Genomic DNA, 72,089 nt, shown 5'->3' with positions numbered 1-72,089 from the left:
TTGTGTACGTGAAAGAGACTAATTCAAATTTTATTGAAAGCCAACGAACAAAACATATTTAATCCTAATTATAAATAAAAAATTAACAATGCCAAATAACCAAAAAAACTAACTTTTGAGATACTTGTGAAATAAATAAAATGGGTAATAAAATATATTTCCTGGTATGTTCTTTTCTTATATAATAATTATAATAATTATAAATAAAATAATTAACAATTTCAAATTACTAAAAAATTAATTTTTATGACACTTGTCAAAAAAATAAAATGAGTAATAAAGTAATTTTTCTAGTATCTTATTTTTTTATATTATATAATATTTCATATAATATATAACATTTCCTATATTATAATATTAGAATTTCTTATATAGATAATATATAATAGATTAAATAACCAATTAATTAGAAATTATAACAGGATAAAATTAAAAATTAAAAAAATAGTATAAAAAAATTAATATTTTAAATATAAGTTATTATTTAACATTTATTAAATGATCAGTTAATTATAAATTTTAAAAGGATAAAACTAATAATGAAAAAAATTGTATGAAAATATATTTTTAATTTTCAAGACAAATAAGTTTAAAATAACATAAATGGATAAAAATGTAAAATATCTTCAATGCACACATTTCAACAAAATAAATATAAATAAAAATAATTAACAATCTCAAATGACTAAAAAATTAACTATTGGATAATTTGTCAAAATAATAAAATGGATAATAAAATAAATTTCTTAGTATCTTTTTGTTTATATTGATAATGGAAAATAGATTAGATAAGCAATTAATTAGAAATTATAAAAGGATAAATTAAAAATAAAAAAATAGTACCTAAAGTGTAAGTTACTTATTTTAACAATTTCTTAAATGACCCGTTAATCAGAAGTTATAAAAGGATAAAATAAATAATGAAAAACTTTTTATAGAAATATATTTTTATTTTCAGGCCAAATCAATTTTAAAATAAAATAAAGAGATAAAAATGTCAAATAATTTCTATATACATGTATCAGCAAAAGAAATATAAATAAAAAACTTTAACAAGCCAAATGACTAAAAAACTAAATTTTGAAACATTTGTTAAAAAAATAAAATGGATAATAAAGTAGGTTTACTAGTATCTCATTTTCTTATGTTATAATATAATAGATAATTGAGTAGTATCTCCTTTTCTTATGTTATAATAGATAATAGATAGATAATAAATAATAAATAATATATAATAGATGGTAAATAATATATTGATAAATATATATTATTTCAGAAAAAAATATTATTTTAAGAAATACAAATAAAATATATTTATTTCTAAAATTAATTTTATTAAATGATCAAGTAATTAGAAATCACAAAAAGAATAAAATTAAAAATAATAAATAAAATAGTTACTATTTTAAATATAAGTTATTATTTAAGAATTTATTAAAGGAAGAATTAATTAGAAATTATAAAAGAATAAAATTAATAATGAAAAAAATAGTATAGATATATATTTTCATTTTTAGGAAATATGAATTTAAAGATAAAGTAAATGAATAAAAATGTTAAAAATTCTATGCACATGTAACAGCCAAATAATTATAAATAAATAAAAAACTAACAATGTGAAATGACTAAAAAACTATCTTTTAAAATACTTGTCAAAAAAATAAAATCGATAAGAAAATAAATTTTCTAATATCTTTTTTTCTTATTATAATTCTTATATTATAATAATAAATAATAATAGATAATAAATTATATTATAATAAATAATAGATAATAGATAATAAATTTTTTATTAGTTCCTAGAAAAATATAATGATAAACAAAAATAAGTTTAAATTTACAACATATTTCCTTGTTGTTATCGGTATTGTTCATAAATATTCTCAATTATAATATATTTATTTGTGTAAGAATTAATAATAAATTATTGGTATTGTTGATATAATATTCTCAATCATAAATTATTTTTTATTTTATTTCTTTTTTAAAGTAATTAAAATTTGAACTCGATACTTTTAATTAATTATTTAAAATTATTTTTCCATAATTTAAATTTTTTATTTTTATTTTTCCTCGCCATTCTAGAAGAAAAAAAAAGAGCAAATCGAATAAGTCCATAAGGAGAAATAATACTGTAACAGGTCTGTTTAGGAAAATATGTTCCGATAAAGTTAAAAAAAAAATCCTTTGAAAATTATTATTTTGAGAAAAAAATTATTTTTTATTTTTTATAATATTTAATTTTATATTTTATTATTTATTAATATTAAATGACATATTTTATTACCATAGAATATTTACATACATACAATTTTTAAAGTTTGGGAGTCATTGCAGCTGGAGATGGCAAATAAACTTGTATCAATGGGTATTGTCCGAACCGTTCTCATTTTGACGGAAAATTCTCGCATTGACTAGGTATGGATATGGGTATAGAGAATCTTCGACTTTTCAATTGGGTATGGGGATGGGTTTGGGATGTAGACATCCGCCCTGTCTCCATACTCGCCATAATATCCGTCTCTGTCATATCTCTGTCCCTGCTTAAATTATTAAAATATTCAACAATTAATTAATTAATTATATATATATATATATATATATATATATATATATATATATATATATATATATATATATATATATTACTACACACTTTCTATATTTCTTCTAATTGTTTGGTTCATCATTAAATTCATTCGCATCTTCAATAAAACTCTCAATCTAAGTATTTAATAGCATAAACCTTTCTTTTACTAGTTAACATAAAAAATTTATATTCTTTACTCTATTATTATTAATTTTTGTTTCATTTGAAGAACCATTTTTGTTTCGCTAAAACAATTTTCGTTATTTTTCAATTATTGACTATGTTTATATTTGGAAAGTTTTCTGATCTATAAGGTATTTTTCATCTTATGTACCTTAATTATACATTTGTTTTCCTGTGTGCAATTTCATTCAATAGTCTCTCAAATTGTTTCTAAGACATACATTTGATAATCTTTTAATATTTTTATATGTTTATTTTTATCATATAGAATACTATTTTGATATATTTTATATAATTATTTTTTATTTCCTAACTCATTATAATCATACTGTAATTTTGTCATTATAATTGTATAAATAAATTTTATTTACTATAATATAAAAATTTAATGTAATTTTCATGAATGTTTTTATCACCAACGTATATTGAATTTTAAAAGATAAAAGATCTATGTTAAAATCTTATTATTATTAGTTTAATATTTGTTCTTTGCGTGATTTTGATCAAGTGATATATTATAATTTTTACTAGTGTATAAAAAAGATATTTATTAGAATTTAAAAAATTGAAGTAAACAGACATTTAAAATATATTTTAATTTGAATATTTGATATGCAATAGTGAATAAACGAAGTATTAAAATCAAAATGATAAACTTTATTATTGAAAGATGTTAAAACTAGGGATATTTCTATTTGGATAATTTGAATTGGAAAAAATTAAAACACTCATAATATGAAATGTGATTGTGCTTCAAGTATTCTTAACATGTCATTTATTTGAACAATGACATTTATTTCAAAGTTCATGATAAATGTGGTGAAAGTTCATGATCTTGAAGATTGCTAAACATTGAACAATGACTTATTATGTCATTTATTTGAACCTTCCAAAACTAGAACATTTCTTTTAGAAAATTCATGGAACCATTTTAGTATTGGATGAAGGATGAGTTGGTGGCTAACCATGATGATTTGAGTTATTTGAACTACCTTCCGGTGGAATAGGTCCTTTGGGAAGTTCATGGAACCTTATACTTTGATAACCTTTGACAACACACTTATTGTTGGAGTTAACTGAAAAATGCGAAGGTGGAACATTTCCTTTAGAAAGTTCATGGAACCCTTTAGTATTAGCTGAAGGATGAGCTGGTGGCTGACCATGATGATTTGAGTTATTTGAACTACCTTCTGATGGAATAGGTCCTTTAGAAAGTTTGTAAGACCCGTAGAATTTAATTAATTAAATAAATAATTAATTAATAAATATGGGAGGGGTAATAATTATGACATTAAATTATGATTGGTATGACGTGGAAAAATGCTAGCTCATATGGTTGAGAGCACTTTGATTGTGCGAGAGGACTTAGGTTTGAGTCCTATGTATGCCATTTTGTGTTATTATTCATCGTTATTTTAATATAGCACGACCATGTGGTGAAATAATATGATAATTAAATTATAATGGTTAGCATGAAATATGAATTGGCTTGGTGGTCTGGTATTGATTTAGCTTTGGCAGGGTGAGGGGTTCAAATCTTGGTGAACTTCAATTGAACACTTTTTAGTCATTTTTGGTTTTTGGCATGAAGGTGAAGGGTTAACGTAAACCCTAAAGAAATGGCAGCCAAGAGGGGGAAGAGAGGCTGGGAAACGGATCATAAAGGGGGTCCATGAATGGCAATAAACATCACCATTAAGTTTAGGTTCGTTTTGTATTATTACCTAGTTTTAGGACACCTTTAAAAGGCCAAAGTGAGGTAAGGAGAAGGGTTTTGGCAAGCTGAAAAATATACCAGAGAGAGAGAGCACGAAAATCTGAAACTTCTGTGAGTTGGAGTGAGACTTGAGGGGGGGCTGAATAGAAAGGAATCAAGGAGGGTTGGTGATCAAGGGAGGTTTTCTCAAAATATCAAGGTTGAAAGCTAAGGAACCAGGTTAGGGGAGTTTTCACGTTAGTCCTTTTGTATGAACATGTTTTATATGGCTTGTGATACGAATTGGATGCATTATTTTCGTGCTGTTATTGGTTTTCTGGAGTTCTGGAAATTTTCCAGAAACCGCCTGGCGGGCTGTTCATAGCCGCTAGGCGGTGCATGTTGTTTTCTGCCATTTCTGGGTTCCTGGGAAGGAACCGCCTGGCGGTACATACCCGACCGCCAGGCGACGCATGTGATTTCACCAATTTCTGGAATTTTAGTATGAATTGCCTGGCGGTGATGATCAATCGCCAGGCGACGCGAGTTGGTATTAGCGATTTTTGGTATAGTTTGGGTTCAGGGTGAGTATGACTGGATAAAAAGTTAGTGGTAAATGTTAGGGGGTGATCTGACATGTGTTTTATTGAATTGTAGCGTAATCGAAGTCGTAAATTGATGGAACAGTGCCTATGAGTTTAGGGTTGATTGTATGAGATCAGAATTTATGGGTTGAAAGAGGTTACTATGAAATAGGGTTATAGTAATAGTGGGTCATTGTAATTAAATATTGAAATTTGTTGGGTCTGTGATTGTATTTGGATTTGTGGGTGATGAGGATTCGTAAAGGAAGAAAAACTAGTTGGGCTTCGTGTGCTGGAAATTCTGAGAAAACCCAGAACTGATGTACCGCCTGGCGGCGCGAAGCTGGCCGCCAGGCGACGTAGGTGACAGTGCAGAGGGAGGGCTTATTGTGATTGAGCGAGTGTTGAGTGTCAGTAGGAGCTTGGTGAAAAAAAAAATGAGTGCATCTGGTTGAAGTTCGGAGACATAGGGATAAGAGTTGATGGAATGGATTGATATAGATGGTGGATAGGATGCGCGAGGGCGAGTATATTAGGGTGACGAGGCATAACAGAAACTGAGGTTTTGGTATGAGTCTTATAATTGGGTGAGGACAACATTGGACCTTGAGAGGTCTTGTTGGATGGTGGTAATGTAATCTGGGTATAGTAGAAACAAGTACAAAATATAGTGAGATGCACTTGTGTATCTAAGTAGGTTATAAAAGGGGGGGAAAGAAAAGAGGATGAGTATGGTAGGAGCATGAGTGCTGTTTGGTGAAAAGAGTGAGCTATATTAAAAAAAAGATTATAAAAAAAAAGAGCATTGTGAATAGTCAAGTCCAGGGGACTTGTTACGAGTCAGATAGTGAGAATCGTATTGGGAGCTAGAAGCAGTGAACCATGAAAACTCGTGACAGGGAACTCAAGTGGAGTGCTGATGTACTGATACAGCGCCTGGCGGTTGGATAGGCTCCGCCAGGCGGCGGCGACACGAACAGTGGCTCCTGGAACAGCGCCCGCCTGGCGGTGTAGACTGTCCCGCCAGGCGGTGGTTGCAGACTTTGTGGGTTGAGGCGCTTGGCGCCTGGCGGTACGTGTCCCCCGCCAGGCGGTCTGGAAGTGGTGGCGCCTAGCGGTACGTGTCCCCCGCTAGGCGGTTTAGATGCTGTAAGTCCCAGTTGTTGGACTTCATAGGGTGTTCTACAAGGCTTCTGGTAGTGCTTTAGAGGTGAGGTTGCTGGAGTTCCTTGAGTTGTGGCTCGGAACGTATCCCTTGAGTTGTGGCTCGGGATAGGGGTTAAGCACGTGGTATTCCTTGAGTTGTGGCTCGGAATAGCATCTCTTGAGTTGTGGCTCGGGATGGCGGACGAACACGAGGAACCCTTGAGTTGTGGCTCGGGTTGGCGAGTGTGGCCGGTATGAGTGTGCTGGTTGTGGCCAGTACGGATGGGTCCAGATAGATTGCCCTCCTCAGTTGTTGGCTAACGAGTTTGGTAGTCTTGGGACGATACGGACTTTGTTTGTATGTGGGAACTCTACCTGGCGTTGCGGTGTATGATCCGTAGCATGTATTCCCGCACGTGCTCTATCGGTTGTGGCCGATAGGTATGGCAGCAAATCACCTTGAAGTAATTAGCAGACGAAGTAGAACACGAATAAACGTATTGGAGATTGAATTGAGAGAATAGAAATATTGGTCAATGTGGGAAGTTAATTTAAGTGATGATGTGTTTAGGAATACTGATTTATATATATGTGTAATAGCTTTGTGTATATATATATATATATATATATGTGCTTTATCTGCTAAGCTCACCCTATCTGCGTGTGTGTGGCGATGATCGTGTACGCGGTACACGGGAGCAGATGCTGGTGATGCAGGTGACTCAGGTGCAGCTTAGGAGCGGAGAGGGGATTGATCTGGGGAAACTTTTACTTGTATTACTTTGTTTTGGAAAAATTTGTAAACCCGGATGGGTGACTTAATAACGTTGGATTTTATTATATGATGGACGTTCTAAGTTTTTATCAGCAATTAATAAAGCTTTAAATTTTCCCACGTTTTGGGAAAAGAGGTATTATTAAATATGTTGTATTATTTATTCCAATTATTTATTTATAAATTAGTAATATCCTGACGGGATGTTACAAAGTTCATGGAACCTTATACTTTGATAACCTTTGATAACACGTCCATTGTTGGAGTTAACTGAAAAATGCGAAGATAAAACATTTCCTTTAGAAAGTTCATGGAACTCTTTAGTATTGGCTGAAGAATGAGCTGGTCGTTGACCATGGTGATTTGAGTTATTTCAAGTACCTTCCGGTGGAATAGGTCCTTTGGAAAGTTCATGAAACCTTATACTTTGATAACCTTTGACAACACATTCATTGTTGGAGTTAACTGAAAAATGCGAAGATGGAACATTTCCTTTGGAAAGTTGATGAAACCTTGTATTACCTTTGATAATATTGGAGTTTGGTGCTTTAGGGTGAATACTCCCCTTCTCTAGATTTGTGAAAAATATAGCATTTGTAATTGCTATATTCCATAGAAGAAACAATACCAAAAGAGAGCTTAATCTCATGATTTGAATGAGATGTGAAAATAAAGCTCGAGTTTGTTTCTAATATCTTATTATTTATTTGTGTGAAGAAAGTATTCGTTTCAATTTAAATTTATAGACTCATAAACATGAAAAGTTATCACAATTTTAACCCTAATTACATTTATATAGTAGTTTATTAATGAGTTATTCTGTGTGGTATGTTCAGTTTCTTCACCTTAATAAAACTATTGTACCTAATTGTTCTTCAATTATTTTTATTTGAAACATAATTAAGTGAAAAATACAAATTATAAAAATATGAAGTTTTTCAAAAATTTTACTATTACAATCAAATTAGGTATAAGTTCCTTAAGATTGAGGACATGTGAAGATAGAGGAAAATATAGTTTAGCAAACTCTTCTAATTCATCCTTTTTCGAAATTCACTAAGAAAGTTATACCTTAGAGTTTTAATTAAGTAAAGTTATAATTTTATCAATTTAGGTATTTTCATGTGAGTCTCTATTAAATTTTCACTGTTTAGTAGGTGTTAACATTTTTCATATATTTTAATTGAATTTCTATAATTTATAGTTTTTGTTAATTAGGTGACAAAATTATTATCTTGTTAAATCATCTTATTTTATCGTTTTATAGTATTAAAAAATTTGATGTCTATTAGTTAATATAAAATATTATTGATATTATTATTATTATAAAATGAGTAATCATTTATATTACTCATTGATGATGATATTATTTTATATTAACTACAAATTCTTGCATTTATTTAATACTGAGACGAAAAAAACAAAATGATGAAGAAATATATTAATTATGTCACCAAATTAAGAAGAAAAAAAAACTCAATTAAAAATATTTAAATTACGATATACTTTAAATTTAATTTAGCATAACTTATTTATTAAATTAATTATATTTATCAAATGAATAATTTTATGATATAATAAGTTATATGTTATTAAATAATTTACTAGTTCGAACAATAATACATTTAATATGGTATTTAATCAAGTTATTAATTATAAATATTAATTACAACAAATATGATTTTAGGAAAATCTCTAATAACTTTTTCTGAAAATATGTAAGAAATTTGTAATTTGGCTTAATTATTTCATTGGTCATTGTTTTTGTTAAGAAGTGTCAAGTTGATCCTCTAGTTTTTTTTTCTCAATTCGGTCCTCTCATCGTTAGTTTTTTCACAAACGATGTTAAAGTCAGTACCACATATCAATTTGTGGTTTTTTAGAATTTTTGTTTATATGTGTCACTTTATAGTTGTGGAATGTGGCACAACCAATGTGACATGAGAGTAGTAGTGTGATGTGACTAGAGATGTTAACAAAATTCGTACCTGCGAATATCTATTGATAAAACCCGTAATGGGTAGGAAATAAATATTGAAAATGAATATCCGCAGGTAACAGTTACGGTATGGGTATTTTTTATACCTGCATGTTAATAGGGCGGATACATGTATCATAGTATCCATACTTGTGGATACCCATACCCGCTATATTCTAATTTAAATTAAAAAAAATTATTAAAACATTAACACATTGATTTTGAATTGGTTATTTTTTATCAATTGGTTTTAAAAAATCTACATTTATTTCTAAACTATCATTGAACACTATTTAAATGAGTTATTTTCACTTTGTTTGAAATTTATAAAGGTTATGCATTGTATTTTTATTTGAATTCATGGTTAAATTTTTTTATTAAATATTAAATATTTCTTTTGTAAATACTCACGGGTACATGTGGATATTAAAAATATATGCGGATACCCGCACGAATATGGATACGGGTACGTGACAGATATTTATCCAGCGGGAAGGGTACGAGGGAGCTACTACCCGTACCTTACCCGCCTTGTTGACATCCATAGATGTGACAGTGTCACGTAGAGAAAATATCAATTTGGTCCTTACATTTGTTTTTTAGATTCAATTTAGTCTTCTTCTTTTTTTTGTAAAAACGAAGCAATATTCTCTCTCTTTAAATTGAGACAAAATTTATTTTTTGTATAAATCTTATACTAATACTTTTATTAAAATTGACATTTTTATCAAATATTTTTGGAAATATTTTTAAATTAACTTTAAAATCTATACTAAATATTTAGAACAAGTCACATGGGTGAATTGATATTAGAGCTGTCAAAATGGGTTGGAACCCGCGCGCCAACCTGGCTCACCACGGGTTTGGGCCGGGTTGGGTTGAAATTTTTTTTATAAATTTCAATACGGGTTGATTTTTGACCCGGCTCATTTAGAACCTAGCTCATCCAGGTTGAACCCGTGGTGAGTCGAGTTGACTTACCAACCCGCAGATAAAAGGGTCACACAAGTGTTTTTATTTTTTTTAAGTTGGGCTTTACATTTGGGTCATGTTAGGTTGTTTTTTTATCCAACACATAAATAATTTGTATTTTTTTTATTTTGGTTTGTATTTTGATTGTATTAAATTTTATTTAGATTTTAATTAGAATTACAATTTAGTTTTGACTGAAAAAAATAAAAATAATAATATTTTTTTAATTAAGTGAACCCGTGAACCAACTCGTTTAACCCGCCAACCTGTGGTGGACCGGGTTGGGTTCGAATTGTTTTAGCTTGCTAAAAAATGAGCCGGATTGAGTTGGCTCACTAAATCATTAACCCATAGTGGGTCGAGCCGGGTCGGGCCAGATTACCCGTTTTGATAGCTCTAATTGATATGGAGTTAACACATATTTTAATATTATTCAACTTATTAATTTTAATTTGTTCATATATTTTTGTTGTTGCATGATTTATGTTCCATTTCACATTAGATTTAATAATAACATTCAAACTCTAAATAACATGATTTTAAATATAACATATAAATTATATTTATTAAATGCATTTTTTATGATATAATACTTTATATATTATTAAATAATTTATTAGTCAGCATTAATACTTAATATGTAAAAGCCTTCCTTTTTTTCTTTTCTTTTCTTAAGAAACCAAACAGATAACCATTTTCTATATACATGCTAAAACATTTTTATTTGTTTTGGCTCAAATGAAAATCCCTTCATTTCAATTTATTTCATCTTTCCCCTTTCTCTTTGGGCTTAGGTTGTGAGGCAACCTAAAGAGAAGAGCTTCTCAACTCCACTCGACTCAAATAAGCTCCAAGGTAAGGGAATGTTGCTCTCCCATTCCCTTTTTCGTGAGCTGCCTTGAAGGCACATGCAATCTCTCTCCTTTTCTTTTTCACGTGTCGTTAGAAAGTCTATTAAGATTTTTCTCTTATTTGTGGCTTCAATGAAACTTTTGGAGTACTCATTTATGTTTCTTTTGTGGTTCTAGAAGTACCTTGAAGTTTGGGAGTCTTAGAGCGTTTTGGCAAGGGTACATTCTGTCTGGCATTCATAAGGTAAGAGAAGCTAGTTTTTTCAAAAATTCCATGCATATTTTTGCCAAGTAGTTGTTGCATTTTGAATCTATTTTGATAGGTACTATTGCATGTGTCTTGTTGCTATATTTTGTTGGCTAGAATTTTTTGCTATGGAAGCTTGAGCTATGAATCCTGGTGTACCATAATGGCCGAATCGACTACCATGGACCAGTGCCTATGTTAGTTGTTATGTCACAACACTCGAATTAGATCGCTAACTTAGGAAAGCCGCTAAACCGCTAATTAATAAGTACTCATTGAACTTAGAGGAATGCTACACGGTGAAACAACACTTACATGGTAGCCATACTTGGTAAGTAAACGGTCTTTCCTTAACCGGTAGTGCTTCCTACCTTAACTTAGAATAAAACAGTTAAACCCTTAGGACAAAATGTTGAATCTAAGGTCTGGGCTTAATCAGGCCCATATGACCTTAATAAAGGCCCAGCCCATAACCTAAACCAAGCAAAATATGATTAATGTTCTATAAATAAGAGTGGACCCCAGTAATTGAAGGTACGCATTTCATTAGTGCTTAAGACTAAGATTTGACTTTGAGAGCCCTTGCTGAATTGATTGTTAGAGCTTTTTTTTTGTAGGTAATCTCCAAATGTTTTACCAGGTGTCAAGATGCAAAGACATGACAAATAGGACCGAAGAACATCCATCAGAGAGGTTCAAGGATTGGGGTAAGATGAGATTTGAATCTCATAATAATCTATTATTGTCTCTATAGGAACACTTGGGGTGTGTCTATAGAACACTTGGGGTGTGTCAAAACATGCTTGTATTTGGGTTACATTGTGGCTTTTATGAATTGTTGATTGAAAGGGGTTATAAACCGAGCAATTAGACCAATTGGCACTAATTTACAACTTTTTGAACCGTCTAAAATTTTATAAAAGTGAAGGGTACCAATTGATGTAATTGAACAACTTAAAATCTTGAAAACTTTGGTTTCTGTTGATGTACCATTGAGCGACGCTTTAAGGGAGATGAGCGCCATTCAATTCACAAAAATAATCAAAAAGTGGTTAGCAAGAAAGGGTTGAGCAGTAGTTTTTACCGTTGACTGCCACTTTGATAAGAAATCCCATGACTTTGTGGCACTAAGCGCTATTTCCTACTGTTGGGCGCTTCCCAATTTTCTACTCTTCGTCCTTTTTGTAAAATGAAGATTCTTGTTATGTTAATTGTTGGACCGAGCTGCAATTTTAAAAGTGGGTCCTAGACATATAGTTCTTTACTTTGTCTGGTCAAATCTTGAATCAAAGGTCTCTAATGAGAGCAGTTGTTCTCGTTAGGTTCCCATAGATTAGGTTGTTGGCAACTTTGACCTTTGTTACTTGTCTATTGCATAATGTCTTTTCCTATATTGGTCCAATTAATTTGGTTCTTTTTGAATTGCGTTCTCGATTCAATTATCTTTAATTTGAATGTAAGAAAAGAATTTTTTAAGTTTTGCACAAGATGCACTTTTATTTTTAAAATCTCAAATAGTGTGTACCTATGTTGTCAAGTTGCCATTTGTATCTTTAAATAATTGTGTGAGAATGTGCATATTAATTTGGGATTTAGTAAAAGCATATGAACTATTTGGGTTTTTTAGAGATTGCAAAATATATGTGTGTGTGTGTGTGTGTGTGTGCGCGCGCATGCTTTTTATTTGGAAGGCATGATGTGAAATGCCAAAGATGCATGTTGTTGTGTTGTTAATTATGAATGGTTGAGGAACAATGTTGTTGTATGTTTTGGTGTGATGAGTTGAGTTGTATGAGTTAAGTATGATGAAGCAAAGTATGTGTTTCGTGTAATTCCAAGGGTCTCGTGAGTAGATTTTATGGTGACATATTTGTTTGACATAATTCCATGAATCTCGTGAGTAAATTCTATGGTGGTGTATGTGCTTGACGTAATTCAATGGGTCTCGTGATGGTAGTGTATGTGTTTGTCGTTATTCTATGGGTCTAGTGAGTAGATTCAATGGTGGCGTATGTCTTTGGCATAATTCTATAAGTCTCCTAAGTATAAATTCTATGTTGGCGTTACTTTAATCTTTTATAGTCTTCTCTTGTAAATTGTATGTGTTGATAAATGATTGATAAAATCTTATAACATGAATTATATGTTCTATATATGATACTAATTTTGTAAATTAGCTTACTCTCTCTTCTATATATGATCACCTTATTAATGTGAGCATATGAAAATGCAGGGGATAGAGACACCTCTCGTGGTTTGGGGAGTCAATTGTCTACGCATTTGAGTGGTATTGGCTCAAGTTAGGTATATTTTCGTAATAGAATCACAGTATAATAGTTCGAGAATGTATATGAGTGATATTACTATAGTTCTATCTTGTAAGACTGTACTAAGATACTGTTGGAAATCTAAGTATGAATCTAAGTCCCACTTTGAGTAAAAATGAGAAAGTTGAGCATCATATATTGATGAAGACTCATAAACTCATTGTCTTAAGGTTTTGGGTTAGAGGTGGTGTCAATCCGTTATGTATGGTTTGGGCTCATGTTTCATTGGTGATATATCTCTGAAGGGAAAATACTAATGTGAAGGGACTCACACTTGAGGGAAAGATTGTTGGGAATCCAAGTGTGAGTTGCAGTATCCTTTCTCGAAAGATCCATTAGTAGTATCAGAGACAAAGTGCTTCCTCTCGAGGGAGGGAAAATGTGAAGGGACTCACACTTGAGGGGGAGTGTAAGTCCCATATTGGGTAAAGACGAGAAAGTGGGTTACCTTATGTCTCATTGGTGATGTATCTCTCCAATGATCCTTTCTCGAAAGACCAAACATATACGATATACATTGAATTATCTTTCTTCTAAATATTCATAATTAAATATTTTATTTTAATAGTATTATACTATTAAAATGAAATGTTACATAATACTCAATCTATTTTTATAATATTTAGTAAAACTATCAATTATAAAAATTAATTACAGTGGACATGATTTTAAACTGTATATAACATGTATTCAAATTAAACAGTATGCTAATATGATTTTTTAGGTATATCTTTAATCTATTATATCAAATTTAAAAAATGAAATATGTGATGTAATAGTAAAAGATAACTCTTTTTTTTATCAAAAGGGACATTTATTTTTTCAAGCACCCTTACTCTTTGTTCGAGTGATAGAAGGAAGTATTAGTTTCAATTCAAGTAGATAGACTAATAAACATGTGATCACAAATTTCCTCATTAAGTAAGGAAGTTAATAATTTATACGTTATATTAATTATGTTTATTAAATGTATAAATATTAAGATATGGATAATGTAATATTTTTTTATACTTTACAATATTTTGTCTTAATTTGTTTTGGTGAAATTTTTATATTAATAGAGTATAAGATATATATATATATATATATATATATATATAATAATAATAATTTCTGAGACACATATTTTATTATTGTTACATTTTTTTTTAATTTCTTCTACCTTTAAAAAACCCTCCTCAATTTGTTTTCTGGAAAGCTGATTTTTCAAAGGGTTTCTCGGTATAAAAAAATCAGTTAAGAATTTCACTTCCGTATATTTAAAAAAATAATGTTCTACTGGGTTTATTTGAAGAATTCTTATTGAAAGATATTATTTATGAAACAAATTGAAGATATCAATTTTGTTATTCATTGTTAATGAAACATTTTAAACATATTATTTTGACTCCAAAAAATTAATGGTCAAGATTAGTCAGTACTTTCAAAAGTAAAAAAAAAAAAATACAAAAAATTATGTAATTTTTGTTAATTATAATAATTCAAGTACATATTTTATAATTATTAATTACGATGACATATTTGAAAATATAAAATGTCTATATATTAATTAACTATATTAAATATTATTAATTATTATTTAATTTTTTGTGAACGGTATTAAACTAGTTTATTTCACAAAATGCAGCATGTTGATATGAAATAGTAAATAAACGAATTATAATCATAATGAAAAACTTTATTATTGAAAGATGTTAAAACTAGGGATAATTTTTATTTGGATAATTTGAATCGGTAAAAATTAGAATACTCTTCGAATATGAGATGTGATTCTGCTTCGGGTATTCTTAGCACATCCTTGAGTTCCTAAACGTTAAACAATGAAACTTTTACTTTTGGAGTTTCTAAAAGATCTGTTGATGACTTATCATGTCATTCATTTGAACCTTCCAAAGCTAGAACATTTGCTTTAGAAAGTTCATGGAACCTTTTAGTATTGGCAGAAAGATGAGCTGGTGGCTGACCATGGTATGATCTATTTGAACTCTGAGAAGGTGGAGTACTTCCTTTTGGAAGTTCATGAAACCTTTCATGGAACCTTTTAGTATTGGCAGAAGGACGAGCTGGTGGTTGACCATGGTGTGATTTATTTGAACTCTGAGAAGGTGGAGTGCTTCCTTTTGGAAGTTCATGAAACCTTTCATGGAATCTTTTAGTATTGGCAGAAGGACGAGCTGGTGGCTGACCATGGTGTGATCTATTTGAACTCTGAGAAGGTGGAATACTTCCTTTTGGAAGTTCATGAAACCTTTCATGGAACCTTTTGGTATTGGCAGAAGGACGAGCTGGTGGCTGACCATGGTGTGATCTATTTGAACTCTGAGAAGGTGGAATACTTCCTTTTGGAAGTTCATGGAACCTTTTAATATTGGTAGAAGGACGAGCTGGTGGCTGACCATGGTGTGATCTATTTGAACTTTGAGAAGGTGGAATACTTCCTTTTGGAAGTTCATGAAACCTTATACTTTGATAACCTTTGACAACTGGTTTATTGTTGGAGTTAACTAAAAAATACGATGGTGGAACATTTTCTTTGGCAAGTTCATGAAACCTTGTATTACCTTTGATAATATTGGCGCTAGGTGGAGTATTTTCTTTTGGGTAAATACTCTCCTTGTCTAGATTTGTAGAAAATATAGCATTTGAAATTGCTATATTCCATAGAAGAAAGAGTAGAAAAAGAGAGCTTAAGCTCATTATTTTAATGAGATATGAAAAGAAAGCTCAAGTTTGTTTCTAGTCTCTTACTGTTTGTTTGGGTGGAGAGGAAGTATGTGTTTCGATTCAAATTTATAGGCTCATGAATATGAAATGTTATTACAATTTTAACCCTAGTTACATTTGTATAATAGTTTATTAATTAGTTCTTTTTGTGGGGTAATGTTAGTTTCTTCACCTTAATAAAATTATTGTATACCTAATTGTTCTTCAATTAATATTTATTTAAAAAATAATTAAGTGAAACAAAAATTACTAAAATAGAAATTTTGAAATTTTTTACTATTACAATCAAATTAGGTATAAGTTTCTCAAGAACAATGTACTTCTCTGAAAACCATGAAAACGATTAAGAAAAAAAGATAGTTTAGGAAACTCTTCTAAATCATACTTATTCAAAATTCCTCAATAAAGTTATACCTTAAACTTTAATTAAGTGAACTTATAAGTTTTTGTATTTTCAGGTGAGTTTCTACAAATTTTTTATTATTTATTAATATTTTTCATATATTTTAATTGAATCTTCATAATTTTTTTGTTGTTAATTAGGTGACTAGATTATTTCTTGTTCCATCATCTTGTTTTCACATGTTGATGCGATGATATTCGATTAATATAAAATAATATTGTGATTATTATAAAATGAAGGGTTAAATATGTTTTTGGTCCCTTAAGTTTCAGTGAATTTTGGAATTAGTTCCTCTTCAAAACTTTATATCAATTTACTCCTTCATCTTTAGAAATGCGTATATTTAGTCCTTCTTACCAAATTTTGTTAAGTTTATTTGACATTTTAAACGCATTTTATGATAATATTTGAGTTAACATTAAACCGAAAATGTGTCAAACTATATAAACAATTCAAATACTATCATGAAATGTGCTTGAAACGTCAATATTATTTATTAATCACAATATTATTTTATAGGCTTAATTATGTTTCGGATCTTGAAAAATTTGGGAACATTTTAGTTGAGTTTACTCAATTTTTGTGGTCTATTGAGTCCTCAAACTTTCAAAACTTTTCAATTTTTCAATTATAGTTATTATGTTACCTATGTTACCATATGGCGTGACAATTATCTTGCACTGTCACTCTACTTAAATATCGTCATATAATAAATTGTTGCAAATTACAATAATGACAAGAATCTCTATAGGGTTTGTTGTTGAATTTACCTAAATTATTTTTAAAGCTAATAAAAATTATAAATTTATAAAATTAAAAATTAAAAATATATATATTTTAAATTTATAAAATTACAAGATTATAAGATTATAAAATTATAAGATTATAAGATTATAAGATTATAAAATTATAAATTTATAAATTATGAAATATAAAATATAAATATAAAAATATATAATTTTATAAATTTATAAATTTATAATTTTATAATTGTATAATTTTGCAATTTTACGATTTATAAACTTTAAAATTTATATCATTGTATAATTTTATAAAATTATGAAACATGAAATAAACATATATCATTTATGATTTTAAAAATTTATATTTTTATAATTTTATATTTTGATTTTTTAAATATTATATATATATATATATATTAATGTTTAAATTTTATATTTTATAAATATTAGCTTTAAGAATAATTTTAAGTAAATACAACAACAAATCCTCAATAGAAATCTTATCATTGTGGTAGTTTGCAATAATATATTATATGACGATATTTAAGAAGTGACAATGCAAGATAACTACTATGTCATATGTCATGTAGGTAATAGACAAATTTAACTACAAGGACTAAACTGAAAAATTTTAAAATTTTGAATACTCACTGAAACACAAAAATCTAATAAAAATTTAAGTCATACGAATTTAAAACGTAATTAAACCTATTTTATATTAACTATAAAATCTCTCATTTATTTAATAATAATGACACATTATACTAATCATGTCACCAAATTAAGGAAAATTTTAAATAATAAAAGCTCAGTTAAAAATATTTAATTTATGACATACTTAAAACTTATTTGAGCCTAATTTATTTATTACATTAATTTTATTTATCAAATGACTATTTTTATGATATCATAAGTTATATATTATTAAATAATTTATAAACAATATTCAATACATTGTAAAAATTAATTACAATAAATATGATTTTAGGAAAATCTCTATAACTTATTTTAGAAATATGGTAAGAAAGTTATAATATTTATGTTATATTAATCATTTTTATTAAATGCATTTTTTATGATATAATAATTTATATATTATTAAATAATTTATTGGTCAGTATTTATAAAAAATAATTACAGTAGTCATGATTTTAAACTGTATATAGCATGTATTCAAATTAAACAGTGTAATAGTAAAACATCACTTCTTCCTTTTTTTTATCAAAAAAACACATTTTTTTGTTTGAGTGATAGAAGGAAGTATTGGTTTCGATTCAAATAGTACAGACTAGTAAACGTGAAATATGATCACAAATTTCCTCATTAAGTAAGGAAATTAATAATTTAGACGTTATATTAATTATATTTATTAAATGTATAAATATTAAGATATGAACAATAAATTCGCTTTTATTGGTACTGTATAACTTTGTCTCAATTTTCTTTTAAATTCTTATATATATATATATATATATATATATATATATATATATATATATATATATATATATATATATATATATATATATATATATATACTTACTGAAACACTAATTAGTGCAAAAATATATTATTTAAGATATAATTAAAAATTCTTAATTTTACTATTTTTTATGTTGAAATATTGCATAATATTAAATAATTAACTCTGATTAAAAAAATATAAATTTATGGTATTATTTAAAAAATAATTAATTATATTTGATTTTACTATATTGATGTTGAAGTTTGAAATAATTAACTCAATTAATCAAAATAATATAAATTCAGATTTTTAACTGACAAAAATATATTTTTGGTCTATAGTTTTTTAAACACAAAACAAACACTTCTTATTTTATTATTTAATTATTGATAATTTTTGTGTACATCAAATAAATTATTAAATGGTATAATATTTATGAACATTTTTATTTTCTAAATAAAGTAAAATTATATTAATGATTATTAAATAAAAATTAATTTAATATCGTTATTAACTAGTAGAATTTGATGCTTATTAATTATTTCTTAAAAGAAATCACTTATCCCATTTATTTTTCTAAGGGCTAATAAACCCAAGGCATTTTTGTACACGTCTCTTTTTCTCTTTTCAAATGGATTAACAAGCCAACGCTTTTAATGTTGACCCTACTATTCTTTGTTGACACCATGCTTTCACTTGATTGACCATTTTGCTTCTAATATCTTCCAATTTCCTCAATCAAAATTGATAGAAGACTGATCTTCTACAAAATTATCCAATAAAATATTCTTTTAAGTCACTCTTAGTCACTTTTCTATTGCTTCTTGCGATTTTCATTGTTTATGATTAGTAAAAGCATTATGACCGTTAATTTTTTTTTTCTTCTTTTTTGTGTATCTTCTTATGTATATTCTGGTTTTTCTTTTCTTTGTGGTGTTTGTTGGAAATATGAAGACTCCTACCCGAAGAAGTTATTTTAGGAGCTAGGCTCCAAAGCATGAGGATAAGTTACAAAGAAATCCCACATGGAAAGGAAACATATTTGCTAAGCCACAAGTGCATCGCTCTACATAGTTTATAGAAACAGAGTTATACCTTTGTTTTAGGAGAGATTTTTGGAGAGAGATTTTTCTATATTAGTCTTGGGTTTTAGAAACCCTTTCTCTATATTTCTTGAATATCTTTAGAGAGCATAAGAGGGCATGGTTGTTCAAAGCATTGTAATATTTTCATCTATCATGAGGAGCTAAAACCTATGAATAATAATTGAACTAGTACAAGAGAGAAACAAAGTGGTGAAATCCACATCAATACATTTTTATTATACTGAAATAAACTCTTTCATTCAAATATGTTTTATACACTTTTCACACAACCCAAACATTATTTTATTCAAATCAAACTAGTTTAAAACATTGTGTATTCTTTCAAATCCTCTTTGATACGACACTTGTTGTATTACATCTATGCACTATACTTGTTAGATAAGTGATTGCATAAAGCATCCAACAATACATGAAAGACACTCTATTTTATGGACTTCATTTTCAATCAACTTTGTTGCCTAGTCCAGTTTTCCTAACAATATTTTGTGATGCTGATTGGGCCTCCGATGTTAATGATTGATGCTTTACACCTGGTGTAACTATATTCCTGGGTCCAAATTTAATTTCCTAGTGGTCTCACAAGTAGTAGGTTATTATCCATTCTAGCACATAAGCTGAGTATAGAAGCATGGCTCAAACTTCTGCTAAATTGACATGGATTTCCAAACTTCTTACATAATTGAATGTTCTTTTACTACACCTAAACTGTTCTGTGAATCAGAGTACAATACCTATAGCAAACAATCTTGTTTTTCACAATCACACTAAACATGTGGTAATTGATGTGTTCAATAATTGTCTATTTCTCACATTCGAGCTCTTGATCAGTGGATGCTATCTTGACTAAATCCCTCTCATATACATGTTTTGCTCTTTATGGCAAACTCAATGTGAAGAATTTTTCTACAGAATAATCTTCCCATTAATTTTGAGAAGGACCGTTAGAATAATATAGTTGATAGTTTATTTCAATTGACTTGTTTTAAGTAAGTTCTTTGTGTTTTGTACAACAATGTATTGTCTTCTATCACGTATAATTTCATATGTGACAATTGTAAGATTTTGTTAGTATTAACAAAATTTGTATGTCATAAATAGTTTTTCATGTGCATGCTTTAAGTGGTTTTGATATCAATGGGATAGTTCTATTCATTGTTTATTTTTTTTCTCTGCTCCGATTATCTAAGAGAGTCTAATATGTGATAATTCTTGATATCGAAGAGTGGTACTTCTCGGTCGTACTTTACAAAATATTTATAAACATTATTTATTTTATCATAATTCCAACTAATTTATAATTATGACGGTCGCTGAAGGACAAATTTTTGTCTATTTTTCAATATATGAAATTTCTTTCTTGCAAACAAGCTTCAACCTTAAATCAGATATTTCTTTTTTGTTTTGATGCCTTAAATTCAAATACTCCGGTCAAAATATTAGTTGCATGCAATCTTTTGCTTCAAGCAACAAAACAGGTTAACCATGCGTGCACGATAGCAATTCGCAACTTGGCATGAATATTTGGATAAAGCATATTAATCTTAAATTAAAAGGAATAAACTTAAATTAAAAATATGTCGTAGTCAAATTTAACATTTAATCCAACTTCATTTCATCCAATATGATGCACATTAATCCATATTAAATCTTTATCTATACAAATATCATAAATAGTATTTATTTAATTTTTAAAAATAATACTTTATTTATTTATTTAGGTAACAATTACTTAATTAATATTTACTTATCAACTTAAACTTTGCTGTGCCAATATAAATCAAATTTGTAATTGACCCAGCTGCAATGGATTATCCAAATGGGCCGAGCTATACAAATCAAAAAGCACTAAAGGCCCATTGTCGCTTTCTTTTTTCTGGGAACATTGCCTCATTTTCCGTACTTGCTAGATTCATCTTACGTTTGTTCAGACTCTGAGGATGTCTTGTGGCTGTTAGAGTGACATGTCAGCAAATTTTCTTCCCCTCAAGAAGTTAAAATGTATAATTAACCAAAATATTTGTCTGTTCAACTACAGCATCCTTTTTTTTTTTAATATAATAATAATAATGTTTATGGCTGAGATTGTTTCCAATATTTTACAACTGCAGCAACCCAAGTTCACATATTGATTGGAACAAGGTTCTTCTGAGTGGAATTTGGTTTGGAATTATGGCTCAGTTATTGTCTCCAGTGTGTATGGAGGCACTGAAAATCCACAACCCATCATTGAATTTGTGTTCAAGAGGCTCATGGCGGATGCTGGTGAAGACTCCAAGTCATTGCACTTTTGTGACACAAAGTGGTAAGCGAAGAGGGTGTGGCAGAGTAAGGGTTACTGCTGAGGATTCAGTTTCTCCCACTGATACCATTGCAGATGATTATTATGCAGTTCTGGGTCTGGTGATGCATCAAACTCTCACTTCCTTCTCTTTACTTTCTTCTTAAAGTATTCAAAAACATGCACACATATTAATGAGTTAGGAAGTATTTCTAAGATGAAAACGTCTAAAAGTTTTGAGCTTACTGTAATCATTAGCCATGATCTGAATGTTTGCCAAATCTTAGAAAATGGAGAGTGAGAAAGATATTACTGGTAATTGGCTAAATCAGGTGGATTTCAAAAGCAAAATAGGGTTTTGTATATAATATAATTAACATGTGGTTGGTATGGTTTTGTAGCTTCCTGATGCCTCACCAGAGCAGATCAAGAAGGCATACTACAATTGCATGAAATCTTGCCACCCTGACTTGAGTGGCAATGATCCTGAGACCACAAATTTCTGCATGTTCATTAATGAAGTGTACACGGTTGGTTCCATTTTAAGCTTCTAAAGTTTTAAGCTTTGGAGGGAAACGTTGTTGAAGTTTTCTGTGTGCTTTTATTGGAAATTGACTATTGCAGTGCAGGTGCTAAGTGATCCCATCCAGCGCAGGATTTATGATGAAATTCATGGCTATTCTTTAACTTCAATCAATCCTTTCCTCGATGATTCAAGCCCAAGGGATCATGTCTTTGTTGATGAGTTCAGCTGCATAGGTAATTTCTCCTTCTCCATGCAAACATTATTACCTTAATACCGGTTATACTTGTAAGTTTTGCTGTGAGAAATTAAAAAGCCTTTTACAGGCTGCAAAAATTGTGCAAATGTAGCCCCTGATGTGTTTGCCATTGAAGAGGACTTTGGAAGAGCCAGAGCATTCAACCAATGTGGGAACCCTGATTTAGTTCAACAGGCCATTGACAGTTGGTATTTCTAATTATTTTTACTGACTTGGCGTTTTAGATTTGCTACTGTTTCTAAGAGTAGACTTAGATTTAGAACATTTGCAATCACAATAATATTTTGTCAGAGATTGCTGGAACCAATTTAACTTAACCTTTGTTTTTTATTTTCAGCCCTGTTAGCTGCATTCATTGGACATCTGCTGCACAACTATCATTACTTGAAGATGAGATGCGCCGTGTAGAACGTGTTAATGTAAAGCCTTAGTTATATAGTATATAAGTCTTCCACATTTTTTTGCTTTAACAATCTCTAAACACTGAAGATAAGTTCATTACCTCTTCAAAACAAGCAAAATCATCACTTCTTGTTTTGGCACATGCTTTTGAACTTTTCAGTTCGAGCTTCTTAACAGTTTTCTTGGTATTTTAGCATGTGAGGAATGAGTTCAGATTCTCTACTGGATTTTTCAATGTTGTCCTCTGCTGGATAAACAAAATACAGTGATGTTGATGCTTTAAAAATATATTTAATATATTTTAAAATATCAAAATCAGTGTCTATCCGTGTATTTTGAAGACACAACAGTAAAAGAACACAAAAGAAACCCAATAGAGAATCTAAATTCATGAGGAATAATTTCAATGTTCTTCCACATGTATAGTCCCTATGGCTTTTCTTTATTTCTTTTTTTTTTAATACACGAAGCTTTCTCCTGGTTAATTTTTTTAAACGAAAGAAGATACTGAACTTCCATATGAAATCAACAAACCAGTAAGTGATTTATTATATTGTAACTCTTCTATGAGCAGGTTGCCCTGATGGTATCAGGAATGGGAACAGCATCAATTGATGTTTTCAGAATGGTAAGAATAAAGAAACAAATGCAGGAATATTGAAATGTTTAAAGTAGCATGAAATGATAAAAAAATTTCTTTTCAGAATGTTATAACTCTGAATATTTCGTCTTTTAACTTGTAATCACAGATTTGACAATTCTTAATTTTCAAGCAGATTAAGTGTTGTAATAGTACTTCTCTAACATGATATCTATGTATTATTGACAGGCAAGTTCTAGATGGGAAAAGAGGCAATCAAAAGTCTTGGTTAGAACTCCTATATTCAATGTCTTCATTTTTATGTTTAATGTTAAAAATTTCACTTATTTACATGTAGTCAATTAATCTCATTATCATATTTATTTAATTCTCTCTTGAGTATAATATTATTATTTCTGGGTTGTTTCTGCATCCTATTATGTAAACTAAAAAAAATGTCACGGTACTAGAGGGAGATTGTGCTCAAATATTTCAGAATTCTGAGTTTATTAGTCCTGAGCTAATATTATTCACTTTATAATGCTAGTGATCAATCAATGAGTGGTTTAGAAAATACCTATCTGAATAGACTTTTGTTGATATATTAATGAAAAATAATTTATGCATGACTGATTTAGTTTCAAGAAAAATCAAATATTCATGGAGCTTCTTGCAGGAAAAGGCAAAATTTAGAATGATGAAGCAAGAAGGTTCTGATAAGAAAAATTCATACTGGGACAATCTGTGGGGCAAACAAAAAGACTACCAAAGTTCAGGTACGAGGATGTGAAACTACAAAGGGGATATAAACTTCAAATTATTGTAAATTATTAAAATTTGCATTTTAGAAATCTCTGTTTTTTGTCTTTTTAGGTGTTGTATTGTTTTAGAACTTGGTTTTTTTGTATTTCTAGTTGTAGAAAATGATGAAGTTTTCAAATGGTAATTGTTTTGCAGATGAGGAAGTTGCAGAAAGAGCAAGAAGAGCTGCTTCAGCAGCACGAAGATGGAGGGAATATTCAAGGAAAGGTGTTGATAATCCTCTGACATTTAAACTCCCAGAAGCAAACCCTACCAAGGAAAAATGAACATTACTTAATTTACCTTCTGTATAATTTACTCCCATGTAATTAATTCATTTATAGCCTCTCATGAAACTATATGCATCAACTATAGTTATACAATATAAGAAAACTATTACTAACTCTTTTTACTTTTTTGGTTAAGTTAAGCTCGTCCTTTTACTTTTTTTTTTTTCATAAACAGCTTTTTCTTGAATCATGGTTGTAGAATATTCTTTCACGTGTATCATAGCAGACGCATTCTTTTTCTTTTCTGTGCACAAATAATTGCAAACGAGTCTTCTCTTTGCAGATTCAAGTATGCAACCCAATAGACGAACATGAAATGCAAAATACACGACCAAAGCATAAACATTATACGAGGTTAATTATGTGTGATAAATCTTTTGCATAGCATATGAAGCAACTATATAGGATCGTTTAAGGTAACTTAACTTCTGGCTTGGTCTTAACGGAAAATGGAGAACTACCTGAATCTTTGTATGAGTGAGCAACTTTATGTTATAATCAGAAAATGATTAACATAATTGTAGCCTCCTAAGAGCACCAATGTTGTGGCCCATATCAATACTTGAGAGAATATACTTTGCTCGCACAAAAAGACGTTTCATACTTGACTTTTATGTATGGAGCTCCTCAATAATGTATATTTTGATGAATAATTTAGTACCAATTTGGTTCATGTGTAACTTCTTTTTGGTATTCAATGTCTAACTTCAACTTTAATTTGAAATACTCTAATCACATTGAGTTCGCCGTAGCAGGTACAGAGAGTCTTCAAGTCAGAATTTCTCACCATGTTCAACAATTTGCATCACCCGTTTATATGTAATTTTTTGAAAATAAAGATAAAATAAATAATAAGGATGAAAAAGCAATTATTTAAAATATAAATAAAGAGGCATTAAGAAGTAGTAATTATAAATTTTCCATTTGGGAATTGTATAATTGAATCCAAAAATATATTAAGAAGGGGATTTTGGTGAAATATACATGAAGAGTTAAAAATACCCATTGGATGATGGAATTTTCAAAACAATGTATACTTTTTAAATTCCTTGCTTAAATTAAAAGCTTGTGTATTTGATCACTCTCAAATTTGTTTAAAAGTATGAAAAAGTCAATTTGATCTAAAAATCGAGAAACACAATGATTAAAAAAATTGAATTTAATCTCTAACCTCTTTAAAGAATGCTTTTTGAGTATTGTCTGATACAATCATGAGACCCCATTTGGCAGTGGAGTTGCATGAGTGGATGGAAAGTGGAGATGACTTTGTTTTTATTTATCTTAAAGTGCCATAACAATGGGTCTTAACATTACATAATTCAACATTATACTAAAAGTGGCTGCATCCACTCGAGTGTAAATAATTACTAGCGGCCCTGTTTTTCTTCTTGTTTCTATCACTCAGACCCGGCCATTCATTTTTTTTCACTTAACAATATTATTTATTCAACTTGGGTTGGTGTGAGCCTGTGTCGACCACATCATTCAAAACCTATTGTTCAACCTATTGAGTTGTTCAGTTATCTAGAAAGGAGAAAACAAATAATTGAAGAAACATCAATAGTGTCTCAATGCACTTCAAAACAAAAAACAAACCAAAATTCTCTGGAGGTAGAGTTATGCTCCAAACAAGATGGAAAAATGGACCATTCATGTACCTTCTCTTCCTATCATATGCTTCATTTGTCAAACAAATTGATGAAAACTGCACATGGGAAAAATAGGGAAAAAGGGTACAAATTACAAAATATCACATTGGAAATGTATATGTACATGTATTATTGTTGCAGATAGAGTCAAACATATACATCTAAGGACTTTCAAAACATAAAAAACAACATTGTTGTTGCAGTTGACAATACTTTCCGTGGCGAAAGCCTAATAGATCGAATCACAGTCGTGATATTCGGAACTGTTACGCTTTTAAGTAGAAAGAGTTTGAATGCGACTAATAGTTATAGTTTTTAATCGAAAAGGGAAATCATTCATTGTTATCTTACACTAGATGCTACTGTATGAGCCCAGAACCTGAGATTATCCTTCATGTCTATCTCATTTCCTACAACTGGTACCCTCCAATTTAGCAATGGATTCACATATTTCTTTTGGTCTAGAACACCCCAAGCTTCTGATAAATAAGGCCTGCAAATCACAGTTTCATCAATGTTATGTTCTGAACTCACTTCTTCTGCATCTTCTCTTCCTAGCCTTTGCAACCCTGGAATCAGAGAAACCAATCTTGAGTCTTTGTCTTCCTCGGAAAACACAAAACCCAAATCCATAAACCCTTTTAGCTCCTTGAACTCAAGGTCTGAGAGGCTTCTTGTAGCTTTTCCTTTTCTGAAACTTCTTCTTCTTCTTCTTCTATCACTGTGACACACTTTTTTGGCAGTGACTACTCGTTCATCTTCGTGCTTTCCATTACCTTTTTCCAGTGGAAAATATCCCACTTCCTTCCCAGAAAGAATTGGCATCAGCTTCGGTGGTGTGAGCACAGAATTTGGTGATGGAAAATCAGAGAAAACACCCATGCTTGACCCCAGGTTTTGGTCACTAAGAGACCTCACTTGCAGTGTTGGAACTCTGAGGAGGTTTGAATCAAAAGGAAGCGCTTCCTTCACAAGGGACAAAGAGGTTGTGTCCGCTGTCGCATGAAAAGTTGACGAGGTTTTGTTGGTGAAAATTGTTGTCTGAAACCAGAAGGTATCAAACAGTTTCAGAACTTGTTCTGCATCCATTGCTTTGGTTCAAATGAATGCTGAGTAAAGAAACGTGTTTAGGGACAAGAAGAAGAAGAAGAAGAAAAAGAACCAATAATCAAGAATATTAATGCTAAAGGGCATTGCTTGATTGCCCCATACTTTATAGCTCCCATTTTATTGCAATGTTGGATATCTGAAGCCCTTTTCTCAAAAGATTTTGTTTATAAACCTATTATTTTAAAGAATTATGTTATTTATCATTAATTCTCAAAACAAATGTTTAAAAAACGAAAATATATAGAGGGTGTTTTCTCATACCTTGTCTTTCTAATTCAAAGATGTATGAATGGTAGCTTTTTTTAATTAAAAAAGAAATCAAACACACCCATAAAGTTTGAATTATTAAATCTGCATCTCTCAATAATGCAAATGTTACATTCACACTCTTTTTTTTTTTTACTTTCCTTTATGAGAGTTAAGAATTTTATCTGTCAAATAGTGACTACCGTCTTAACTTCTTTTAAAAAATCAAACTACAGTTAAATGAATTGACTGATATTTTAAAGTTACAGTTAAATTTATATTTATTTGTCTTAATAGAAATGTATTTATTGAAAGAACAAAATTGTTTTAAAAAGTGATTTATCTATTTTCATTTTTAACCAAGGTAAATAAATTTATCCATTTTTTTATATGACTAGACTATATTCTTATTCAAATATCATTTGAAAGAAATATAGCAATATAAATATAAATTTGATATGATTTCAACACTCTTAAATGTGAAATGCCTTAATGAGTCAATTGCAAAATTAACTACAAGTATGTGAACATCAACATTAACCACACACATATTCTACAATTTTAATTTTAACGAGTAGGAAAAAAATGGTTAGAAACATATAAAAAATGGTTGAAACATTTTAATGTGTATTAGTTGTTAGGTGTTAGTTGAAGAAATAAATAAGTTGTGAAGGACATGATCAACAATTTTCTTCGCTCATTTATTTTGCAGATCAGTGAAGTCTTGTTCACTTATTTGTGAACTTATGAGAACTGAAATATGAATGTGAGTAGATTTGACTTCTGTATCCGACTAGGCTATTTATATTTATAGTTTTCTCTTTGATATATTTTTTTCCTCTTTACGTATAACAACGGGGTGCTCATACATAATTCTTTTCCTTAATATTCCGTGTTCGTATTTTTAATTTTTAAAAAATTTAAGTTAAAATTAATAATAAATATATATTAATTTTTAAAATAGTTATTAAATATAAAATTAAAAAAATTAAAATATGTACATAAAAAATTTTAAAATAATAATTTAAGACAAGAAATTTTTAGAATAACAATTAAAAATAAATTATTTATAAAATAATTAACTTTTAAAATAATTAAAGGTAAAACTGATATTATGAAATGTGGATATAAAAAAAATCATCTTTATATATTAATATAGATTTAATAATAAATAATTAATGCCTAATTTAAAGAGTGACTAATATTATTAAATAAAAATAAGGCTAAAATATTTTTTTAGTCCTTAGATTAAATTTTATCTGTCCCCAAATTTAAAAGCATTATTTTAGTCCCTTAAATATAATTTTGACATTTCAAGTCCTTCAAATTTAAATATAATTCTTTTAGTCCTTCAAATTTAAAAAGTTTAAAAATTTATAAACATAATTAACATATGTTTAATTTGAGAAAAAATGTTTTATTAGTGTTTGAAATGTTTTCATATTTTTCTTTTTTACATTCTTCCTCTCTACGTGTAATAAAACAGAAAATTTAATAAAAGTTTTAAAAATTGTCATAAAGCTATTTGGATAACAGACATGAATATATAGATTATCTAATTACTAACATTTACTAGTTAAAAACATTTTCTACAAAACTTTTGTGCAAAGGGATAGATAGGATGAGCACCAGGTGTATAATGTAATAAAGACTTTTTATCTTGCTTTATTGAGATATTATTATTATAGCATTTATTATTAATTAGGAAATATTTTCTTAATCTATTTATTTATGCATATTATTTTATTGATATAATTATGGACAATATTTGATTGGATATTATTTTATGAACATAATTATGGACAAGATATTGATTGATATAATTATAGACATTATTTGATAAACATTTTTATGAGTGATATTTTTATCTTTATTTAGTTAAGTGTATATATATATATATATATATATATATATATATATATATATATATATATATATATATATATATATATATATATATATATATATATATATATATATATATATATATATATATATATATATATATATATATATATATATATATATATATATATATATGAGTGAACATATGAATAAACTAGTTATGAGTTTCCTTGTTATACTTTTTGTTTATTTCTTAAAATGGTATCAGAGTCATGGATTATATTTTATCCTAGTAAAATTTCTTGTTTGTTAGGTCTATTGTTCCACTCGTTCTCAAACCACCCATTATTGTTTAGTACCATGCTCGACATGTATATGTCTCAGCATGAGGTGGTGTGTTGGAAGTCTCATATCAACTAGAAATAAGACAATTTCATAGTATATAAGTAGATGAAAATCTTATCTTACAAGCTGGTTTTGTGAGGTTGAGTTAGGCTTAAAGTTTACTACTTAACATGTTTCATTTAACTTGATCCATATCAATTACGATTTTATATTCTTTTAAAATAAAAAACATAAATATTTTTTAACACTAACTTTTAACTTCATGAGTATCCTAAAACTTTCACTCATGGACTTACAAACAAAGTTTAGGATTAGAGATACAAGACTTTTAAATTTTGAAAGAGGATATAGATTTCAAGCTTCCCTTAGTAACTTCATTAAGTGGAGCATTTACAAATAAGGGTTAAATATGTTTTTAATCCCTAAAATTAGACACAAAAGTGAAATTAGTCTTTATCTCAAATTTTATACATTTTGGTCCTCAAACTTAAACAATGTATGGATATAGTCCTTTTTAACCCAGCGATGTCAACTTATTTTACGTGTTAAACAATGTTCCATGATTTCATTTGTGTTAGAATGTGTCAAATGGTGTAAATAGTTCAAATGCCTACTTGAAACGTCATTTAACATGCCTATCTGAAACAATTCTACGTTTTGTCAAAGTTGGTAATTATGTTATCATGACACCTTTTTTTTATGTTTTCTCCTTTAAACATTATTCCTTTGCACCAAAATTCTATTTCAAGCATGCTTTTGTTCAATTCTACTTGCATAAAACAATTTTATAGTTGTTGTTTAATGCCTTTTAGTAATCCACTTAGTTATGTGTTTATCTTTAGAAATGGAAAATAAACTCTCTTCGTAGGTATTGTCTAAACTTAATCCCATTTTCATGAAAAATTTTCATATTTACTAGATACATGTATGAATATAGATAATACTAGATGTTTTCAATTGGGTATGAGGACAAGAATCGGTATGTACATATCCAGCCCATCCTCGTTCTCATACTTGTGTCAATATATATTTCGTCATAGTTTACTAGGTAATCTAATATATATATATATATATATATATATATATATATATATATATATATATATATATATATATATATATATTATCTTCTTCCTCCCTTGTTTGGTTTATTCTATATTTTCAAAATTCACAAATATCTCCAAGGTACTTTTTTTCTTACCATAACCTTGATTACACTTTTTTTTTGTGGTTATGTTAAAATGGTGTATTATTAATTTTAATGAATAAAATAGAGTTTAGGTTTCACATTTGATTATTTTTACTACTTTTTAATATTTTTATTTATTGTTTATATTTTTTTCACATAAAAAATTTGACTCTAAATTTCAAGTGTCCAATCGCGTAATCATTCGTTTACTAGGTAATATATAAACTTATCTTCTTTGACTCCTTTGATCCTTAACTTTTGTTTTTTTTTTTTTGGCTAAAATAACTTTCATTATCTCTCGATGGTTCGATTATTTTGATATTTGTAAAAAATTTAGAGTTTTTCAAGATATTTTCGATCTTATCCTATTCTTAATTATACAATTTTTTTCTTTTTATGATTTTATTAAATGGTGTATCAAATCGTTTGATTTTTATGCTTTTTATTAATATAAAACTGTATTATATCATTAATATAATTTTTTTAAATAATATATCAATTTAAGTAACTAAACTAATAACCTATTAACCCATTTATTTATTGAATTTGGATTTTTAATCAATAATTTATTTTAAGGGTTAAATATATTTTTAGTTCTTAAACTTTAATCCAAAATTATAATTCGTCTTTGTTTGAAATTTTAATACAATTTTGTCATCAAACTTAAAAAATAAATGGATATAGTTTTTCTAACTCAATTGTACTAATTTTTTTTTATGTGTCAAGCGATGTTTTGTGTTAGCATTGAGTTTTTCACCAGTTGGTAGAGTTTAGTTCAAATGTTAGTCTTGAAGGCCCTTTAACACGTAAAAATAGTTAAAACTTATGGGTTAAGCGGACAATAATAATATTCAAGGATATATATATATATATATATATATATATATATATATATATATTCATTTACTTTTAAAGTTAGTAGACCAAAATGTATCAAAGTTTAAAATAGGAACAAATTCCAATTTCATATTCAAGTTTAGGGACTAAAAATATATTTAACTGTTACTAAAAACTCCACATAAATATTGAACTTTGATTTGTCCAAGTAAATCACTAGTTAAATTTTAATATAATAATTAAAATAAGGGTTAAACATATTTTTAATTCCTAATCTTGAACGTTTAATTGGAATTTGTCATGCCCTAATTTTGATACATTAAACTTTGAAAATAAATGGATAAAATCATTCTAAGTCGACTATGAAAATTTGTTTGACGTATCAAAAGCAAAATAAACTTGAACAAAACTGAATTCATTAACATAAAAAGACTGAATTCATTTTAAAAGTTTCAGAATAAAAAGTTATTAAACTTCTGAACAAAAATAAATTTCAATTTCGTATATAAATTTAGGACCGAAACATATAAAATTTTATTTAATTTCATAAAATAAAACATATTTACCCGATGCTAAAGTAAATCACTTATTGGGAATCCGATGCTAAAATACGTTAACTTTTTAAAAAATATTGATATGGATATTAAAATTCAAAAGGAAAATAATTTAAAAATTTGACAAAAATGCACAACATTTAAATAGATAAATTTAAGATTCAACTAGGTGGGTAATGTTTACATGTAACACAACATTTATGTAACGCATGAAAAGGTGCATTGTGGGTATTATAAAATTAGAGAAACATTATTTATTATTTTCAAAAATTCAAGCGTCTTTCTCCAAAATTTTATATATATTATCTTATTTTAATAATTAACTTAATTTTAATTTTGTATATTTATTTAAATAAAAATATGAGTAATTAACAGACCAACTCTTTGGCCTAGTAGCCAAGCCTGTTTAATATAAAGATTATGTAGATCTAGTTGAAAAGACTTGTATTAACATTATTTTAAAAATTTTGGTCACGTGATACAGTGTTCATATTTATTTTTGTTTATACTTACGTTACATGTATACTTTTAAAAATAGTCAGATAATAAAAATAAATACTTTTAATAAAAAAAAATGAAGTCATAATTCGCCTCTTATTAGTGTGAACATGAAGTTGTGGAGAATCACGTGTTGCCAATGCCTTTCACAAAGAGACAAAAGATTCAACAATAATTGCGATTTCTTTGTCACGTGCATAATAGAATATGAACACCACACTTAAATACACATTTTACCTACTACTTTTCTATTTATTAACTCTGCTCTTTTTATGCCATTTTTTAGGTTTTGAGAATAAAATAGCCTTAATTTTAATTTTAACAAAACATTAATTTATGTTTAAAACAAAAACAGTCATATAACTTTTTAATAATTCCCCATTTTCTACAAATGTTTAATAACTCCCACAATAAATGTCATTTCTTCCTTCAACTACTCTTCCAAAACTACATAAACTTCTTTTTAAGTATACAGTTAGGTAGACACTTGTCAACCTGTTTTAAAATTCCATATATATATATATATATATATATATATATATATATATATATATATATATATATATATATATATATATAATTCCTTTTATTGACTATTAGTTTTGTTTAGTGGTTATTTATTTCATACAACATTTAACTATAGTTTGAGTAGCCTCTTTGAACATATTTTCAAATCTTTGAAAGCAATCTTTTATTGTGGTTGTTACCCTCTCTTTTTTCTACAACCATGACAAAAATGCAATATTCTTTCCCACTCTTTTGAACATAATTTTTTATTAGTTAAAATTTATAAAAAAATACGAAATAAAACTATGATTTAGTTATTCTCTTTTATATATGATTTTTCGATTTTTAAAAGATTTTAACTAGCAGAAAATGTAATAGAAATAATATGACATTCTTTAAATTGTATAATTTATTCATATAATAAAAGATCTATGTTTTTTCTTCATGTAAAAAATAAATAAAATCGGATTAATAATAATCAGTACGATGAACAATATTAGTATTTCGGAAATACTATTTCTATAATCTTTCGTCAATTAAACAACAGAATCGACCTTTATATGTGAAAAAGAAAAGGAGTTGTATTCTTAAAATGATGGTTATAAAAAGAAAAAAAAAAGAAGAAGCAACAAGCCCACATGTGACAATGGAAATGGGCCTCACTTGAAAAAAACACTTATAAATTATAGGATAATGCATGTTGGACAAGAAGAGAAAAAGCATATGATGTATGGGAGAATAAATTTTATGGATATTTTTTCTGTAAAATTTAAATTAAATGATAACAATTAATTTAATTTTTGATTCGTGCAGAGTTATTAGACTTTAATGCTTATCATGAAAATTTGGTTTTGAGAATATAATTTTTTATTTGATGATTTTTATTAAATCTTAATTGATAATAAAAAATGTTTTAAGGTAAAGAACTGTATTCAAAACATTATATTCCATTCTTACAAATTAAGTTTGATTAAATATAACCATTTTGTCTCCTTAAAGTGTCTCAATACAAAAAGCGATTTAAATATATTTTATTTTAACGGAGTAGTGACGTTTAAAAATACTTGTAATCGAATTGGGATAATGCAAAAGAACTTAGATTGACAATTAATTAAACTTAAATTTTATTAATAATAAGTGTATAATTTAATTACACTGTAACTTTAATATTGTTGTTTTACTTTAATCATAAAAGTACAGCTTTAGGGAAAAGAAAAGGCACTACAAACACTTTACAATGCATTTACTTTTGTCCTCTCATTCCTTCAATAACCAATGCGACAAAATTAATTTTATTTACTCATCTAATTAACTATGTTTGAGGATCAATAATCTCATGGTTAGACAAATAACAGCCATTAGAAAACTTCATAACACTCTTAATTACATAAGAATTAGGTATAATTATATTCATTTACTTTTAACTCATAAAACAAAACTAATAATAAATTCATAGATATAATCATTCTTTGGATTGTACAGAGCCAAGCCAACGATAAATTTCTACTTTTCGTGCATTTACACAGTCAACAATTGAAACTAGTGAATAAAAATGCAATTACTAATGAGAAAAGGAAAAGGAAAAATCAGCATTCAACTACATGAAAAATTATAATGTTATCCTGCTAATACTTTAAATCCGTTAATCACATAAATCTAAAATAAATAAATAAATCTTGTAATGCAGACAATAATATTAACAAATATTTAAGAACAGCAGCAATAATAAGTAGTTAAATTATAAAATTAATTTTATACGTTAGAAATTGTTTGAATGGATTAAAATACACTAATAAATAATACATTTATGTTAAGTCGGAATATAGAAAATTGCATAAAACAATAGGTGAAGAAGATGAAGAGTTGTTTAAGGAATTATGGAAAATAAAAGTTTTAGCATTACATACATTTTTTTTTTGGCATGGAAAGTGTTGTTAAACCAAGTGCCTACCAAAGATAATATAATTAAAAGGGAAGTCACCTTACAAAATAGATAATGTAAAATGTATCAATTATTAGATGAAAATATAAATCATACATACAGTAAAAAATTTAAATCTAAGTCAAGGGGACAATTAGAAGTTAGTGAACTATGTAAGGCCCAATTTTCCTGCCCTAAAGCTTTAAAGGCTGCCCTTGAGTTATTGGGCCTTAGAGTTGGCCCAAAAGATAAAGCCACCGAGTCTGACCTAATTCCACACTTTTCAGATTTCTGCTACCTTGGTACTTAGAGCCGCAGCCGCTCTCTCTCCGTTAGGATTCCGCTGTGTTGTACGCCTTTCGTTTGGTCCCGTTTGGCCCCGTTCTCAGCTCATGTAAGTGCTCTCTGACTCATATTTTCCTTCCTTGGCCTGTTTTCATAAGTTGTTGTTAGGGTTCCGAAATGACCCACTCTCACACTGTTTTTCCAGCTTCGAGCCCGTTCCTAGAAGCTGTTCGTACTCCACGGTTTGGGTGTCGAGGTTTCCAGCTAGCTTGTCCAGGTACAGGAAGCTAGAACCTCTCTGTTAATGTGTTTGTAAACTGTTTTGCGGTACATTTTTATGATTCTTGAACTTGTGTGTTGTTGAGAATGCTTGAGGTGGTTGGTGTTGTTGTTGGCATGTGTAAAATATGACTGTTCCAAGCATGGCAGTGGCGGCGACTGTTAAACTTGCCCAGGCGAGCCTGTCTCGCCTAGGCGAGGTGGGCAGAGGCTCGTCCAGGCCTTCTCGCGCAAATGGCCGCCTAGGCGACTCGCTCAATTTCGAGCAAGCGAGCGTCTCACCCAGGCGAGGCGAGTCTCGCCTAAGCGAGAACGTGCGGAGGCTCCTGTTCCAGATTCGCGAACTCTCGCCTAGGCGGTGAGGACTCGCCTGAGCGAGAGACTCTCGCCTGGGCGAGGCTCCTCAGCCTGAGCGACGGGTTGAGCGAGAATGCGTTCAGTTTGGGGTTTTCTTGTCTTTTGGTGGTTGAACTGTGTTCTATTGTACTATTATATGATGGCATGGGGGGGGGAAATGAGTATGCATGTTGGGAGGAAATTATATGTGGGGGAATTGTGAGCTTGGCATGATTTCTACATGAATTGTATATGAGAAGTTGGGTACATATGTATGTGCGTGTGGTCACCAACTTGGCATGAGCAACAATGAATCTTGGTGGTTGGTAAACCTTTGGTATGGTTGGTATGAGGAGAAACATTTTACTCATGATTGGAAATAACGAGTTGGTAATGATTCAACGTATGAGAAATGGGGAATTGTTATGGGTTTTGGTTTGAAATCTTATGTGCAACGTATGTATAAATTCTTGCTTGTTTATGTATGTTGGTCCGTGTTAGTGCATAATTCCTTGGGGTCTCTAGGTGAGACTTTCAGGGTTGCGCTTCAGTGGTGGGGACATAATTCCATGGCCCCTGTTAGTGGGTGTCCATGGTGTGCCCCATCTGTATAACTAGGTAAAGATTCAAGGTAAGGTTGCATCCTGACACTCTAAGGAGTCAGTTAGTCTCACCTAGAGCGGACTGACTCCTGTGATGAGGGTAGTAGGAGGCCTGAAATTCATTAAGGGCTAACCTTGTGGTGAGGGAAAATTGATTCATGGTAACACTTGTAACACATAGCTCGGGGGTGAGCAGAGGTATCCACCACAGGTGTAAGCATCTGCTGAATCCGACCAGGTTATACGTATTTGGATGAGTCGAGTCGAGTCGTAGTGTATTGATTGAAAAGTCATAACATGCTTGGTTGTTGTATGGACACAGGATGGTGAAAATATATTTGACTGTATGATGAATATGTTGTCGGCTCTAGCTTACCCGTTTTGTTGTATGGTTGTATTGTATGTGGCTACTCTTTCTCGCGATGATCATCAATGTGATTGATGGGAGTAGATGGGCGAGGTTCTCGTGGTCTGCAAGGGAATGGCGATTCCGCTACTTAGCCATCTGGGCTGAAGTTTATTTTCTTTCCATCTTGGTTCTTTAGGGCTACGGCCCATGTATTGCCTTATGCTTTACCACTCTATTCTCTTTTGTTAGACTTGTATCTGGTTTCCTTTGGCATCATGGTGTGTCCAGGTTGTAGGGGTTGGGTTAAGGACCCCAGGACTATGCTACAGTACCATCCTTGTGTGACGTTTCCTTTAATTTCGCTTATTAATTAAATGGGACGTTACAAACTACAATTCAAGAATGTAGGAAACAAAATATAGGAAGGGTATGAATAACAATTATATATCTAGACTCTATGGTAATAAATAAATTTTATTTATTTATCAAAATAGAAAGGTGGATGCATAAGAGATTGTTCAGATTCATATTGGTATTTTAATCCAGTATTATGCACAAATTTACTAAAAAAACAACATCAATAGCACATAAGAGAGGGTATAAAACTACAATATATTTTGAGAGGATGTCCTTGGGTTTAAAAAGTGTAGATAGACAAAACGAAGATCACATAAGCAAAGTAAAATAAAATTGTCAATAATATCAATTCAATGAACGAATTCAACACAAGTAACAAAGATATTTTCAAACTGGTAAGTTTTCTAATAAGGAGGAAAAGCAAAGGAAGGAAACAAAAGTATTAAAAGAATAATTGATTAAATCTAAAGACTCAGAGTTTTCATAAAAAGATCAAATTTTGTGAAAGTAGAAAGTATAATTATAGGTGTCAAAATAGATAAATTGACAAAACAAGAGGGATACCAATGATTTCAACAAAGGTAAAGCTCTCATCACTATAGGATGACCCAAATTCAAAATATCAAAGACAGAGCATCAATTTGTTCATCAAAATTTTTTTTCCTACTAATAGGGCCTTTCAAGTAAATTTGGAGAAAAGAATAATCACTTTCCAAATGCAATAACACATAACACCCAAGAAGAGGAGCAAAGAGAAAACAATAGCAGGCTTAGGCTACATATAGTGGAAAAGCAAAGAATAAATGTATTAGAGGATCATGAAGAGAAAATCACAACATAAAGACATACAACTTGAATAAAGCTTATGAAAAAGAGATTATTGCGTAGAGGAATGATGTGTCGAAATAGACAAGCCCCAATAATTAATGAGATATTGATGATAACAAAACAATTACTCTATCAAACAAGTAAGTCTCTAGTTAGAAGTGAACTCGTGTTAGACGACTAAGAGAGAACGTTTAACAAATATAATGATGCAAATGATTTGATCTATATGGCTTGAAGAACAAAATATTTTATCTATATTGTTGCTTGCATGCACTTAAATGATTAATATCCATATATCATGTATGTTAACAAAAGCAAGAAGTCTGACAAATGCAAAGGCCAACTTTTAGTATTAGATAGTCTAAACAGTAGATGAGTCAATGTGATAAACGAGTTCAAAACTTGTGTTCCCCAAGTTTAAAGCAATAGCCAACCCAAGTCTCTAGACAACCTAAGTCACTACATAACACAAAGTGTTAGACGACTAAGGTGTTAGATGACTCAAAGGGTTAAACGACTAAAGACATCTTAAGATATTAGATGACTAAGGTATTAGACGACCTCAATGGTTAAAATAATTATAAAGTGCTATGATAGTCTGATTATCCCTGATTGATCATGTGAATTGATATATTGATCTAAATGTTTAAAATAGAAAATTAATGATATGAGCTTTGATATTTATGAAAATTATCTTATGATAATTGCATTCCAAAAGAAGAAAGCTTTAGAAATCAAACGGTCAAGCAATATGAGCATCAAAGAAATTTTCTATGTGATTGATGAATAAAGTGTTTGATTGATTTAATAATATTATTGTTCTAACAATTCAAATGCACAATCAAGTTGCACAAAGTCTCATTAACAAGACAATTATGAATGTTGAAGAAAGAGCACAATTCAAATCAAGTTTAAGCTCAATAATAAAAGGAAAAAGGATATCCTAAAGAGCATTAGTTGATTCATAATTGAAGTCTTTAAGAATGAAGTTCAAAGTTCAAACTAAAAATCAAATTGAAGAATTGATCAAGTCATTCCATATCAAGAAGATTGCAAATGAAGAATTACAATTTGAATTCTTAACGACTATCAAATGCAACAACTATATAAAGGATGTAAAGACACACAAGAAGCACAACAAATGCATATTAAAAATATGAAAGTAATTAGAAATTGCATATCATTAGTTATTAGTAAATTAGGTTGAGAGCTTTACATATTGTATATCATCCACTGAGTCAAATTGTAATATGTGAGTTCTAATTGATAGTTGTTGATCTTTGGGATGATTAAGAATGATAACTGAAGAGGTTGATACTCAGTGTAGCTAGGAAGACTTGTACTCATGTACTTGAAGAGGTTGAAACTCATATTACATGGAAAGGATGCTACTCGTTACTAGTCAAAGGTTTTGATTAGTGGAATTTCTTATGCAGGCTGCTTAAGAGATTAGACGTAACCTCATATGAAGATGAACAATATAAATTTGTTGTGTGCATTTTCTTTATCCATACACTTTTACTTTGAGTTAATTTGCTTGTATTTGTATATTTATATGCATAGTTTTTGAATTTGTTTTCAGGCTTTATTCATCCTCTTCTATCGTCTCTGGTTCCTGCTCCTACTCTTTTTCCCTCTTTTCCTCTAACTTTTCATCCTCCTCCAAACACCACCTTCATTGATACTTTGTTATTGCCAGTGTTACCGATTTCGATTCTTCTCTTCCTCTTCCTCCTGATTCTCTTATTTTCCCCTTCTTTTCATCTATTTCCACTTAATATATAAAAAAAGATCATCATATTTAATGGAAAATTTTTCATCCTTTTTACTGACAAATTTATTGCACATAAATCCATTGATTAAGAAATGTAAATTATTGACAAATTTTATCGACGAAATTTAAGACATAAATAATTACCAACTAATGTTATCAATGAATCATATTTCTTGTAGTGAAATTTATCAACAAATTTTATTGACACATTTTACCGACTAATTCATTATCGATGCATATTTCTATTAATAATTTAAATACAAAAATTCATTGACAAATTTAATTTTAACAACAAATTTATTTCCTTTAGAAAAAATTTGTCAGTAATTACAAGAATTCTAGTAATGTTATGCAATATTATTTCTAAAGTTTAATATTAGCTAAGATGGTTCTAAAATTAAATTTTGCTACTTATATTCGATTAAGCAGCCTGAACTTTGCACCCTGAGACTTTAAAAAAATGTTTGACGTAATCCCTTGTGATGCAATTTAAAGGAAAAGTGGATGGAATGTAATATTAACAATGCTTTAATTCATCATCTCAAACTTCTCAGGATTTTCCATTGTCTTTCCATCTTAATTTTCCCAAAAGAATTAGGTGGATTTTAATTTTCAATGCTACGAATTCAAAATGAATTGTTTTCTTATTTAATTTCCAACCACCACGTTCAAGGAAGAAAACAAGAACGTTATATATTACTTAATCCAATAGCTATTTGGATCATTATCACAAGTTAACTAAAAAACCATTTATATTGTCTTCATGTCAGACTTAGCATTTTTATAATAGTTCATTATCAACGCTATTATTACTTAGTACATAACACATTGTCTTTAATATTAAGTATATATATATATATATAATATATAGTACCTAAGAAAAATAATGGTCTTAAACAACCAGTTGGCATAATAACAGGATATGATTGCAACTGTTTAATTATATAAAAGTCAATTAGACCAAAGGATAATGAAATCCAAGCGAAAGAATCGGACCAATAATTACTCATTTACAAAATTAAATGTCTTCATTCATGTATACGTAATGAGACTTTATTATTTATTTATTTATCATTGTTTTATAATAATTGTTTTTGTTTTTATAAAACTAATTAACCCCTTTTCAAAGGAAGTTTATAGACCAAAAACCGGCATTTATTGCCCTAAGTGACAAAACATCAATTACAGTTTTCTTTTACTATTAATTTAGGGTTTTGTCTCACAAATTTTATTGTGTAAATGATTTACCAGTTTTCTTAATTAGGTTTTGTTTCTAGCAAAACCTCATCACGAAACAGGAGTTCAGCACACAGTTTATTCAAAGATGTTAGGGCATCAACCAGAAAAGAAAAAAAAAACAATATGTTTTCATTGGACTTAGTGAAACTGATTTTTGTTACTTAAAACTTCTACAAACTATGCTTTAAATTAACAAGAGTATTATTTTGAAACGAGTATATATTTTTGTATATTATCAGTGTAAAATATTTTAGATAAAGATTTAATAATCATTGTATTGTTGTATCACATTACTATATAGGATTATATAATAAAATAGCATTACTATATATGATTGTATAATAAAATAGTTAAGTTTTATTAGATGTTAGTGTGATAATATTTCCATTTACAGTTTATACAAATTATTCTTTTGTATATACACTTGCAATTTTAGAACTAAACCATTTTCTATTGTGTGAATAATCATTTTGATATAAAAATAAAATTTATTGTATTTATTGATTTTTGTAAAACAATCTTAATTGACGTATAATATATAAGCAACGAATGAATGAAATAATAAAATTGAAAAAAAAAGTATTCGTTGTAAAAGCTTTTAAAATTAGTTATCTGAATGGTTTGTAGTAAAAGTCATGGAAAACAAAATCAATGGAGCCAATAAAACTGATAAAAAATATTCAGGTTAAAAAAGTAATGAACTACTATATATTTGAACTTTTTCTTAGAAGCTAAAATATTAGTTTTATTTTACTCATAAACTTGTTACTATTACTAAACATGATTATTATTAAAATATTTAATTTGTAATGCATATTTGATTTAACCTTTTTATATGTAAGATTAAGAACCTATGTATTTTTATGTTTTAATTTTGTTTTTAGTGTAGTAAAATCTTAATATTATTTTTAATATTTTTTATATTTTAATTGTTAAAATAAATTTATTAACATTTACTCGGTTCGGATTAAATCATTAAATATTATACTAATACTTTATTTGTTATTAAAATAATCCAAAAATAATAATATTAAATATATTAGTTAAAACTTTAAGTTAAGTTTGAGTAAAAAATGTTTAACAATATTAATAATACATAAGTTAATTGTTTTATGATAATAAGAGTATAAACATGTTGGTAAAAGAACATGTCAAGTTACTCTTTGTTCATGTTTAAGTTGTGTTAATTAGAGATAATATTCATATTGAAGAGGTATCTAAGGTAAAAAATGTTTTCAGATTTCAAATCATTTTTTAACTTTGACATTTTAGAATACTATCCAACACTTTTAAATGCGTGTTTGACATGTTACATAAATGCGTTCATACCTTTTTTAGATATAGACACTATTCTGGTCACCAAAATTTCAAAAAATTGATTTCAATATCTTTTGTATCTTATAATATCTGAGTTTGTTTATTTTTTCTTGTTTTAAGCTTGCAAGTCTCATTTCTTTTAAATATTTTTGAATGTCCTTTTTTTAGTCTCTGTTTAGTTCTAAAATTATAAAAAAATGATTAATTATACTTTTTAGTTTATATATCTAACATTTAAAAATTCTTTTGATAGAATTTAGTGAAAAAGGAGAGTTAGAAGGATAAATAACAAAATAAGGAACAAAATTAATGAATCAAGATAGTTAAATCTCTATTCTTGTTTTTAAAGAGAAAATCACAAAAATGTGGGTGAAAGAAAGCTAATTCAACCTTTATGATTCCTTACTCCAAAATAATTTATTGTGTAACCAACCTTTTTTCCTACATTATTTTTTTCAGGAGTTATTTTATTTAATTTTTGTGGATTTCATTGTACCACATCACTTTTAAAATCTTCTTGTGTGTTTACTTTAATATAAGAGTGTTATAAAACTCGTATTGTTAATACTTTATTTTAGTTGCTCCTAAGTGTATATTTTTAAGAGAAAAAGATAATTTTTTATTCTTATGACTCAGGGTCTTAAAGACTCTCAATCTTATCTTTTTTGTGTCATCTCAGCATATTTCAATGGAAAAATCTTCCTATGACCCAAGTCATAATATTATGATCTAATATATGAGCTCAGCAATGATAATGTATTTAGTGAGTCAATTTTTTACTACCAAAATTAAAGAGAGTAAGTAAATTCTCACCCAACAAGCTTTACTGAACACTGTTTTACATGATATCCTTCTATTGTAAGAGATTAAAAAGATAAGTTATTAACCTGAAAAAACAGTCAATAAATAATTTATATAAAAAATTAGAACGATTTAATATCATCTTAGATCTTTGAAATAAAAACGTGTTTATTCTATTAAATTTTGGAAGATATTATGATTCAATAAAATTTACTTACATAAGTTGGGAGAAGTTGAAATATAAATATTAAAAATAAAAACTATAACAATGAAAAAAATATTTAATAAAATTTAATCCCAACAATAATCACATATTTCATCAAATGTAATTTATTTTAAGTTACTATCTTAACCCCATTTCTTCTTTGATATTAAATATAATATAAAAGTTACTATAGCTCATAGTATTATTTCATGACTATATATACACTCAATTTAAAATTAAGCATAACTATGGTTTCCTTGTCAGAAAATCAACCGTAACTACTTCCATAGTAAATTAATTAAAAAAATAAGCATTGTAAAATCAGATACCATCATGTGATCGTGACCTATGATTTGATCCCTAACAAAGAAATTCAAAACTATAAAAACATAAAATTAACAACCATATCTAGGTTCAAGAGTTCGGCTCAACACTAATTAAATCAATAAAAAAAGAAATTCAGTCCAATTCTTATTTAAAAGTACTTTATTGTTTTCACACTTCACTGAAAAATCTCAGAAATTTCACTTGTTAGTTTTAATACCACCCAACAACAACCCAGAAAACTCAAAAACCACATGCACACACATATTGGTATACGATGCCGTGTAACCAAACACAACCTACACAATTTGAAAATATGAAACATCGCACACATATTTTACTAACCCTACCCAATAATAATACCCTATACACATTCAAACATAGACTAATAGGGTGATGACAGAACAACCAATGAATGAATCGAAAACATTGTGTGTCATGAACCTAACCTCACCAGATAAAACCCCTCCCATGTAGCAGTGTTTTATTAATTGGGTATTTGCTCGCACGTCCACAATAAACTACACTGCTGCCAATCTGTCACCATGGCGGCTCATATTAAACACCAACCCCAACCCCTTCTCTCTCACTCTCACTCTCACCTTTCTTCTCTTCTCAACCCAATCCTCATTCATCAATTCACAATTTCTACAACATAATAATTTCTACAAACATCCACCACCCAGATTCAGTTTCACTCCAAACCCGTCATGTATCACCGTAGATTCAACAAACCAATACGTGTGGCTAACCCAGATGAGCCCGAGCCCGAGCCCGAGCGCGAACCCACATCAGAACCTGGGCCTGCTTCTCCTTCTTCCTGCGATGACACTAAAACAGAAGCACCGTCACCTAAGAAAAGGTTTGTTTTTTTTTTTCTTTATATTTTTTTTTTGTCATGGGAATTGGGGAGTTAAATGTTGAAAGGTTTACGTTCATGGCACCGTACGTAGGAGGGAGATGAAGAAGAGGGTGGTGACGATACCGATCGGTGACGTGGATGGATCTAAGAGCAAAGGAGAGACGTATCCACCGTCCGATTCGTGGGCCTGGAGAAAGTACGGCCAAAAGCCCATCAAAGGCTCCCCTTACCCAAGGTATTTGCTCTATTATGTTTACCACCTTTGCAGGCATACATTCATTTACCTTAATTGTTTTACTTAACCATCGTTGTTTAGCGAAATAAATCACATGCTAGTTTCAAGGATGATAATAATTGTGCTGAAGAATGCTAAATATCTTTTGGAAGAAGAACCAATTTACTACTTAATCATATAATTTGAAGTTCTTTCCTAGAACTGGAAGTGTGTGGCTGCAGCCGCCGTGGCCGCCGCCGTGGGAAAAACCGGCTGAAGGCGGCTGTGCTAAAATGCGGATCGGGGTTGTGTTGTGGTGGTAGTTTGGGTGTTGTGACCGCACACGCGACCTACGAACCGCGTTGCCTTCACGCCACAATAATTATGGAATATAAAAATCAGGAGTCGGAAGCCGTCATTTTCTATGTTTGATCTTTTTGTTTATGAAAGTGGACATTTTTTTCTTCTTTTCAGTTTATCCCATTTCGTTTTTATCACTGCGTTTCACGGGCTTCACTTGGATAAGAGCATGCATGTTTTTTTCGTGCAACATTGTGTTCATCAGTTAGAATAACTTCCAACTAAATAAAAATCAGTGCATTTGCCGAAAAATAGTTAACTTATTTATTATTTTGAATCATATGATGTCAACTTTGTATTTAACGCAAAAATAATTACAGCCATTTGTAGTGGATGTTGTTATTGCCTATTCATTTTAATTTCATTTAGTTTAAATTTTGACAATTTTTTGTTAAGTGTATAAAAGTTTGCAAAGGGGGTTCAGGATTAGAGATTTAGTTTCGAAAAAATGATTAAAAATTAGACATTGAATAAGGATTAATGAGGGAAGAAAAAAATGAAATAAAAATTTGGATTGAGAAGCACGCGCTTCAGATAGGGCAAAATTGATGAAAGTGGCATTTTCGCTGGTTTTGTTGGATCATCATCCCAATCCACATCACTCTTCTCTCTCTTAATTTTTCTATTACGATTTTTTTTTTCTTTTCATTCACAATAATGTTGAATTGGTTAAACAATTAATAATTAATAACAATAAATTTGAATCTGAAAACGCAGGGGATATTACCGATGCAGCAGTTCAAAGGGGTGTCCCGCAAGGAAGCAAGTGGAGCGAAGCCGTGTGGATCCCACAAAGCTCATAGTCACCTACGCCAACGACCACAACCACTCCGTCCCCCTCCCAAAATCCAATTCTTCCGCCGTTTCTGCCGCCGCCTCGCCGGCCGAGTCCGCCACCAGGTTCCCGCTGGAGGAGGAGATGGCCGTGTTCTCAACTCACTCCGATTTTGAACTCGCCGGCGACGCGGCGGTTCTGCTCAGCCAGTACCACTTTCGGTGGTTCGATGACGTGGCGTCCACCGGCGTCCTCGAGAGCCCGATATGCGGCGAGGTGGATGACGTGGCAATGCCAATGAGGGAGGAGGACGAGTCGCTCTTCGCCGATCTCGACGAATTGCCGGAGTGCTCGGTGGTTTTCCGGCGGGGGAATATTCCGAGGAGCAGCGCGATCCGGTGCGGCGGCATCACAGGATAACGCGGCTGGACCCTTTTTCTTTCGTCCCGCGTTATTACGTAGTGATGTATTATCATATTCGCGGCCTGAAAATCGTGCGCTATTAAAAAATTGGAAACGTAAAGAAATAATTAAATAAATTAATTTACGATTCATGAATTTCTTTTTCTTTTTTTTTTTGCCTTGCGTTGTACATTTGAATAATAAACAATTAATTACAGCAGGTTATCTTTTTCTGAAGAATTGTTGAGAATTGTTTTTTCTTCTGTACAGATTAGAATCCACATGCACCTCAATAGTGAAAGTTCACCATCATTGTTCCGAGATTCTCTCTGGAAAGACAAATAAGGATCTTATCCGTACCACATCTGAAATTTCTTTCATGTAATTTCAAATAGCAAATAGAAACTATTATATTTGTAAGATTAATCACCTATTTTAATTAAAATAGAAGTATAAAAAAATCTTTACAATTTTTGTATAAGTAATTATTGCCAAAATTCTACGAGAAAACTCTTGTTTGTTTATTTTACATGTAATAAAGTTTTGGATCCATTTTCGATCATATTGTTAAAAGCGTAGAAGGTTGAATGTATCTTTTACATGCAAAATTTTACGATTATCATTCCGTAGAGCTTTTTGAAGGAATGGAAGTAAAACCTATATTTTGCAGTCTTTTCCATGAACCGCTTATGGTCATTTGGAAATCCCTATCTTCTTAGCCAACTCTGTAGTCAATATTCTTGGCATTTCCTCCATTGGAAGTTATGCTTTGGATATATACTTGAACCTTTCCTTTCATGGTCCATAACGATTACAAACACAACAGGAACATACCTTGTGATGAACTTAATTATATAATAACTTTACACTTTAATAAACTGAAACAAATCATCTTATTACAACTTTCTTTTCTCGAGTCCTCTATACTATAATAATTTTAATTTTAAATGACAAGCACAAGATCGATGTCCTTATTTATAAATTCTTTCAAATTAAATAAATTAAGTATTTCTATGTTGATATCAAAGAATTAGTCATAAGGGAAATTTAGTTCTACTTGGATAAAATATTCAAATTCATTTGTAAGTTACATTTTTCAGAAATAACCCAAGTTTACTGTGATTAAAAAACCTATATTTGATGCTTAAAATTGGACGGGATTTTAATGCTCAAATTGTGGTAATAAATTTCCCATTTTCTGTAAAAACTACAGCAGACAACAGTACCGAAGGAAGGAAAAAACAGGAGAGAAAATTATAGTAATTTGGATTAAAAAAAACAATATGCCAATATAGTAATTTTAGAAACATTCTTTTAATTCCAATCTTTATATTCAGCAATTAAAAAAACTTCAACCCTGACCATGTACAATCCATATGATATAACACTTCAACGAGACCAAACAGAAGGGCTCCATACCTTAACTTCAGTTGTAAAATAGATGGTCGAACTGCCACTAGCTGCATCATAATTAGAGAATAGCAAATATCAAGATCCTGCACATAAAACTTAAAACTATATGATGAACCTGGGTGTAAACCTATTTGTTTCAAACACGTTTTAGAATGACCGTTTTACGAAACATAAATCCTGCGTATGATGCTTGTGAATTGTAAACACTGTTCAAAATAATATGCAAGACTAGCCTTATTCTACACGATATCCCAATTCCAGTGTAGGCATTTACAAGATGAAACAGGCCATAAAAACCACTGCCATAGATGAAGCATCTAGTTCGAGCAGCATCCAATTTTCTTCAAAACTGAGGAATCGTCTTTAACGTTTATAGTCTGTCCTTTAGACGGGACAGTGGAGGAACTGCCGTTGTCGCCAGCCTCAACTGCTCTCTTGCTCACTATGCGATAAATCTGAGAAAGAACCTCAGTAAATGCATTTTCAACATTGGTTGCTTCTAAAGCAGAAGTCTCCATGAAGTACAGAGATTCCCTCTCTGCAAAAGATTTCCCATCTTCTGTTGGAACAGCAACAAGGTGTCGAAGATCTGACTTATTTCCAATAAGCATGACCACAATGTTGGGGTCTGTGTGATCTCTCAACTCTTTCAACCATCTTGCAGCATTCTCAAATGTGGCACGGCGCGTGACATCATAGACAAGTAAGGCACCAACAGCTCCTCGGTAGTAAGCACTAGTAATGGCACGGTACCTAATATAGCAGCACAAAAGTCAAATAAGTGGATTTATTGACAGCTACACCGATAGAGAAATCCTAAGTAACTATATTGTAACACAAATTTAGGTGTAGTTCAGCTTCTCATTGACATGTCATCAGAAACTTCCATTGTACTTGCAATGATCAGCATTACAGAAAAAACGAGGATGCTTTTTATAAGACAAGTTCAGCGCAGCATCTTAAGAAGTAGTGATACTGTTCTTTCCAATCAAATTGGAGTCTTACAATATTAATCTGCTCACTTACATACTATTGAACACTGATGTCTTTATGTTCATTTCATTTTTTAAGTGATAAAGAACTGATTTTAGGGGAGCAGGAGTTCATATGAACTAAGAAATAAGAAGCTCCCGTTTGACGTGAGTCAAATCAACTAGATTCAGCATCCCCATCATACATAACTCTACTTTCCATACATCTACTTAGGGTAAATATATTAATTATGCAACCAAGAATGAGCTCTTACATACGAGAACTTATTCATAAGCTTGAATATGAAACTTAATTGAGTAAGCTAAAAGAATAAAAGGATCTTATCTAATAGGCTGTTCCATGAAGGAATTAAAAAGAAATGTAACGACACTGTTTAAGGACTTAAAAGTAAAAAGGCTTTTGTTGAGATGTGTAGAGGCGTCCTCCCTTATAATTTTTTAATGCGTTCATATATGACTTTCAATAAAAACTTTGTCCTATTAATTATTTAATAAGCGGCCCGGGCGCTGCTTACCAATAATCTTTTTTTTTTTTTAATTTATAGAAAGGTCAAAAGCCACTTTTATATGCCCAAATAATATCTTCCAAATGTCCCTTAGTGTATTATAAATTATAATTATATAGAGATATTTTTAGGATAACAAACAAAACGTGTCAAACAAGTAATCAGCTGCACCCTACTATCCTAGTCATATAAAATCAAGACCTAGGTATTGAGGATAAGTTCACCAAGGCCACATAGATTGGAAAGGAAGAGGATTGCAAGATGCGTATGTATATTCAGAGCCAAATTGGACTGCCGTCCAAATAAGGGAATTTGAGGTAAAAATGACATATATTCCTAGGACAAAAGTTCAGGTTCTAGATGCTTGAATGTATATAACAATAAATTAGGAGAAAAATAAAAAGGCTGTGAAAACAATAAGATAATAGCAACTTCATGTTATGCTATATAATTTATTTATAATATAAGTTCCTATTTTGTTAAGGAACTTAATCATCAAAAGAATATGTCAGAAGCTCCTTATGGGTCACTCTAAATAATACAAAGAGTATACCTCACAGAAGTGACACTGTACATTGTACATTGTACAGCATGCTACTCACTATCAGGATATAGTGTCTTTGGCAAAACAAATAAGTTAGCCAGTAACTTATTTGACTAACTTATAAGCTAGTTTGACCAAACAAAAGTGTTTAGGTACATTAAAGTAGCCTATTTTAGAAAATTCTAATTTGTAAGTTATAAGCTACTTCAACTCATTTCTAGCTTTTGAAGCATATGTAATTTCCTTCCATTACTGTCCTTATATTTTAATATATATTTTTATTATCCTTAGAACTTTTTTACCTATTATTACCTATTTTTAATTTTATAGGGACAGAAAGAAACCTTTCTCGTCCCTCCCGTATTCACACTCTCTACATCTCTACTTGGTTGATCAATTTCTCTTTTAAGATATTGAATATTTATTTTAATTATTGCACAATTAAAAATATATATTTATCATTACAAATGGAATTAACTAATGTCTCATTACATAATCCTATGAGAAAATTATACAAAATAAAAATTATAAACGAGAAACTTGATGTAAAAGTAATTGAAATTGATAAATAAAAAAATTAAATTTACAAAAAAATAAAAATAAATTTGATTAAGTAATCATTAGATCAACTAGCTTAAATGAAATGTCTTGTCCAGAAAGAAACATATACATCTCTTTGAAAAATAAATGGAAGCACTAAATTTTTTAATAAAAATTGAATTATTTTTAAAAATCTAAAATTATAATTGCGTAATACTATATTTTTATCTAGAAAACACAAACTTTATTCATATAATTCATATAATGAGACTTACGTTATGCCATTTAACATTTACCAACTAGCTTATCATCTAGTTGTACCAAATACTTTCAAGTCAAGCAATAAGTTTATCTATGCGGGCATTATCAAATACTTTTAGTTAAATGGGAAAAAGAAAAATAAATAAATTTAAACTTGTGTGAACCACTTCACCTAATTGTACGTCTTGTTCTTTTCTTTGTCCAGTTTATCTTAGTTATTTTCTAGACGGTTTTGCACTAGACACCTAACCCGCTCACCAATTTTAAGCTGAAGCAATCAGTCTGGTCTATTTTTTAACCAAAACTTGAGGAAATGTTCCCATGAAACACCACCATTGAGTGGCCGTGGAATAAAGCCAGAAACTGTGTCAGAAGCTCTTTCCCATCTCAGCATCACCCCTTCACTTAACCAAGAACAGGAATCCTCCCCCCCCCCCCCCATCCTCATCATTTGTGCACTGCAAAATCAGGAACCTTAGCCTCATCATCCCCAATTAAGTCCATCTCTCTCTGGAAAATTTTTGGCAGCACACATTATGTCTGGCCAGTTTAGTAGTAGCACACATATTTGCTACCCAGTTTCCAGCATGCTCAAAACTGTACTGGCCAGGCCATCACCATTTAAGCCTTGTTTAGCCATCAAATGCTGACAGTTGATCACTAATATGAATATCTTTAATTTTAGATTTTATAATTATTTTTAGTACGAATGTGAGTGCAGCATAATTTATGCAGTGTATTTTAAGAAATAGCGGTCATCCCACTATCCTGCAATAGTATTTTGTGGTCAGTCACTCACTTCACACACCATTTGGGGTTAAGGACTTCGATAGAAATATATACATACACGCACACACTCTCAAGTATAAACAAAAATTTGAATAATGCAAATCAATATAGGAGGTGAGCAACGAAAAATTAAACAATTTATGATGTAATAAAGCAGTTTAAATGGTCAATTGGAAAATAACCTGTTACCACAACCAATCTAATGTTCTTTTTATCAATTGAAGCATTATCAGAACTCCAAATATACACTGCACAAGTGACCTTATGCTAAAAGAGGAACAAAAAATAAAAAATAAAAACTCCTAAGAGCTTGTCGTACTTCACATCACTATATCAACAAGGACTATAAGAAACAATCAGCCCTTTCCTAGCAATATCACCAAATGACATTCCAAGAAAACAAACTGCCCAGCAAAGTATCTCCTCAAACCAATAAATCAATCGATGTTAGGACGCGCTTTTGCATGTTTTTCAAACCACTAAACATTGATTCACGATGTCCATGCATTATTGTCACACTGACAAAAAAACATCCCTAATTCCAATTCCATATATAGACAAACTCAAATCGCACAAATCCACAAACGCAGTATCAGAGCAACAAAACTCCAATCCTTCACAACAACGTTATCGAATTAATCGACTAAATCAAGCAACCAAAACAGTGAATCAAAGCGGTGTCCAACATCAAAATCCGAACACTTGAAAACAGTAATAAGAAACAACAGCAGCAGCAAAGAAAGCAGTTCCAATGAAAATGACAGATCGAAGTTTGTAGAAAGAGTAATTGAATTGAAAAGAAAATAGACCTTTCCTGGCCAGCGGTGTCCCAAATCTGAGCCTTGATAACCTTGGAATCGATATTCAAACTCTTGGTGGCGAACTCAACTCCTATGGTAGACTTGGACTCCAAATTGAACTCGTTCCGCGTGAAGCGCGAGAGCAGGTTGGACTTCCCCACGCCGGAATCGCCGATCAGAACCAGCTTGAAAAGGTAATCGTACTCGTCATCAGCCTTGTACCCCGCCATCGATGGATCCTTCCAGAACCTTCTCCAACTCACTCTCCTCTAAGCTTTCAACTGATCGATTACGATGTTACAGAAAAAGAGAGAGAGTGAGAGAGAAAGGGCAAAGAAGGGAGGGAATTCTCGATTTGCGGAATTGGAATTTTGAATTTTCTTGCGGAAAGAGAAAAGGTATTGAAACTTAGGTTCTCCAAACAAGGTTGCCCTGAATTGTGGGGATCGTGTTCTGCCAAACCCTTTTTTCTTTCCTTTTCTTTTCTCTTCTCTTCTATTTCCTTTCTTTCTTTTATTTTTTTCTCTTCCAATTCCCTTGTTTTACCTTTACGTGTTTTTTCTTCCCAACATCTCCGTGATACTCGTTAGTGTGGTAATATCAATAAATTATTATTAAATTTTTCATTTCCTTTTTTTTCCCTAATTTATCAATATTTTTTATATTCCTTAATAAATATTTATTTCCAAAATTACTCCAAGTAATTTATTTTACTTCAAGTAAATTAAAAGGAAAGTAATAATACTCTAAAAAACAAATACGTGACTCATCGAGCTACTTGAATTCTCAAAAAGGTGGTTGGATATAGTATGCATAAATACGATAATTTTTTTTAAAAGTACAATTTCAAAATTTTGGACTTTTAAATATATTTATGGATATATTTTACTAGTACGAATCGGTAGATAGTAATTTTGTGGTAATGTTATTTATGTATTTATTGCATGAAAGTGAGGTACGCTACCAGTCAAACACTTTTTTTTATCGTTACAACCATATACTTTTAATAAGTCATTAAAATGTTTAGAAAAACCACTTGTATTGTTTTCGTTTATGTCATTGGTGAATGAAAAAAGGAAAGGAAAGAAATAGTATACATATAAAAAAAGTAAAAATAATTTTAAAAAATAAATAAAAATAAAGTGAAGAAATTAGTAATATTAAGAATATTGTATATATATTGAGTCATTGTTTTTATTAAATTATTTTTAATAACTCATCACATGATGGTGAATTTGATTAGTTGGTGTAGAAATGATTTATGAAAACTAGTACAACCTCACATGGAAAGAAATTGATTGTGGACACTTTTCCTTTTCTTTAAGAGCATGATGATGTAACATTTTTTAAGCTCTTTCTCTTTTCTTTCATAGATGAGTATTGGAAGTACTTACCATATACTTTGTGTTTGATACATTTTATTTTATTTTTGTATTGAATTATCAGTACTCATAAGTATACAGTAAACCATGAAAATTCAATTTTGATTATGGAATATAAATTATACGTAAAAAAATTAAAAGAATTGCATGTCTTTGGACTCGCATTTTTATTTTTTGTTTTGTTTGGTGAACTAAGATATTATTTAGTTGAGAATCAAGCTTTGGAAAGTGAATACTTTGAAGAAGAAAAAAAGCAATGAAGTGGCAATCTCATTGGCCACAATAATCTAACCCATTTCTTTAATAAAATGAAAATAAAAAATTGAGATTTAGTTTCTTTTCGATTTGTTGTTCACTAATTCAATTTAAATTTTTATATTATCACTGCATATATATTAAACATCAAGCTATTACCGTTAAGGTTATTCTATTTAACCCGTTATTCCACTCATAAAAGTCATTAAATTATTTAATAAAAACGGAAATTAGACGCATGATATATAAACTAAAATTGTGGAACTATTTTCCGTTTCGATATGAAAACTAATTTGCATGTGATTTTACGGTTTTATGGAACAAAAATACGAAAATTAGTAGGTGATGAATAAAGTAAAAGGGAAGTGCGAATAGGATGGAGCAAGACCAAAATATGATGACTCGAGAATAGTAAGACCCAATCAGGTAAACAAAACCCATTGGATAATTTCTTCCTTCACCTCTATCATTTTAACTTGTACCTTCATAAACTTTAAAATTCCAAATTTATCCTATAATTTAGAATTTTCAATTTTAGTTTCAAATTATATAACTAAGAGATATTCTAGGTAATATAATTAAAATATTATTTTATTTCAAGATGTATAATACATAAGACAAATTACAAATTTATATTTTTGAAATATAATTTCAAATAGTACATTATAAAATATAAAATTGTATTATGAATTATACAATTCATAACAATATATTATTCCAGAATGTACAATTAGAACTACACATCTCTAATTTGGATTAATCCAAAATAGAATCCACAATACAAATTTTTATCATGGATTATATATTTTGGAATACAATTTGAAATTTATATTCTGATTTTACATTATTAATATAAAATAAGGAATGTATTTTGAATTGTACATCTCAAAATACAAAATAAAAAGTATGTTATAAATCACATAATTTATAATGTATTTTTCAATAAGGTAAGCTTAAGAAAAAGACAACACGAGAAAGAATTTGTTGGTTCTTGCTGAAATCGTGAGAAGAATTATACTTGTAGAGGAAAAGTTCACACCACAGGAAATGGAACTCCATCTACAAACTTATAAGCAAATGCATTGTTGGTATAAGAAGAAGGAAAAAAAAATTGATCACTTTAATGGTTTAGTTACCAAACTGGGTTAATTTACTTTTATTACTACTAAAAGGGGTTGAATTTTTAAAATTTTACGAAATAGGGTGCAGTCGGATTTAGATTTAGATTTAGATTTTTAAAATTTTTAAAGTCATCCTAGTTGGAAAGACTTAGATTTATGTTGGTTCAGGTGTAATCGTATGATGCATGACGATTTCAATTTTTGTTCAAACTGAAGTCGTGAAGTCGTCGTACCTATGAACACTTCAGTTTAAAGCTTTTTTTTTTCTTTTATTTTAAACTGAAGTCATCACATATATGAAGGCTTTAATTTAAAATATTTTTTTATCCTGAATTGGTTTTTAATTTTATATTTAAAGTAATTTTTTTTATTCTATTATGTTGAATTAAATTTATTTTTTCTTTTTATTTTTAATTAATATGATGTTTGTAATTAATTTAATTAATTGAATACATGACAAAGATTACCGTAATAAAATTGAGATTATTTGTTATAAAAAATTGAATAAAGTGGGCAAATAAATAATTCAAAATGAAACAACATTATTTATATGGACAATTTCCTGTATTGTGACCTTTGTTATGATAGTAAGAATATTTTTTTGGTTTATACTTAGTTATTTAATCCGTTTTATTATGGATATGAGTAGTAGTTGACCTTCTTGATTATTTATGATGCATTTTAGAATTTGGAATAAAGTTGAGACCCGTATAGATTGACCAATAATCCTTATTTCAGACACGATGAAATTGAGCTTCATAAACTTTGTAAATGTTTTGTAGATTGTAAACAAGGTCAACAAATGTTCCAAGTTCTAAGTGGCAACATGAACAAACAACAATAATATGAGGATAAGGCAATCTATGCAATGGTACATACAACATAATATTTGCTACATAACACCACAACAAACATCATTGTGAGACGACGATGTAAGTTCATTTTCTAATACATTTTAGGTTAAAGCATTCTAGAGGTTCCTATTTTTGTAGTGAAATCTCAAGTAGGTCTTTTCATTTGTATGACTCAATTGAGTTCCAATTTTGGAAAATTCGTTGCAATTAGGTTATTTCCGTTAGTAGTACACTAACAGTGTTAACTACGTGTCACGTGTCAGCATGTGGTTTTTTTTTAATTTTTTTAATTTTTTAAATTTTTATTTATTTTTTTATAATTAAAAAATAACAATAATTGACACATGTCAATTTGACATTGTGCCATGTGGCAGTGCCACGTGTCACTATTGAATGTGAAAAGTCTCAATGTAGTCCTTATATTTGTTATTTTGTCTCAATTTGATCCCAAATTTTCTTAAAACTGAATCAATTTCATCCTTATATCAAATTTAATTTTTATAATTTATTTAAATGTATATTTTGCATTAAAATTTATTTAAATATTGTTTTAAATATTTATATATCAATAATCTATAGACAAATGTTAGAGTTGGTTTAAAAATAACAACTTTATAAATTGAATTGTAAAATTTTAAATAAATATATTTATTTAAATTATTTTAAAATTTTATATTTGAATTTATAAATTTTTTATTTATAAAGTTTTTATATTTGAATTTATAAATTGTTTTAAAATTGTTTTAAATTAAGGGACCTACTTGAGATTCTACTACAAAAATGATAACCTTTGGAAAGATTTAACCTATATTTTAAATGCTAATATTTGACTTTCAAAATAAATTAACAATTATATTTCCAATAGTACAATGCACTGCGAGAGTCTCTACATCCCCAACCTCCTCCACAATATGATTATATTGGATCTTCTTCTGGATATTCTCAACATTTTCAACAACAATATGGTGCTCAATTTGGCATGTTTCGGTCACCTCAAATGTTCGGATACATGGACAATATTCATAACATGGCTGCTCCATCTTCATGTATACATCATATTACTTCCACATATACCATCTTTCCATTTCAACCTAACTTCTTTTTAAGTAAATCTCATAATATATTCGGAACCTCTATAATCACACCACTATCTGCTTAAAATCCAACATTACATATGGATTGTTATCGACCTATAATGTTTTTAGAGTGGTATGATAATGAAAGTGGAAATGATGAAGATGATGGTGATCAAAATGATGATAATATTGAACAACAATTTATCGTGACACTAATTCACCCAGATAAATGTTTATATGTATTTTCATTTTAGTTATTTTTATTTTTCCTCTAGTTTTTATTAGTATGACTACAATTTTGTATTGTTTTATTATATCGTGTACTTAACTAATTAAACTAATTTCAAATATCATATTAATGAAATAAAAAAAAAGAAAAAATAAATGTCATTAAATATAATAGAATAAATATTACTTTACTTTAAATAAAATTAAAAAAAAATTAGGATAAAATATATATATATATATATATATATATATATATATATATATATATATATATATATATATGTTAAACTGAAATCTTCATAGATATCACAATTTTAATTTAATAAAAAAAGTCATCAGATCTCATATGACTTCAATTATATCAGAACAAAATGTTTTAAATAATATATATATATATATATATATATATATTTAATAAAAGTCATTAAATTATTTAATAAAACGGACATTAAAGAAAAATAGATAAACTAAAATTACGGGAAATATTTTCCGTATCAATGAGAAAATTAATTTGTACGTAGCTTTACAGTTTTACAGAACAAAAATAAGAAAATCAACGAGTAATACAAAAAGTATAAAAGGAAACTGCGAACGACATGGACTAAGACCAAAATATTGTAAGTTCAGAACAGTAAGACCCTTGGGAAATTTTTCTTCCACTTCCAAGATTTTTTCGGCATTTCCAAATTTTTTTTAAAACTAAAAGATGTGCTTTGACTATTTGGAAAAAACTACGCATATCGCACTTTCAAATTTATTTTCAGATGTCAACCTTAGTAAGATGTTTTCGGATATTGAGATCTGATAAAAAATTTATATATACAAGAAGTCAACTTCCAACAACAAAATTATATATATATATTCATTCGAAAATTGACTTTCAAGTGAAAATATTGACTTCCGAATTTACTTTTGAATATTGACTTCCAAGTGAAAATACTTCGAGATATCGAGATCCGATAAAAAATTTAAACTTCCAAATAAAAAAGATATATACAAGAAGTCAACTTTGGAATATATATATATATATTTATATATATATATATATATATATATATTTTAAATTTATTTTTCTAATTATATTTAATTTTTACTCTTATTAATCTTTTAACAAATTATATTAAAATAAATTTAAAGTGAAAAATATAATAAATATATAATAAAACAACAAGGAAAAAATAATTAAATTTAAAAATTTAAAGTTTAAATTGAATTAAAAAAATTCAAGCAAAATAGAAAATAATATATATTAATTATATAAATAAAAAATTATAAAAATACTTATAAAATAAATAAAATTAAAAAATAATTTAATTAAAATAATAAAACTTCAAATTAATATATATATATATATATATATATATATATATATATTGACATTTAAATTTTCCTTTTTTAATTATATTAATTTTTTTAAACAAATTATATTAAAGTAAATTTAAATTTCAAAACATAAAAAAATAAATAACAAAAAAAACTAAAAAATATAATTAAAATAAAATATACACATTTATTATATAAATAAAATAATTAAAATTTTAAAATAAATATATATATATATATATATATAATATTCGTTTTTTTAATTTAAAGTTTATTTTTTAATTAGAAATAAAATTTAAAAATAATTTAAATTCAAATTTTATTTTACTTTTAAAATATATATTAAGAACTATGAAAAAATAAAAGATAAATAAAAAACATTTAAAATTTAGAAAATATAAACTTTAAATAAAATTAAAAAAAATTAAATTAAATTAATATTTTTGTAATTTTAAGTTTAGGTATTTTTAATTTAATTTACTTTTAAAGTAATTTTAATATATATTTAAAAAATAAAATTAAACATTAATATATATATATATATATATATATATATATATATATATATATAACGTTTTTATATAATGTATTAAAAAATAAATTAAACTAAAAAAATAAAATTTAAAAAAGATAAACTTTAAATTAAAAAAATATGAATATATATATATATATATATATATATAATTTTATTTTTTCAAAAAGTCAACTTTTGACAATATTTATGTTTCGATAATTGATAGTATATTTTCCATCCGAAAATATTTTTTGTTGAAACTTAATATCCAAAATCAATTTGGGAGATGTGATTTGTATTGCTTTGTTTAAATGGTCAAAATGTATTTTTAGATTTGAAAAAATTTGAAGGTGCAGAAAAACATTTGGATGTGCAACAAGAAAACTGTAAACACTTGATACATGTACAAATTGAGTCTTTTTGGTCCTGTACCCTTATTATCATTCCCATATTAACATGAAAAATGACAACATAACGAGGCCAGAATAAGTTTGATTATTTTATTCTCATTTTTATATTAAAAATTTATCTTCATTCTCTTTTTTAAACTTAATAGGTATAATTTATTTTATCTCTTACTCATTCTAGTAGGAGAACAAATATATTCATATTCTCGTAAGAAAATAAGTATATTTATACTTTCGCTTGCAAATACTTTTAAATATTGATTAAATAACTTTTGTTTACATAAATAAAAGTTATAGCAAAGAAACTTGATATTATCAAATATTAAAAGAATACATATCTTCTTTTTTCCAATATCAAATATCAAAGAAATTATAATTGTATAAATAGTTAATTATGATTTTGATCCTAAACTATAACACAATTTTAATTTTCATTTTTATCTTAAACTTTAATCTTGTTAGATCTCTATATTTAAGAAATGCATGGATGCAGTCCTTTTTGCTCAACAATGTTAATAGTTTTTCATGTGACAAATGAAAAATCACGTTAAATGCAGTCCACATGTTCTCAAGTTCCCTTCTTGTTAATGTCTTACAAGGTCGATGAACCGTAATTTGTCTTTTGTCACACTAAACACTAGTTAACATCGTTAGACGAGAAGGATTGCATCCATGCATTTATAAAGTATGGGAACCTAAGAGGACCAACGTTTGATATAGGGACGAAAAACAAAGTTGTGTTATAGTCTAAGGACAAAAAACATAGTTAACTCTTGTATACATATTAAATAAGATTATCAAATAACAATTAGATAAAGATGAATTAATTATAGAAAATAGTACAAATAATAAAATGTGTGCTTTATACATAAGTTGCAAAACTAAGGAATAAAAAATAGTTGATGTAAGCCCCATTTTCAGTTTATTTGTTGGGCCTAGCCCCTTCGTAGGCCCAAGGCCAGCAGTAGAAATAGCAGCTTCCTCTTCCCCTCTGGTCCCCTACAAGGTGTCCTGCTAGGGCACAAGGTTATTCGTCTCAGAGCTAGCAAAAAACCATCCTTTTTCCAGGTAAGCTGAACCTTAGAGCTTCTGATCCATTCTTTCCCCTTTTCTCGCTGTTTGAGCATGTTGGTCAGTTAGGGTTCCGTTTATTTACCTCGTTCTGTGCTGATTTCCATGTTTCAGCTCACTGCTCTAGCCCTTGGAGCTGAAATACTTCTTAGTTGCGGGTCTATTGCGTTTTAGTATCTAAGCAAGGTAAGGGAAGCTAGATCTATTGTCTTTGTGGCATGCATTGGATTTCATCTCTGTTTTTCGCTTGAAATGGATTAAATGTGCCTAGGCTTGTATTTGAATGTTTAGTATGGTTGTGTTTGGCTGATTTTTGATTCTGCATGCATGAAACAACGACGAGAGCTGATATTCTCGCCCAAGCGAGCTTGTTTCGCCTAGGCGAGAATAGCAGAAACTCGCCCTGGTTCTGCTTGAGCTTCTCGCCCAGGCGACCAAGTATGGTTTTGAGCGATGCACATCTCGCTCAAGCGAGAACGGCTCGCCTAGGCGAGTCCTCGAGGAGACCACTGGTGCTCTCTTTGGGAACTCTCGTTCAGGTGAGAGGTTTTAACTTTGGGTGAAGAGTAACCTCGCCCAGGCGAGGTAGTCTCGCCCAGGCGAGAGCTCGTAGAGGACCCTGTTGTAGAGCTCGCTCAGGCAACCTTACCTAGCTTAAGCGAGACTGTTGTGTAGCTTGAGCGAAGGCATTTAGCCTAAGCGAGAGAAAGGGTCAGATTTGGATCTATTTCCCTTTGTTTATCTGTGGTTTGGCTATATGATTGAATATGCATGTTTACCTGATATATATATATATATATATATATATATATATATATATATATATATATATATATATATATATATATATATATATATATGCATGGTAATTGGTCTGTTTGGTATGAGTGATGGCATGAAATTGTACATGATGGTTGGGTGAAATGAAAATTGAATGTATGAAATCTATTTAAATGGGATGTCACAGTTGATACAAATTTCTTAAATTACCTAATAAATTAAAGATATTTTAGTAATTTAAAACAAAAATGAGTATGAAAACAAATATGGTTTTGGAATGGATATAAGTATGGAAACAAGACAAATATTTTAAATCATCTCCGTCCTCGTATTCAATTTAAAATATTAGATATTATCCATAACTATAATTGTACATATTCAATGTGAGAATTATCCATCTAAATTAAAATGACTTTAAATAATACGTTAAATGACAAGCTCATTTTTTATCCTATCAATGTGACATCATGTTACATATCTAATTATCGTTATTGTTGTCATCGTTACTAACTAACCTTCATTCGCTGCCATCGTTACACTTATTTACCCTTATTTAAAGGAGGAGGAAAAAAAGAGTTTATTCTAGCTTGTTAATAAATATATTTCATGTGTTGCAAAAAGTTTATTCTAAATTTCTTATTCCAAAAATTATGTTCCGAAAATTCTATTTCAGAAATTTTATTCGGATGATTTGTAAAATTTCAAGAAGTAATCCAGAAGTGACAAAAGGTAAAATATAGGTATAATTACTGATTTGGTATCCCAATTTTTTGGTTAAGTTCAATTTGATACCCATATTTTTGGTTTATTCAATTTAGTACCCCAATTATTTAAAAGGATTCAATATGATCATCTCTGTTAAGTTGGAGTTAACACACATGACACATGTCAAGCCGTGAAATTTTTAATTGTTTTTAATTTTTTTATTAAATTTTTATTTTTTTTCAAAAAATTTAAAAACTATCACGTGTTAGTTTACCGTCGTGTCACGTGGCAACTTACAATCCTGACACGTGGCAGTGGTAATAGTTGTTTTTAGGGGTGGCAAATGAGCTAGCCCGGCCCGTTTTGGCCCGGCCCGTATGTGGCCCGTCAAAAAACGGGCCGGGCCCATCTAGTTTTTTTTTTTTAATTTTAAAAATTTTTTTAATTAGTTTTTAATTTTTTCAATTTGTTTTATTTTTTAAATTTGTTTATATATACATATAAATTATTATTAAAGTCATATTTAATAAAATAAAATATTATTTTAACTTTTAATTGATTAGTTAATATTTTTAATTAGATAAGTTAAAATAATTATTAAATTTACATATTAAATTATTCAATTATAACTAATAATTCAAACTTAATTTGAAGGTGTTAATGATTTAAATTACAATACTATTATATATTTATACATTTAAAATATATAATATAAAAAATTAATCTTTTTAATTATTTTTATTTTATTTTATTTTTTTAAAACGGGCCAACGGGCCAGGATATGTTGGCCCGTACTTTGGCCCGTCAAGTTGACGGGCTGGACGGGACGAGCCAGAATGGGCTGACGAGTTGAAATCTTCAACCCAGCCCGTTCTTTTTAGCACTGGGTGACGGGCTGGCCCGTTGGGCCCATCCCGTTTTGTCACCCCTAGTTGTTTTCAATTTAGTCATCTATTTAAATTTTTCGTTTAATTTAGTACCCAAATTCTTTAAAACGATACAATTTTGTCCTTTCCAATTTGAGACCAAATTAGTAACTAAGTTTAATTATAACTTATATATATACATGTTAAAATAATTGTTTTGAATTTATACACCAAATCACTACATGTTGGTATCGTGCAGCGGAATGACTAAACAATGGTCAAAAATCAAGAAGGGGGTGAATTGGATTTTTAAAAATCTTGACAGTTTTTAAAATTTTTCTCAAATTTTAATTAATTAACTTAAAATAATAGTTACTTTAAATGCAAGTGCAGATAAATAAGGAGTTTAAGGGAAGATGATGCACACTGATATTTATACTGGTTCAGATCAAAAGACCCTACGTCCAGTTGCTAATCTCTTAAACAAAGAGATTAACTCAATCACTATAATAATCAAATTACAACATATTATATAAGAGTAAAGATTAGAAAACACCTCTCTTGAACAACCACAAGAGATGAACAGAACTCCCCCTGAATCTCATAGAGGATGACCAGCTTTCCTAGCAACAGCACAACACTCAATCTTCTAAGAACTCACTTAGAAAAAGTTATCACTCACTCACACTAGGTTTTTCAAAGCTTTCTTTAAGAATCTCACAGAGCAACACTTTGTAGTCACAGCCAAAGAACTCTGAATCTACTCTGAATCTTAAAAAGGTATGTTTGAAGTTGAACTGCAGTTCCTTAAATAGAGTTTTCGAAAATTAGGTTAAAAATTGAGCCGTTATGTTCCAACTGCCAAGGATAATCGATTATCACTAAGGATAATCGATTATTCCAGTAGGTTTTCAAATTTTAAGTTAAAAACTAAATCGTTATGTTTCAATTGCCAAGGATAATCGATTATCACTAAGGATAATCGATTATAATTGATTATTCTAGTAGGTTTCCTGAAAAGCAAATTTTGAGCAGGATAATCGATTATTCCAGTAGGCTTTCGAAAAATACAAGTTCTGCACAGATAATCGATTATCAATAGTGATAATCGATTATCACTGTAGTTTTTCTAAAAATAAGAAACCTTCTAGAAAGACGAATGTCATGCTGCTGATTCTAAGTTTAATTAAACTATTCTACAATACACTTATTTTATTTTACAAGATAACATTTGCATAATTGAACACTTTGTCTTCATTAGTGCTTGATCATCATTCAAAATCACTCGACTTCCTTCTTTTTGCCAACAATCTCCCCCTTTTTGATGATGATCAAAAATATGTTTAAGGACTTGTTGCTACCTGCAATTTAGAGACTTGCAAAGAGAATGGTTAAAATTAAATAATGTGTCTTTATCATTTAAACTTATTCTCCCCCTTTTTTGATCATATGAGAAAAGGGTAGAGCTCCCCCTAAATGAAATAATGCTTGAGGGCACACAACAGGAGATAAAATACTTAATCATTTATTGATTCAGAAATTAGAAGAGACTACAAGCAGTGGTAAAACATATGTTAGAAATCCTCCCCCTAAAATTCTGCACTCATGTCATCATCATGAGTGAATTCCTCATCAAACCTATGTTCTAAATGGGAAATTCTAGTATCAATCCCCCTAATGAGCCCGACAACTTCTTCATGACGAGAGTTAGACAGAAGAAATAATTCTTCTAGTCGTTTGTTCATGTTGGCTATGTTGTCTTCTATAGAGAAAGATGAGCCAACACCACTTGAAGAGCCAATATTTTGTGTAGCAGGAGGTATGGGATCAGTAGGAGGAAGTTCTTCATCTTCAGTGTCATAGTTGGGCATATCATCTCTATGGACATAGGTATCACCAAGAGGAACAAGCTTTAGCTGTTTGAGAGAACTTTCAGCAATTTCATTTGCACGTAGGGTACTTTGACAAAGCTCCCCGGTGGTATCAACTCCCTTGTATTCGCAAATCCTTGAAATTAAGAGGGAATATGGGAGAGGATATTGTGGGTACCTCTTTGCTTTGAGCATAGTGTCAAGGATTAAACTAGACCATTTTATCGGAACACGATTTAGAATCGCATACATGATGAGAAGGTCAGCCTCTGAGCACTGAGCATGATTGCTTCCTCTAGGACACAAAATCCAGACAATTAAGTAATGGATGAGTCTTTCATCCATTTTTAGTCCTCCAGCCAATAATTGTCTCCCAACATCCTGTGCTGGATTGTGTAAGAAAGATTGATAGGCCAGGATTCGATTGAAGCCATCAATCCAATTGAGAATTGATTCCGCAACATCATTGATGGAAAATTTCGCCACATTTTCCCAAATATCATTATCGATGATAATGTCCACTCCTTTCACCTTTGATAAAGCAACTTCATCTCTGATCTTGAGATTGTAGTAGAAAACTCGTACAAGATCAGGATAGTAGTTTCCATGCATTTCCACAAATGGTCTAATGCCTTGAAAATTAAAGAGAGCGGGAAACTCAAAACCTGCAACTGTGAATTTTCGAGTAGTGATGTATTTGGGAGAGATGAGTGCTTTGTTTTTCCAAATCTGAACGAATTCATCCCTTCGATCTTCGTCAGAGATCCAACCTTCAATGGATGTTGATTTGATAGAAGGTTGAGTTGGACGTGGAGCAGTTCGTCTACGTGTTGGGATCTTTCTGCGAGATGATTCTGCCATGGTGCTGATTGTAAGAGCAAAGGATGACACTTTTAGTTTTTTTTTTTAAATAAAAAGGGGGCAAATGATGAGAGGAGTTCGTTTCTGCGTGAATAGTTGAAATTTGGACTCGTAATTTATAAAGAGTAGGCTCCCAATGGCTAAAATGCGAAAATCTAAGCAAATCTAGTCGTTACAACGACTATTTTTTTCAAAAATTTTTACATAACGTCGTGCAATAATCGATTATCCTAAGTGATAATCGATTATTGTTTCATAATATGAATTCCAGAAATGATTGGTATGAGCAAATAATCGATTATTGTAAGTAATAATCGATTATTCCAGAACGATTTTGAGTATTTTGATCAGGGTCATGATAATCGATTGTTCTGCTTGATAATCGATTATTCCAGGAATTTAGAACTTATTTTGGGAGAAGATAATCGATTATCATGAGTGATAATCGATTATTGAGCGTTGTTTTACGAAAATATGAAAAATGAAGGTTATTGCTCTTTCAAGAGACTTCTAATATTCCTAAATCTCTCCTAAGCTCATAAAATCTGTCTTTGGCTAAAGGCTTTATAAAGATGTCTGCCAATTGATGCTTGGTGTCTACATAGTCTATCACACAATTGCCTTTACTTATGTGATCCCTTAAGAAGTGGTGTCTAATTTCTATGTGTTTTGTCCTAGAATGCATTATGGGATTCTTAGTTAAGTTTATGGCACTAGTATTGTCACATTTTAAAGGTATATGATTTAGATAGATACTGTAATCCTCTAATTGTTGCTTCATCCATAGGATTTGGGCACAACAATTGCCAGTAGCAATGTATTCGACCTCTGTAGTTGACAAAGCCACACAGGCTTGTTTTTTGGAGTGCCAAGAAACTAATGAGGTTCCTGGTACTTTTTCTATCTATTTTACAACCACCATAATCAGCATCAGAGTACCCTATTAAACTAAGTGATGCCCCAGAAGGATACCAAAGTCCAAAAGATATAGTTCCTTTAAGATATTTTAAGATTCTTTTTACTGCTATAAGATGTGATTCCTTAGGATTAGCTTGATATCTAGCGCAAACGCATACAGATTGCATAATATCAGGTCTACTTGCAGTAAGATATAAAAGAGATCCTATCATACCTCTAAACATGGTTTGATTTACCTCAATACCTGATTCATCTTTATCCAAATAACAAGAAGTTGTCATAGGAGTACTTGCTGCTTTAGCATTATCCATTTCAAATTTTTTAAGTATTTCCTTACAATATTTAGATTGAGATATGAATGTCCCTTCATCCATTTGTTTAATTTGAAAACCAAGGAAGAAGTTTAATTCTCCCATCATTGACATTTCAAACTCACCCTACATTATGCTTGCAAAACCTTCACATAGAGATTTATCAGTTGATCCAAAAATTATATCGTCAACATACACTTGAACCAATAAAATGTGTTTACCTACTCTTTTAATAAACAAAGTTGAATCTATTTTACCTCTTTCAAAATCATTTTCGAGCAAAAATGTGCTTAAGTGTTCATACCAAGATCTAGGTGCTTGTTTTAAACCATAAAGTGCCTTTTTCAATTTATAAATATGATTTGGAAATTTGTAATCCTCAAAACCAGGAGGTTGTTCAACGTACACATCTTCTTTGATAAAACCATTTAGGAAAGCACTCTTGACATCCATTTGATATAATTTAAATTTCATAATAGAGGCATAAGCAAGAAGTAAGCGTATAGCTTCTAACCTTGCAACAGGGGCGTATGTTTCATCATAGTCTATACCTTCTTCTTTTCGATATCCCTTTGCCACAAGCCTAGCTTTGTTCTTAGTAATATTTCTATCTTCATCCATCTTATTTCTGAAAACCCATCTTGTTCCAATCACTTGAAGTGATTCATTTCTTGGAATCAACTCCCATACTTTATTTCTTTCAAATTGATTGAGCTTCTCTTGCATTGCAATGCACCATTGATCATCTTGAAGAGCTTCTTGAACATTTTTTGGTTCAATCTGCGAAACAAAAGCAACATTCATACATAAATTATTCATATTTCTAGTGATTACCCCTTTTGAAATATCACCAATGATGTTGTCTAGAGATAGTCCTCTTGGTGACATCCAACATTTTTCAAGATCTTCAGATTGATAAGGTGGATTCTCATTTAAATACATCTCATCAAGGGCCTCCCGAATATATTCTTCATCACCTGTAATTTTCTTATTTGACTCAAGAGGGTTAACCTCAAGGTCTACAACTTCATTAAAGACAACATGCATGGATTCTTCAACATTCAAAGTTCTTCGATTTAATACTCTATATGCTTTACTAGTAAGAGAATATCCTAGAAATATTGCCTCATCAGCTTTAGAATCAAATTTTCCTAAATTTTCTTTTCCATTATCTAAAACAAAACACGTGCATCCAAAAATTTTAAGATGAGCAACATTTGGCTTTCTACCTTTAAATAACTCATAAGGAGTAATTTTTAAAATAGGCCTAATAAGCATTCTATTTAAAACATAACATGCAATACTCACAGCATCAGCCCAAAAATATTTAGGAACATTATATTCATGTAGCATTGTTCTAGCTAGTTCCTCTAAGGATCTATTTTTCCTCTCTACAACTCCATTCTGTTGAGGTGTCCTAGGTGCAGAGAAATTATGCAAAATTCCATTTTTATCACAAAATTTTTCAAAAAACTCATTTTGAAATTTCCCACCATGATCACTTCTTATAATCTTAATTTTCAAATCTTTTTCATTTTGAACTAATTTTGCAAATTTTTTAAATGTTTTAAAGGCTTCACTTTTTAAAGTAAGAAAGAAGGTCCAAGTAAACCTAGAGTAGTCATCCACAATAACAAGAGCATAACAATTTCCTCCATAACTCTTAATCCTAGAGGGTCAAAATAAATCCATATGCAAAAGCTCTAAAGGCTTTGAAGTAGATAAAATATTTTTGAATGAAAGGATGATCTTACATGTTTTCCTTTTTGACAAGCAGCACATATTTTATCTTTTTCAAATTTTATTTTTGGTAAACCAATTACTAAATCCTTAGAAATCAACTTATTCAACTGTTTCATGTGAATATGAGCAGCCCTTTTATGCCACAACAAAGGATTTTCTTCTTTTGCAACGAGACATGTTATATCACTAGATGATGCACAATCAAGATCAATTAAATAGATATTGTTGTGTCTCATACATTTCAAAGCAATTTCCTTAGAATCCTTTTGGTGGATAGTGCAGTAATCACTTTCAAAGATAACTTTGAGACCTTTGTCGCATAGTTGACTAATACTGAGAAGATTGTGCTTCAGTCCTTCTACAAGTAGCACATCCTTGATCTCCAAGGTATCCCCTCCACCAACATCTCCAATTCCAATTATTTTCCCTTTGTTGTTATCTCCATATGTAACAAATCCTTGATCCTTTCTTTTGAGATTCTTGATCTTCCTTTTATCACCCGTCATGTGTCTTGAGCATCCACTGTCAAGGTACCACATTGATTTTCTAGCTTTGGAAGTTAACTACAAAATAAGAAAAAATAATTTCTTTAGGTCCCCATTAACTTTATTGGGTCCTTGGGGTTAGAGAGATATAAGAATTATCTAGCAATAAGTATCCAAGTATACTTCCCATTTGGAACATCATAGTGTTTAATATTGAATTTATTTGATGTATGCTCTTGTTTCATGCAATAAAAACAAGTAGCTAAACAAGTATTTTGTATAGTGAGCAGTTCCTTTTTCTACCCACACTCTGCGAGTCCTTTTAACTTTATTTTTAGGAACATATTTGTTTCTACTTAGATTCTTTTTCTCAAAAACATGTTTTTCAAAAGATTTATTTTCTAAAGCATCTTTAAGTTGTTTTTCTAAAATCATTAACTCAAACATATAGCTTTTGCAAGATTCACATTCAACTACCTCAATTTCTCTATTTTCTAAACTTAAGATTTTATTTTTCAAAACATTTTCTTTTTCAAGAGATTTTTCAAGATTGTCTTGTAATTCTTTAAAATCCTTTTTTTAATTTTTTGTGAGCAATATCTAGTTTACTGGATTTAGCAAGCAATTCTTGAAAAGCATCATAAAGAGAATCATAATCATTTTCATTGTCAGAGGAGCTTACCTCACTGTCAGAGTGATCACTATTGGCCATTAAGCAAAAGTTTGCTTCTTCCTCATCAGATCCTTCAGAGTTGGATGAACTTGAGGCATTATCTTCCCACGCTATTATGCCTTTTTCTTATAATATTTCTTGCTTTTCTTTTCATCACTCCTTTTTGAATTTGGGCAGTTTGCTTTTACATGACCAGTTTCTCCACATCCATAACATTTAAAGTTTGAGGAGCTTCCTTGATTCTCCTTCTTATTACTCTTGAATTGATTTCTTCCTTTGGACTTCATGAACTTTTTGAACTTCTTTATCATGAGACTGAGATTCTCATCATCATCAAAATCTTCTTCCTCTTTTTGCTTCTTGCCTTTGACAACCTCAGTTTTGAATGCAATATTCTTCTTTCTTCCTTGATCTTCTTTATCATTCAGTCTTCTCAGCTCAAGCTCGTGCTCTCTCAGTTTTCCAAACAGAGCCGCCATGGTCATTGTTACAAGATTCTATGACTCTGTGATAGCCGTCAACTTTGGCTGCTAAGTCCTATTCAAAGATTTAAGAATTTTTATGTTAAGTTCATCAGTATCAAATGTTTTACCTAGCCCATTGAGATGGTTGACAATGTGTGTGAACCGCTTTTGCACATCGTAGATGGTTTCTCCCTGCTGCATTCGAAACATCTCATATTCTTGTATCAAGGAGTTCTTTCTAGCCCGTTTAACATCGTCAGTTCCTTCATGAGTCACTCGAAGGATTTTCCACATCTCGCGTACACTGGTGTAGACAGAAATTCTGTAGAACTCATCAAGAGTTAGAGCAGATGATATAATGTTTCTGGCTTTAACGTCATATTGAGCTCGCCTGTTTTCATCAGCAGTCCATTGACCAAAAGGCTTTGGTTCTTGCACTTCATTAACAACGTTAACATGCACAAATGGTCCATTCAAAACAACATCCCAAATACCCCTATCAACTGATTCTAAAAATATTTGCATTCTGACTTTCCAGAAAGGATAGTTTTCACCCGTGAAAAGTGGAGGTCTATTGATAGACGCACCTTCAACAAAAGTTTGATTTGACCCTACCATTTTCGAAGAATTTGAATAACTATCAAAGCAAGCTCTGATACCAATTGTTGGTATCGCGCAACGGAATGACTAAACAATGGTCAAAAATCAAGAGGGGGGTGAATTGGATTTTTAAAAATCTTGACAGTTTTTAAAATTTTTCTCAAAATTTAATTAATTAACTTAAAATAATAGTTACTTTAAATGCAAGTGCAGATAAATAAGGAGTTTAAGGGAAGAAGATGCACACTGATATTTATACTGGTTCAGATCAAAAGACCCTACGTCCAGTTGCTAATCTCTTAAACAAAGAGATTAACTCAATCACTATAATAATCAAATTACAACAGATTATATAAGAGTAAAGATTAGAAAACACCTCTCTTGAACAACCACAAGAGATGAACAGAACTCCCCCTGAATCTCATAGAGGATGACCAGCTTTCCTAGCAACAGCACAACACTCAATCTTCTAAGAACTCACGTAGAAAAAGTTATCACTCACTCACACTAGGTTTTTCAAAGCTTTCTTTAAGAATCTCACAGAGCAACACTTTGTAGTCACAGCCAAAGAACTCTAAATCTACTCTGAATCTTAAAAAGGTATGTTTGAAGTTGAACTGCAGTTCCTTAAATAGAGTTTTCGAAAATTAGGTTAAAAATTGAGCCGTTATGTTCCAACTGCCAAGGATAATCGATTATCACTAAGGATAATCGATTATTTCAGTAGGTTTTCGAAATTTAAGTTAAAAACTGAATCGTTATGTTCCAACTACCAAGGATAATCGATTATCACTAAGGATAAT

At 29.7% G+C, this 72,089-nt stretch overlaps 4 protein-coding genes across 5 annotated transcripts; 2 read left to right on the top strand and 2 right to left on the bottom strand.

The window, feature by feature from the left end:
* Positions 1-21,769: 21,769 nt before the first annotated feature.
* Positions 21,770-25,058, top strand: LOC114183577 (chaperone protein dnaJ C76, chloroplastic-like). Of its 2 annotated transcripts, XM_028070650.1 has the most exons (10): positions 21,770-21,788; positions 21,899-22,190; positions 22,470-22,598; positions 22,698-22,827; positions 22,918-23,038; positions 23,188-23,269; positions 23,827-23,880; positions 24,082-24,120; positions 24,509-24,608; positions 24,790-25,058. In XM_028070650.1, the coding sequence occupies exons 2-10, from the start codon at positions 21,960-21,962 to the stop codon at positions 24,918-24,920; spliced, it is 1,017 nt and encodes a 338-aa protein (XP_027926451.1). In that variant the 5' UTR covers positions 21,770-21,788; positions 21,899-21,959; the 3' UTR covers positions 24,921-25,058. The 2 variants fall into 2 exon arrangements, with proteins under 2 accessions (XP_027926451.1, XP_027926452.1); XM_028070651.1 differs by lacking the exon at positions 21,770-21,788 and having other exon boundaries at positions 21,848-22,190; positions 22,942-23,038.
* Positions 25,059-26,657: 1,599 nt separating this feature from the next.
* On the bottom strand, positions 26,658-27,818 carry LOC114184007. Its single transcript, XM_028071233.1, has one exon. The coding sequence runs from the start codon at positions 27,659-27,661 to the stop codon at positions 26,915-26,917; it is 747 nt and encodes a 248-aa protein (XP_027927034.1). The 5' UTR covers positions 27,662-27,818; the 3' UTR covers positions 26,658-26,914.
* A 17,010-nt stretch (positions 27,819-44,828) lies between these two features.
* LOC114186332 (probable WRKY transcription factor 69) lies at positions 44,829-47,242 on the top strand. The gene is made up of 3 exons (XM_028074397.1): positions 44,829-45,182; positions 45,274-45,417; positions 46,474-47,242. Exons 1-3 carry the CDS (start codon positions 45,031-45,033, stop codon positions 46,949-46,951), a joined length of 774 nt encoding a protein of 257 aa, XP_027930198.1. The 5' UTR covers positions 44,829-45,030; the 3' UTR covers positions 46,952-47,242.
* Positions 47,243-48,358: 1,116 nt separating this feature from the next.
* Positions 48,359-53,277, bottom strand: LOC114184999 (ras-related protein Rab11D). The gene is made up of 2 exons (XM_028072459.1): positions 52,788-53,277; positions 48,359-49,099 (listed from the first exon to the last, which is right to left on the bottom strand). Exons 1-2 carry the CDS (start codon positions 53,006-53,008, stop codon positions 48,664-48,666), a joined length of 657 nt encoding a protein of 218 aa, XP_027928260.1. The 5' UTR covers positions 53,009-53,277; the 3' UTR covers positions 48,359-48,663.
* Between the last annotated feature and the right edge of the window lie 18,812 nt (positions 53,278-72,089).

This window comes from Vigna unguiculata, chromosome 5 (assembly GCF_004118075.2).
Source record: "Vigna unguiculata cultivar IT97K-499-35 chromosome 5, ASM411807v1, whole genome shotgun sequence".
NCBI lineage: Eukaryota > Viridiplantae > Streptophyta > Magnoliopsida > Fabales > Fabaceae > Vigna > Vigna unguiculata.
This window is presented reverse-complemented; position numbering and strand designations above follow the sequence as displayed.

Excerpts from the sequence above, each read along its gene's own strand:
- LOC114184007 (XM_028071233.1), bottom strand. The coding sequence starts at position 27,661 with ATGGATGCAGAACAAGTTCTGAAACTGTTTGATACCTTCTGGTTTCAG.
- LOC114186332 (XM_028074397.1), top strand. The coding sequence starts at position 45,031 with ATGTATCACCGTAGATTCAACAAACCAATACGTGTGGCTAACCCAGAT. Across the intron at positions 45,183-45,273 it reads GCACCGTCACCTAAGAAAAG|GAGGGAGATGAAGAAGAGGG; the intron begins GTTTGTTTTTTT and ends CACCGTACGTAG. Across the intron at positions 45,418-46,473 it reads AAAGGCTCCCCTTACCCAAG|GGGATATTACCGATGCAGCA; the intron begins GTATTTGCTCTA and ends CTGAAAACGCAG.
- LOC114184999 (XM_028072459.1), bottom strand. The coding sequence starts at position 53,008 with ATGGCGGGGTACAAGGCTGATGACGAGTACGATTACCTTTTCAAGCTG. Across the intron at positions 49,100-52,787 it reads GACACCGCTGGCCAGGAAAG|GTACCGTGCCATTACTAGTG; the intron begins GTCTATTTTCTT and ends CTGCTATATTAG.
- LOC114183577 (XM_028070650.1), top strand. The coding sequence starts at position 21,960 with ATGGCTCAGTTATTGTCTCCAGTGTGTATGGAGGCACTGAAAATCCAC. Across the intron at positions 22,191-22,469 it reads ATTATGCAGTTCTGGGTCTG|CTTCCTGATGCCTCACCAGA; the intron begins GTGATGCATCAA and ends ATGGTTTTGTAG. Across the intron at positions 24,609-24,789 it reads AAAAGACTACCAAAGTTCAG|ATGAGGAAGTTGCAGAAAGA; the intron begins GTACGAGGATGT and ends ATTGTTTTGCAG.